Source organism: Peromyscus maniculatus, chromosome X, assembly GCF_049852395.1.
Source record: "Peromyscus maniculatus bairdii isolate BWxNUB_F1_BW_parent chromosome X, HU_Pman_BW_mat_3.1, whole genome shotgun sequence".
NCBI classification, from domain to species: Eukaryota; Metazoa; Chordata; class Mammalia; order Rodentia; family Cricetidae; genus Peromyscus; species Peromyscus maniculatus.
In genome coordinates this window covers 104255598-104327686 of record NC_134875.1, presented here as the reverse complement: position 1 = coordinate 104327686, position 72089 = coordinate 104255598, and the positions used below count along the sequence as shown (strand labels likewise).

Below are 72089 nucleotides of genomic sequence, written 5' to 3'. Positions count from 1 at the left end.
TTTAAAATGTGAATCTTTTGTCTTATTCCATATCAATTCAGTTTGGTCTGGGCATTCATTTTATTTTACTATGTAAAAAGTTACTACAAGGTTAGAGTTTAAAAATCACAAATTGTCATGATTTTCATGGGTTAGATGCTTTCTATTTTCAGGTTCTTGACAGGCTAAAAACATATACCTACCAGCCAGAGACTTTACCTCATCTGAAACTCAGAGTCCTCAGTGACACTTATTTGCTTACAGGTTGTTGACCTAATTCAATTATGAGTGGTTGTTGGACACAGTTCTACATGTCCTATAGGTCAGTTAGTATTCTTCATACTCCCATTTTTATAACATGTCAGCTTGTTTCTTCATACCCAATAGGACATTATGCATGTATCCTTTAATCCTACTTAATTGATTCTGATCTTTAGATACTTACAAAGATTTCACACGATTATTGCTGGCCCCCTCAGGACAATCATTTAATTTATCAACTTAATTCAACTAATTAGGAGCTATGTTTTATCTACAGATTATCTTTACTCTTGCCTCATAATGTAACTTGAAAATAGAAATCATAACTCACTCCATTTAGGTATCATCTACATTCAGAGGAATTAACTAAGGGTTTTGAGGACCACAGATTGTAGTGCAGGAATCCAGATCTTTTAATGTTCTGAATCTAACAGGCAGCCAAGATTATGAATCATGGATAACATCTAAAAACTAGAGAGAAGAGATCTATCCCTGTAACAACAAATATACAAGGCTGAAAACTATATGTATGTAACAGTACCAGAACACTAAATTTACATTAAATAAAGTGATGTTTGACTTCCTTTAAATTTCATCTCCATAATTGAAGGTCACAGTATGCTCAGAATATAATCTTGTTTCATTTTTTCTACTAGTGATGAATGATATTTAAAAATGAAATGGTTTATTCATTTATTCCAAATTGAGGGAACAACAGTCCTAGAGGATTTGTGGGCATTTTAAAACTAGAAATACCTTTATGGTTAAGGCAAGATGGATTTGAAGTTTTTTTGCTATTTGGAGAGGATAAAGCTTTATATTTCAGATTTGAAAAAAGAATTAATGTTTGATTTGGCAAAGATGAGAAGTAATAAATGAATTTATTGAGACACATGAGATCAGTATTTAAGAACATTTGTCCCAGCAGAAGTCAACAACTCACCTAATTATTACCAAGGAGATAAAAGTGCTTGCATCTGAGGTAAGTGTCTTTATTCAAATCAGCTACTTTGAGCTCAGTGAAACCTGTTATAACCTGGCTGAGAAAGAGAGAACTGTGAAGTGCAATCATAATTAGTCTTAAGAATAAAAACTCGGAGTCAGATATTAGGGTGAAAGATCAGAGAAGCAAATGAGCAGCCACAGTCACTTCTTACCTCTACAAAATCTCAGACTGAATGGTGCCAAGACCCTGTATTTACCCACCTTATATTCCTGTCTCAACCTTCCTAGTGCTGGGATTAAAGTTGTGCACCACCACTACCTGCCTCTGTTTCTCTTTAACCTGTAGCCCAGTAGCTTGAACTCCTGATCTTCCTGCTCCTCCTCCCAAGTGCTGGGATTATGGATGTGTGCCACCACTGCCTGGCATCTATGGTTAACTAGTGCCTGGCTCTGCCCTCTGATCTCCAGGCAAGCTTTGTCAGAACACAAACAAAATATCATACAACATTTCTTCCTTTTTGTCTAAAATAAACATAGAAAATTACATACAGCATGTACAATAACTATATACAAATATACATAGGTAATAATTACATTAACAATTTCTAGTCTATTAGCATTTGACAAATTCAGAGAAAATACTCCATTAATTTTATACAGGCAGCAATTACATTATCAATGTGTAGTCCATAGCATTTGACAAATTCAGAGAAAAATACTCTATTATCTATCCTATCTTGGTGAGTCCAAAGTGGTCATAGTTGTTTATCTGAGAGTGTGATTATAGAAGAGCCAGGTTACTCTGTTCTTAACAAAGCTATTTTCCTTCCCAAATTTGTAAAAAAGGCAGAGTCCACTTTAATGAGTAATATTATATCTATACCCTTCAAAGGAAGATTCCACATTGACCTTTGGTTTGAGAAATTAGGATAAAGTTTCTGAGTGAAATATGCAAAATCAGGAGATATAACAAAGCTGAGAGTGGTAATAGGTACTCATAATCCCAGCATTTGAGAGGCAAGGTCAGGAGAATAAGAAATTCAAAGCCATCCTCAAACACATAGCATTTTTAAGTATAGCCTGGGCTCCATGAGATACCCTCTCAAAACAAACAAAAACACCAAAAGGAACAGACATTTAACTTTATCCACAATTGGAAAATTAATGATATGAACACAGAATTACCTAGATTTGTGCTATGCCTGGAGATCCTGTGATGTATAAATATTTGAACCACAGTATCACTCATATGGCTGGCCATTAAGAAAGAGTGTTGTGAGAGCAACCAAAGTAATTATGGAAGAGGGATAATGGATATTTGTCCTAGTGTTCTGCTCTCATACACTTACATCTACTCCTACAAAATATCCATGCATGCTATGTCATGACATTTTTTATTGTTCCCAAACTAATCATAGTTATGAGATCAAGTACCACAACATTTTCAAAATGTTTGGTTCTAAATTCTTTATACATAAGAAAGTATGGTTTAAAGAAAACTGTTTTGGCCAATGTTTTACTGGGAATATCAGTCTAATATCTTCTGTATCTCTGTGTTCATTCTCATAGTAATCCTAAACTGTATAGGGAAGCCCAGGTTCAGTAAAAAGTGATTTGACTTATTAAAATGTATTATGGGAGCATTTTATACAGAAATAATGGTTTTTTCTCTATCATAGAAGTTATATCAATTAGCATATTGTTAGATTTAATGTTTTACATCACTTTATTGTAAAGAAGACCCAAATGTTCAAATTTGTAAGTAATAAAGATAACAGAAGGTTTCAATAATGAAATGAAATGATAGTATAGGAAGATTGTCAGGTAAATTAATATTTATAGTGATTATAATTACTGAGTAATGCAATGTAAAAATAAAAGAAAAATTCATTCTGAACCATATTTTCTTTAAAAAGACTAAAGTGAGGTGAGTTGATGTTAAGGTAACAAATTACAAAAGGGAAGTCATCAATCCATGCATTATATTTTAATTTTCTGTTTAATAGATAATTTTCTCTTAGAAGACTATATAATAAAAATGTGCTACTAATAATTTCAGACCTACTTTTGGTGATATTTATATAATGATAGTTCTTTGTCAGAAATAATATATTCATACACTTGGTAGTTATCTCAAAATTATTCTCTCCACGTCATGTTTGTTCAGTGTGTTCAAACTGTCTCATCATTTTTCAAATTTCTATTTTAATATACATAGTCTCTTAAAAGCATATCTTATGGAAGGCAAATTTTTAAGGATATTCTTGCTAAAATTCTCATCCTTTGGTTATTAACTCACGTGCTTTTTAAAATACTAATATAGGAAACATTACAGAAGTAATTATGTTTACTAACTAGATTAGCTTAAAGAATGTTTATTATATTATCTTAATACATGCTCACTAGCCAACACCTGGATTTTTAATTTTTTTGTATTCCTGAGAAAAGAAATCAGAAGATCACACCTGAATTTATTGTGATGGTCAGTTTTGACTGTCAATTTGATGTGATTTGAAATCACTTAGGAGACATATCTTGCAAAGTCTTGGGGGTATATTCTGTAGATTTAACTGACAATGGAAGACTTACCATGAATATGGGTGACACCATACTATGAGCTGGAGTCCTGGATGAAGTAAGTCAAATATCTTCATTTACCTTTTCCCATTTCCTAACAGAATTCAATGTGATAATCCATGTTATGTTCCTGGCACCAATTCTCCATCATGATTGATTTGATCTCCTCAAACTGGGAACCAAAACAAACCATGCCTTCCTTAAGTTTTTTTTGTCCCATGTTTTGTCACAATAATGAATAAAGTAACTAATGGAGAAAGGACTGGAACTAGGGCATTAGAAGAAGTAGAAACCTAGTGCAAGGGAAACATCCTGGAATCCATGAGGGTGACTCTAGCAAAGACTCCAATAATGAAGGATACATAGCCTGAACCAGCCATTTTCTGTAACCCAGCCAGACTTCCAGTGGAGGGATTGGGACATTAACCCAATCACAAAAACTTTTGACCTGCAATTTGTACTAACTGAAAGATATGCTCGAGTAAAGGTGGTACAGTCCAACTTTTGGGCCATGATACAATAGGGAGCCCCAAAATGACACTGCCTGGAGGGCCAGAAACCAGAGACAGAACATCCCAGAGACCCAGGATAGAACCAAATGTGTCCTGCAAAAAAAAAGACGAATGAAATGATCTAGTGATATTATGCTGTACTCACAGATCAGTGCCTACCCCCATCATCATCAAAGAGGCTTCATCCAGCAACTAATGGGAGCAGATGCAGAAACCTACACTTAAGCATTAGATGGCACTAGGAGAATCCTGAGGAATAGGATCATGAAGGATTATAGGAGCCAGTGGTTTGAAGGGCACCCCAAGCAAACACATAGAATCAATTAACCTGGGTTTATATGGGCTCACAGAGATTGAAGTGATAACCAGGGAGTCTGCAGGGGCCTGACCTAGGTTCTCTGCATATATGTTATGGCTGTGTATCTTGGTGTTCCTGTGGGACTCCTAACAGTGAGATTTGGGGGTATCTCTGACACTTTTGTCTGCTCTTGGGACCCTTTTCCTCACACTGGTTTGCCTCATTTAGCTTTGATTTGAGGGTTTGTGCCTAGTCTTATTGTAACTTGTTATGCCATGTTCAGTTGATATCCCTAGGTGGTCTGCTCTTTTCTGAAGAGAAATGAAGGAGTGGATCTGTGGGAGAGGGGATGGACTTGCAGGAGTGAAGGGAGTGGGAACTATGGTCAGGAATTATTGTATGAGTGAAGTGGGAACTATGGTCAGGAATTATTGTATGAGTGAAGAATAAATTTTAAAAAGAGAGATGTTTAAAGTGATTAAAAATAAAAAGAATATTGGTACTCAGGAGTACGGATATTTCTGTGATAAACCTGTTCATGAGGCAGATCAATTCCCAATATTCTGATATATTGATTTCCAAAGTGGCTGTACAAGTTTGCACCACCAGCAGAGCAAGAGTGTTCCCCTTGCTTCACATCTTCACCAGCATTATCTGTCACTTGTGTTTTTGATCTTAGCCATTCTGAAAGGTGTAAGATAGAATCTCAGAATTCTTTTGACACGCATTAACCTGATGGCTAAAAATATTGAACATTTCTTTAAGTGCTTCTAGTCTTCTTTCGAGAATACTCTTTAGATCTCTCCCCCATTTTAAAATTAGATTATTAGTTTTTTGATGTCTAGTTTCTGAAGTTCTTTATATATTTTGGAAATTAGGCCTCTATCAGATGTGGGGTTGGTGAAGATGTTTTCCCATTCTATAGGCTGCCATTTTGTCCTACTGATGGTGCCCTTTCCCTCACAGAAACTTTTTTTTTTTTTTTTTTTTTGGTTTTTTTGAGACAGGGTTTCTCTGCATAGCTTTGTGCCTTTCCCGGAACTCACTTGGTAGCCCAGGCTGGCCTCGAACTCACAGAGATCCGCCTGCCTCTGCCTCCCGAGTGCTGGGATTAAAGGCGTGTGCCACCACCGCCTGGCAAGAAACTTTTTATTTTCCTATTTATTAATTTTTGATCTTAGTGTCTGCATGATTAATGCTCTGTTCAGGAAGCTGTCTCCTGTGCCAATGTCTTCGAGGCTATTTCCCATTCTATCAGGTTCAGTGTATCTGGGTTTATGTTGAGTTCTTTGACCCACTTGGATTTGAGTTTTGTGCAGGGTGATAGACATGGATCTATTTGCATTCTTCTACATCCTGACACCCAGTTATCCCAGCACCATTTGTTGGAGATGCTTTCTTTTTCCCATTGTATAATTCTGGCTTCTTTATCAAAAATCAGGTGTCCATAAGTGTGTGGATTTACATCTGGGTCTTCATTTCAATTCCATTGATCAACTTTATGGTGATATTTTATTTGTACTGAAATGTAATTTTAATTTTATGTTAATAAATAAAGTTGCCCTGGGGTCAGAGCTATTAGAGCCATAGCAAGAGTGTGATGGTTAGAAGAGCTAGGTAGATTTCTGTGTGTTCAGGGATACAGCCAGTATTGGAGACATACGCCTTTAAGACCTGGAGGGCGGTACTTACAGGCAGTGATGAGGCAGTCATGTGGTTGGGTTTACAACCAATGAGAAGGCAGAACAGAAAGACTATTTAAACACAGACAAACAGGAAGTAGCACTCTCGCGGGGAAGTTAGGAGCACTGCAGGAGGTAAGATTTTATCTCTGAGCTCTGACCTCTCGGCTTTCTCTTTTACATTGGCTCTGTGTTTCTTATTTTAAAAAGACGATTGGTTACATCTACACAACTTGTCTGTTTTTCTGTGAATACCAAGCAGTTTTGACTACTATAAAGCTATAGTAGAGCTGCAAATAAGGGAAAGTGATACCTCTGGAAGTTTTTTTTATACAAGATTGCTTTAGCTATCCTCAGTTTTTGTTTTCTGCATGAAGTAGAGTATTGTTCTTTCAAGCTCTGTAAAAAAAATTTTGTTAGAATTTTATGGAGATTGCATTGAACCTGTAGATTACTTTTGGTAAAATGGCCATTTTTTACTATGTTAATCTTACTGATTCATGAGCACAGGAAATAATTCCAGCCTATGATATCTTGTTTAATTTCTTTCTTCAAAAGCTTGACATTTTGTCACACATCTTAGAATTACTCCAAGATATTTTGTATTATTTGTGGCTATTGTGAAGGATGTTGTTTCTCTGATTTCTTTCTCAACTCAGTTGTCCTTTGTATGTAGAAGGACCACTGATTTATTTAGTTAATAGTTTATTCTGTCACTTCACTGAAGGTATTTATCAGCTATAAGGGTTCTCTGGTACAATGATTTGGGTCACTTATGTGTACTATCACATCATCTGTGAATAATGATACTTTGACTTCTTCCTTTCTGATTTGTATCCCCTTGATCTTAGTGTTCTAGCCAGAACTTTCAGTACTATATTGAGTATGGAGAGTGTGGACAGTCTTGTCTAGTTCTTAAAATTGGTGGAATGACTTTGAATTTCTCTCCATTTAATTTGATGTAGGCCGCTGGGTGGCTGTAAATTGCCTTTATTATGTTTAGGTATGTCCCTTGTATCCCTGATCTCTCCAAGATATTTATCATAAAGGGGCATTATTGGATTTGTCAAAAAGTTTTTCATTTTTTTCTTTCTATTTGTTTATATGGTGGATTACATTTTCAGATTTTTGTATGTGGAACCATTCCTACAACTCTGAGATGAAGCCTACTTGATCATGGGGGATGATCATTTTGATGTGTTCTTTGATTTGATTTGTAAGCATTTTATTAATTATTTTTGCACCCATGTTCATAAATCTATAAGAAATTGGTCTGTAACTCTCTGTATTTGTTGAATCTTTGTGTAGCTTTGGATAGCAAGGTAACTATGGCCACATAAAATGAATTTGGCAATGTTCTTTCTCTTTCTGTTTTGTGGAATGATTTGAGGAGTATTGGCTTTAGCTCTTTGTGTAATAGAATTGGGGTCTAAAATCATTTGGTCCTGGGATTTTTTTTTTTTTTTGCTTGGGAGACTTTTAATAAATGCTTCTATTACCTCAGGGTTTATAGGTATATTTAAATTGCTTATCTGATCTTTATTTACTTTTGGTAAGTGGTATCTATCAATACAATTGTTCATTTCTTTTAGATTTTCCAATTTTGAGGAGTACAGATTTTTGATATATAATCTAATGATTCTCTGGATTTCTTCAGTTTCTGTTGTTATGTCTCCTTTTTTATTTCTGATTTTGTTAATTTTTCTCTCTGCCTTAGTTAGTTTGGATAATGGTTTGTATATCTTATAGATTTTCTGAAATTACTGAAATTGCTTGGAAAATATTTATGTTTCTTCTATGCAGCAGAAGGATAGATTCTGATTTCACATCTATTCCATGTCTTTTTATTGGGGAATTGAGTCCATTGATATTGAGAGCTATTAATGTCCAATGGTTGTTTTTTCCTGTTATGTTGGTGGTGGTAGTGCATGCGTGTGTGTGTGTGTGTGTGTGTGTGTGTGTGTGTGTGTGTGTGTGTGTATCTGTGTGTGGTTGTGTTTTTCTTCTTTGGTTTTTGCTGGTGTGAGACTTTTCACATGTTTTCATTGGTGTAAGTGTAGGTGTTGTTTTTAGCTTCCTTATGTTGGAATTTTCCTTTTAGTGCCTTCTGTATGTCCAAATTTGTGGATAGATATTGTTTAAATTTTACTTTGTCATGGAATATTTTGTTTTCTCCATCTCTGATGATTGAAAGTTTTGTTGGGTGTGGTAGTCTGGGCTGCCATCTGTTGTCTCTTAGAATCTGCAACACATTTTTTCAGGCCTTTCTGGATTTTAAGGTCTGCATTAAGAAGTCAAGTATAATTCTAATGGGTCTGCCTTTGTGGAGGACTCATGTCAACATTGATTGTCGTCTTCTACTCTACTGCTCTCTCCCTGGACCTTGTCATTTCAGCAAGAGTGGCTGGCTTTTATTTGGGTGCTGAGGATTTCAACTAAGGCCATTGTGAGTGTACACCATGAATTTTGCTCACTGAGCTACCTCCTTGCCCCATCATGATTAGTGTTGATTTTCAAGTGGACAAGATTTGAAATAAATGAAGGTTAAACGGAGAAGAGAAAATTCACCATGAATGTGAAAAGCACCTTCTCAAGCTGATAAAGACAGAAAAAACCAAGATAGGCAGCAGTATTCTGATTCCAGGCACATGGTTAGCATCCACATCATATTCCTAGCACCATGCCAACCATACAATGAACGAATTTATCCCCTCAAACAATAAGCCAAATCAAAACACTCCATTGTTAATTTTCTTTTGTCATAAATGTTGTCATGTTAATGAGAAAATTAAAGTATCAGTATTATGGGATAAAATGTTTGGAGGCACTAAAGCATAGCAAATTGTAATGGTTCTGATAGGAAAATACTACTCATTTTAACTTACTTATGACAAATTATTTTCTACATCCAAGGAATTTGTGTTAAATATTCAAACATCCTCATTGTAAAAATATTTACTTCAAAATTTAGAAAATATTTTAGCAAAATTTTAGAAATCAGAAAAGCCTCAAATTTTGCTAGAAAACTCAAAATAAGTATTTTGAATTTCTATTATTTAATGCAAGAAATAAGAAAAATTATATAATTTATAGTTCATAGATCATAACTTTATTTAACAATCTAGATAGTCTTATGCTTGTAGGAATAGTAATCTTAAAAATGAAAATTTCAGTGAGTTCAGTGTATCTAGTTTTCACCTTGTTAAAGATTCAGAAAACTGGCAGATAATCTTCCATGAATTCAATATTGTACAATATTGTAATCTGAATATTGTACAGATTAGCATTTAATTTTATTGTTGCAAGTGTGAGACCTTCACTCTCAAGATCAGGAAATAACAAAAGAATCACCATAAAGTACTGATTTACCTATTAAGATTTTTGATACATCTGTATGAAGATTTCAATAATCACATTGTTTTCCTTTTAAAGTTTTATATTTTATTTGAAAATACCATACATATATGTACTATATGTTGATTAAATCTGTCTCTTAGTACCTCATCCAACCTCCTCAGTACTCTCCCATCAAATCTCCCTCCCAATTTTATGTCCTTTTATGTAATTTTTAATTGTTAATTTATTTTAACCTACTGCATCCAATTAATGCTGCCTGTATGAACATGGGCATGGGAAACCTACTAGGCACAATGGTACTAAAGATAAGATTTTCCTCTTCCAACAATCCACATCACTTGTTCATACGTTTGTGGGATAGTTTTATTTCCTGACTATTGTGAGGATTTCAGTAATAAATATAGCTGAGCAAATCAGCATACACATTTAACAAATTGCTCAAGACCATGTATTGGTTATGTGAATTAAAGGCTCCAAGAGTCTATAACGACATATAAATTCATACTCACTTATACTTCACTATTGATATCATGGAGTACAGATAATAGGCCAAATAAAGGATCCCCCAAAATGCCACTCATGATAGAGATCTTGAAAATGGAAACAGTAACTGCAATAGGAAAAACATGGAAACCTTACCTGATCCTTCTGTATTCTTTCTCTTATAGAATAGAGAGACATAATACACTGAGGTAAAGCCATAACCTTGTAATTAGAGAGCATTAGCATAGTTTTTTTGTGTGTTTGAAAAGAAAGGCAGAAGAAAAACCGCACAGCTGTGGCACACACCTTTAATCCCAGCACTTGGGAGGCAGAGCCAGGCGGATCTCGGTGAGTTCAAGGTCAGCCTGGTCTACAGAGTGAGTTCTAGGAAAGGCACAAAGCTACACAGAGCAACCCTGTCTTGAAAAATCAAAAAATAAAAATAAATAAAATAAAAAGAAAGGCAGAAAAATAACAGATAAAATTTATCTCTCAAGAGAGAGATACAGGAATGTATTTTGGATTTAGTTAAAAATATAAGAGAATCATCAGAACAAGGGGTCAGTACTTAAACAAGACTGAGGCTTAATTGATAAAATAAGAAAAAAAATGTCCTCTTTAACATTCTCTACATATTACCATGATAAAATATGTAACAAATAACAGTATACTACTGATTAAGAGATGAAAACATCAAGAGGTTGCCACTTTGTGACAAACTACAAGGAATACATAAAGCAAAGCAGTGGATAAGCAAATCAAATACTGACCACAGTACAGTAGAAGAGTGTGAAGCCAGTGTGGTCCTGGGAATAGCCATTGGAAGAACAATACCAAGCTCACATCAACTCTTAGATTGGGTTTCCCTCTTCACTAGCCACAAAAGCCTAGAGAAAAATACCTATTTCCAATTGTAAGACTGAAAAGAAATAGTATTTACCATAGTTCTACCTCCCTCCACAAAGCATCCAGGTGTCAAGGGTAAAGGACACACAAAAAATTGTAGACAAAACTACATTTTACAGAAACACAATTTAAATAAGATGTAACATTTTAACTATCATACAAAACATATGGTAAAGACAACATAGTGAACTCACACAGACATTAAAGTAATCATGATTGATATGAAAAAGGTGAAAATGTGGATGATATGTACAATTTCAGGGAAAGAAGAAAATTATAAGAAATAGTGGAATGAAAATATAAGAGATGGAAAAAAATAGCAGTGATGATAAAATTTTGGGTAGATGGCCTAGTTGGTAATGTGCTTTACTCTACAAGCATGGAGACCTTGTTTCAGAACCACAGTACTCAGATAAAATGCTAGTTGCAGCATTGTGTAGATCTAATGTCAGTCATGGGAGGAAGAGAAATGAGGATTGCTGGGGCTTGTTGAGCAGCTAGTCTAGGCAAATCTGTGAGTTCCAGCTTTAAGGAGAGAGCCTGTCACAAAAATTAAGGTGCAGGACCAGACAGATAGCTCAACAGGCAAAGATCTTTGCCATTATGCCTAATGACATGGATCCCATCCTTACAACTCACAAGATAAAAGGAGAGAGCCTATTCAAGCAAATTGTATTCTGAGCTCCATTCATGTGCCATCATGAGAAACAAAAATAATTCTATGTATTCATTAATAGACTCTACATACACAAGGAAGAAAAGCCACGAACCTTAATAAAAATTCTCAGATTTAAATTAGAAACAATATAAAAGGATAATAAAACAGGGTAAGAGCTGTGGAATAATAGTGAGCCATTTTATGCACATTATTAGTATTTCAAAGACTAGAAAAAATACTTAAGGAAGTAATGGTCCTTGTGTTTTCAAAGTAATGACAGTGTGAATAAATATGGATCTAAGGATTTAGAAAAATGATTAAACAATAAATATGAAAATACATATACACATACCTAGTCAATTTTATGCTCAAACTATTAAAGATAAAATACAGAAAGACAATCTAGAAGGCTATTGCATCTCTATTATAAAGATCTATTAAATATAGAAGGACAAAGATCAGAAAACATCATATGGTTTCTACTGAATTCAGACTTCACATTTACTCCTTCTTAAAGTTGCCTCTCAATGCCTCCTTGGAGGGCTCATGTCTATGTCAAACATCTGGACTCATATGCTCTCTGAAATCATTCAACAAGATTTCATTATACCTCAATCTTGTATCTTTAACACCTGCAATAACAGAACTCTGGTGAATGATGTTGCCAAGTTTGGCTACTAACTCATGATAGAGACTGGTACCTTTGGAGTATAGTTAAAGAAGCCTCTGAGTGCTGACCATAGAAAAATACTTCTTCAGGCAGTTTCTTTCCAGGAATAAGGAACCCTTTTGGTGGTACTAAGAGTTTAGACTCTTTCCTGTCAAGTAAATTTACATTTTGTCAAGTTTAAACATTTGAAGAGTGAGCATTACCGCCACATATACCAGGGTACCTTCCCTGTTGCCCCAATGTACATTAAAATGATTCTCTTCAACAATTACAGTCTCATTTCAGTATTAATGTGACTGTAACTTTAAACATGTTCATGGTCTTTTCTTTGATGAACTATGTGTCCTTAAAATGTGTTCCTTCCTTACCTCTTGTTATTTTTCACTGTAGATCTCAATAAGGTTGGTGAGTCACATTAAGAAAACAAAAAACCTCATTAAAATGCTCTATGGAACAAATTGGAGAGTTCTCTGTTCCTTAGCATTTAAAAAAATATGTATTGAAGTTATCAAATTAAGTTACTAATTATTTTGTGCTTTGTCACTGCAGTGAGTTGTTCTCTAAACAAGAAACAGCATTTGAGATGAAATTTGCAAAACGACAAGATACTTTTAAGCCCATCTTGAAGAAAATTACCTGGAAACTGAAACACTCTAATAATCATAGGAAATCAAGAGCCTGTGGCTAGACCCAAGGACTTACTTGAAATTAAAGGTAAAAGCTTTTGCAAATCAAACACCCTTGAATCAATGGGACAATGACCTTTAACAGTTTCATTGTACATGAGGGCTATAGCATGCCAGGTATTATTAACAAGTTCATTATGAGAAAAAGACGGGATTGCTATGGGATGTCTTTCTGTATGCTGTGAATATGTGTTTCTCTGATTGTTTGATTAAATAAAGTCATTTGGCCTATGGCAAGTCAGGTTATAGCTAGGCAGGAAATTGAAGAGAGAGAGATAAGAAGAAGAAAGGCAGAGGGGAGAGAGACTCCAGTAGTCAGGCAAAGCAAGATGTGAAAATACCAGTAAGCCAGGGCCATGTTTCAACTTACAGATTAATAGAAATGGGTCAAGTTATAGGAGCTAGCTAGCCAGAAGCCAGTCACAGGCCATGCCATTGGTAATTAATATTAAGCTTCTGAATGATTATTTTATAAGCATTTATGGGACCTTGGAGCCGGGTGAGACCAGAGAAACCTTCTGGCTACATTTGGCTGCCCAATATGTTGGATCAACTTTCCACCTAAAACTTGAGAGAACATAAGAAATTCTAAAATTCAGCTAAGAACAGCTTTCTACTTCATGTCTCATACTGGCCAAGATACAGAGATCCCAAGGTATAGAGACACTGTGGCATGTGAACTTGAGCTACAGTATGGTGGGTTCATGATGTTTGGGCTTGAATGAAGCATGGTGGATTCCATGCTACACGGAGGTGTCTCCAAGCCATGAAGCACGCTGTATGGTGAATTTAGCTTTTGCTCATACAGACAAAAACGAGTTTATGGACCAACTGCACCCTACCTGATGGCAGCATGGACTCCAGAGATGGCAGCGTAAGCATGACTCTTCTGGATAAGCATGACTCTTCTCCACCATGTTAAAAGCTGAAGTGGGCAATCAGCAGCCAGGGCTGCCATTTCAAACTTAGCCATGCAGCTTAGCAGTTTAAAATCTCCCCTGGTCAGAGAAGGATCATAGATTCACAATAAGTCAGTTTCAGATGGAATAAAATTCTAAATGGTTTATAATGCATGTAAAAATGTACATAGGTTTGGAAGAGAGAGGAAAAGAAATATATGCCATTATATAAAGAAATAGTTTTAAAAAATAACGTCTTTAAAGATACAGTAAAAGTAATATAAAAGTTAAGCCACATAAAGGTGGAAATCACACAGACAGTCTGGATTATATTGTCGCTGGGATTTTTAATTGCAGAGAGACTTGATTGTAAAGGCTGCTGAGTTAAACCAATATATTTTAGAGGTATAGTGACTTCAAAATTTGTGTCTAAGGATACATTGCTTTGGAAAAGAGGTTCTGCTTTTGTTTCCACAGAAGATGAGAACCTGTGGATTGCTTCCAGGCTAATATGGTTTGATCAGCCAAGACCCCCTAAAAGGTCTCCAGTGACACCATGGCCCAGATCATCCCACATCCAAAATCAGCTTCAAAGATATTGGCTGAGTCAATCTGTCCTCAGAGGTGGTACTGCAAAGATTTAACTATAATTCTTAATTTTCTCAGGATCTTCATAAGATTACCAGTGCCTGCCCATCAGCAGGAAATAGTAGGAGAAGCTATACCCAAATTCCCAAAATATTGTTCATAAATGTTTATTTTTATTTAAAGGTGGTTGATTATAAATGCGATTTCTTTCTAAAAAAGAAAAGGGGATAGTATAGATATGATAAGATAAAAGAGTAGATTATTGAATCTACTTTTAAAGAGCAACAACTTGTTTAAAATGTTTTATGTTGCTATAGATTTTAGTTTATTGATACACATTTAAAGTTAATTTTGTTATAGTATATGTATATTTCTACTCTTGTTTAAGGTATTATGTTTGTACAGCTCATTTGAAATTATAATGTATAATTAAGCAATACAGATTAATAATAGTCATCTATAATAATCAAACTTACAGTCATGTTAGTTAAGTTTTCTAGGTAAACATAGATATATTTCAACTAGGTAGGTAATCCTTAAACACTTCACAGACCTACAGAATATGGCATTCAAATTGTTTTAAAAACTTAGACTTTTTGGACAATGAAACATGTCTGTTCCTGGCAGCACCGATTTACTTCAGAGAGGAGGATAGGCATCAAAGACACTCCATATGGAGTTTATCTTCTTGGCAAAAAATAGCCATTTGGGCAAGAGGATGCTCTTGCCTGGACTGCTGATAATATGTTGTATAAACTGGATATGTAGGACCCATAGGAAAATGACCACTGAATTTGCAAAAATGGGGTCAATTTTTTTTTAGGTCCTGCTTCACAGAGGGTACTGCCAATTATTTTATGGGAAACAGGGAGAAGTAACTAAAAAAGTCTAGGCCTATTGGCTGAAGATAGATGTCCCAATGTTACAGAGGAACTTTGGATGACTGTCGAGGTAGGCAGCTCTCTCTGTCATTTCCAGAATTTTGGAAGTTGCTTACAATGCATTTCCTGTTTACTTAGGTAATATTACATCCTTCTGGGACCTTTGATATAGTTGAAGACCAGATAGTTATAATTATAGTTTTCCTTAGTCATGATAAAAGATAAATCAGATATGAAACTTTAGACTCACAAATATAGGATAGAAAGAATATTTCTTTAATTTTGCCAAATATAAATAGACTAGATATAGTAACTAGATATTCTTGCTTGATAACTGTTCTATTATATGTAATTTTACTATGTTAAAGTTAAAAAACTTCCTTTATTATTAGACAGAACAGGGAAATTGCTGTGGGATGTCTTTCTGTATGCTGTGAATGTGTTCCTCTGATTGGTTGATAAATAAAGCTGTTTGGCCTATGGCATGTCAGGTTATAACTAGGCAGGAAACTGAAGGGAGAGACAGGAAGAAGAAAGGCAGAGGGGAGAGAGACTCCAGCACAACCAGGAGAAGCAAGATGTGAAAATACTGGTAAGCCAGGGCCATGTGACAACTTAAAGATTAATAGAAATGGGTCAACTTATATGAGCTAGCTAGCAAGAAGCCTGCCATAGGCTATGCAATTGACAATTAATATTAAGCCTCTGAATGATTATTTTAGAAGCAGCTGTGGGACCTTGGGGCCAGGCTAGACTGGAGAAACCTTCTGGCTACATGGGATTACAACTGTGCTAAGAGTTCTATACCAAGAGTGTTGAAAGGTCACATAATGTAGAAGAAATGGGGTAAAGATGATGAGAATGGTAGAAAGGAACTTAAAGAAGCAAATATCAAATCTTTGTCTGTCACAGACATTTATAATTACTGCTGTGCCCATTTCTGAGACCATAGTAGACATGTCTTCACCAGAATTCCAGGTTTGAATCACACCCTTTAAGCACTTATTGTCCTAGGGGTTGCTTACCTGGTTAGATTGAACTAGGAGCTCTTGATGACAGGCTAAGCACCAAGAATTCTGTCCATGGTTGCTAAATTTACTCATTTATACTATTTTTCTCCACAAGGAAATATCAGGAACTGTTTCTGTGTAATCCTTGGATGAGAAAGACTCTTTCCTGCTCTAGCTGTACAGTAGCACTATTTCTATTTTCATAATTAACTTTAAAAAGTGTTCCCATACTTAAATCCAAGTCTACTAACAAGTTAAAGCTTAAAATTTGGGAAACTAATTCACAATTTTTATGACTAAATAATTTCTTGTAAAAATGCAATGGGCCTATGATCTGTTCAACTTTTACTACCAAATCAAAGTATGCTAGTAATTATACATATTTAGTCAGTTTGCCCATTAGGTATACTTCTACCCAACTGTCTCGTGATTACAATTCTGACTGACTTGACTGGCAGCTAGTGTAAATAAGGGCCATGATAAGGAGCACATTGAGGTTAATTGCCAACCTTCCATTTTGGAGAAGTAACATATTCTTTGTACTGGAAGTTCTAGCATTTCAGGGACAGTTTCAGAGTGTCTGACACATAATCATATGAGAGTCAAAAAGCATACCACTTCTTCCTTGGAAATTTTACGTTCTATGCTTAATGCTATCTAATAAGTACATCTAAATCACTAGTGAATATAGTTACTTTGAAGTAACTATAACAAAACAAAATGCATAATTAGTTTCTTAGTAACTATACATTTTTTATTTAACCTTGTAACCACACACTTTTCTGAAGGTGTTTATCAGATGTAGGAGTTTCCAGGCAGAATTTCTGAGATCATTTATGCATATGATCATATCACTGAAAATAATGATACTGTGAATTCTTCCTTCTAATTTGTTCTCATTGATCACCTTTTGTTTTCTTAGTATTCTAGCTAGAAATTCAAGTATATATTGAATAGATATGGAGAGGATGGTGAATCTTCTCTTGTTCCTGATTGTAGTGGAATTTCTTTGAGTTTCTCTCCATTTAAATTGATGTTGGCTATAAGCTTGCTGTAAATTGTTTTTATTATATATAGGTATATCTCTTGTATCCCTGATCTCTCTAAGCCTCTTATCATGAAACGGTGCTGGACTTTGTCAAAGGCTTTTTCAGCATCTATAACGCTGAAAATGAGAAGATCATTTGTTATTTTTTTTTCCATTTGTTTATACAGTGGATTGCATTGTCATATTTTTATATGTTGAACCATGCCTACATTTCTGGGATGGAGCCTACCATGTCATGGGGGATGATCTGTTTGAAGTGTTCTTGGATTTGATTTGCAATAATTTTATTATTTTTACATCCATGTTCTTGAGGGAAGCTGGTCTGTAATTCCATTTCTTTGTTGAATCTTTGTATGGTTTGGTTATCAGGGTGACTGTGGCTCCATACAATGCATTTGGCAATGTTCCTTATTCTTCTAAATTGTGGAATAATTTGAAGAGTATCAGTGTTAGCTCTTCACTGAAATTCTGATAGAATTCTGTGTTAAGATCTGTCCCTGAGCTCTTTTTGGTTGAGAGACTTTTAATGACTATGGTGATGTTTTATTTTGTACTAAAATGTTATTTGTATGTTAATAAATAAAGTTGCCCCGGGGTCAGAGCTATTAGCAAGCCATAGGAAAGCTGGTGGTGGTGCATGCCTTTAATCCCAGTACTTGGTAAACAGAGCTAGGTAGATTTCTGTGTGTTCAGGGATACAGCCAACATTGGAGACACACGCCTTTAATCTCAATACCAACCATAGAAGACCTGGAGGTCTGTACAGACAGGTAGTGATGAGGCGGTCATGTGGTTGGGTTTACAACCAATGAAAAGGCAGAACCGAAAGTCTTTATAAAGACTTTAACACAGGAAGTAGCTTTCTTTCGGAGAGGTAGGACCACCGCAGGAAGAAGGGTAAGGTTTTAGCTCTTAGCTCTGACCTCTTGGCTTTCTTCTTTGCATTGGTTCTGTGTTTCTTATTTAATAAGACAGTTGGTTACATCTACAAATAACTACTTCTATTTCCTTGGGGGTTATAGGTCTATTTCAACTGTTTATCTGATCTTAATTTAACTTTGGCAAATGGTGTCTATTGAGAAAGTTGTCCTTTGTTTTTTTGTTTGTTTGTTTGTTTGTTTTTTTTTTTTTTTTTTTTTGGTTTTTTCGAGACAGGGTTTCTCTGTGTAGCTTTGCGCCTTTCCTGGAGAAAGTTGTCCATTTCTTTTAGGTTTTCCAATTTTGTGGAGTACATGTTTTTGAAGTATCCTAATGATTCTTTGTAGTTTCTTGGTGTTGTTATTTCCTCCTTTTTGTTTCTGATTTTGTTAAGTTGGATATTCTATCTCTGTCTTTCAGTTACTTTGGATAAGGTTTGTCTATATTTTTGAATTCATCAAAGACCCAACTCTTTATTTCATTGATTCTTTGTATTGTTCTCTTTGTTTCTATTTTATTGATTTAAGCTCTCAGTTCGATTATATATTTCCATCTTTTCATCTTGGGTGTGCTTGTTTCTTTTTGTTCTAGGGCTTTCAGATAGGCTATAAAGTTGCTAGTATGAGATTTTTCCAATTTTATTGTGTAAGCACTAAGTATTCTGACCTTCATCTTAGCACCACTTTCATTGTGTCCCATTCATTTGGATATGCTGTAATTTAATTTCAATTGAATTCTAGGAATTCTAATTTCTTTCATTATTTCTGTCATGACTCAGCAGTCATATAATAAAGAGTTGTTCAGTTTCCATGAGTTTGTAGATTTTCTGTTGTTCTTGAAATCCAGTTTTAATTAGTGGTGGTCTGATACGATGCAGGGGGTTATTTCAACTTATTGTATTTGTTGAGACTTGCTTTGTGACTGAGGATGTCGTCAATTTTGTAGAAAGTTCTGTGAGGTGCTGAGAAGAAAGTATGTATTTTTTTGTGTGTTTGGTTGAAATGTTCTGTTAGGGTCTGTTTGGTTTATAATGTCTGTTAGATAGTATTTCTCAGTTTAGTTTCTGTCTGGATGACCTGTCCATTGGTGAGAGTGCGGTGTTGTAGTCTCCCACTATTAATGTGTGCAGTGTGATATGTGATTTAAGTTTTAGTAATGCTTATTTTATAATTGTGGGTGCCCTTACATTTGGGGCATAGATATTCAGGACTGAGACATCATCATGGGGTATTTTCCTTAGATAAGTATGAAATGGCCTTCTCCATCTCTTTTGATTAAATTTGGTTTGAAGTGAGTTTTGTTAGTTATTAGAATAGCTACACCAGCTTGCTTCTTACATCCATTTGCTTGAAAAATCTTTTTCCATTCCTTTACTCTGAGGTGATGTCTATCTTTGATGTTGAAGAGTGTTTCTTGCATGCAGTAGAAGGGTGTATATTGTTTTTTGCATCCATTTTGTTAGTCTGTGTATTTTTTTGGGGGAATCGAGTCCAATGATATTGAGAGATACCAATGACCAATGAATGTTAATTCCTGTTATTTTTATTGTTATTGTTGTCGGTGGTGGCAGTGGAAGTGGTGTGTGTGTGTGTGTGTGTGTGTGTGTGTGTGTGTGTGTGTGCGTGTGTGCGTGCGCACGCGCGCGCACGCGCGCTTCCCTTCTTTAGGTTTTGCTGGTTCAAGATTATATATTTCCTATGATTTCATGGGTGTAGTTAGCCTCCTTGGATTGGAGTTTTCCTTCCAGTACCTTCTTATAGCTGTATGTGTAGATCAACATTGCTTAAATTTGTTTTTAACATGGAATATGTTTTCTCCTTCTATGGTGACTGACACTTTTGCTGGGTATAGTAATCTGGGCTGGCATGAATTTTTATCTTGGCTAAGTCAATACTGATAAAAGCATTGGCATGGGGCTGCCACATGGAGATTTTTACAGATTCTTGTTCTTGATGTAGCTCTTTCATACATATCAAAATCTTTTCTGATACTTTACTAATTCCTTTTGTGTTTAGTAACTGGTGTCAACTAAGTCCTTAATGTTAGAAACATACAATGAACATAGGCATTTTCATATTTTTATTTATTCATATCTAATAGTACAGATGCAATTTAAACTCCTAATAGGAAGCTCTATAACCTGCATGGCTAGGTCCAGAAAATATGGTTAGGTGTTGTGAGGGAATCAATAAATGACTGGCACACAGAGAAATGAACACAAGAGCTGGGATCAGGTGGGCTGTGCGTGCTCTCATAGAGCTTCACCAACTACACAGCATACAGGAAAATCAGCATGTTAATGAATAGGATTAGGTAGTCTTAGTATCAGGTCTCTGTGGACAAGGAGTCTCAGTCAATTAATATCTGGTATGAAAAAACTGCACTTGCTATTTTTTAACCCTCTGATAACATTTGCACCTGAACCAGAAGAAGGCTTTTCCGTCCCTCTGAGCCTCATACTGGGTGAGGACTTCAACACTTCCATGGGTCTGAGGTATTGGTCTTTGATCTGGCCATGGCTATGTCAAACAGTTCACTCAGGGCTTCCTTAGTTCTCTCAAGGAGGTATTAAAGGATATAAATTATTGCCTTGTGACAGAATACCTGTCAAAAACAACTGAAGCTGATAGTTTTTTTGACTCACAGTGTTAGAAGGTTAAGCTCATCATTATGGGGAAAGTATTGTGAAGTAGCTCACATTATAATAGACATCAAATAGAGAAATGGTACTTTGGACTGAGCCAGAGCAAGATATGGTTCTCAAGGACATTTCACCATGGATTCACTTCCTCCAACTAGACTGTACCTCTTACCTTTATAACTTTGAAATCATATCACCATATTATGAACCCATGAAAGAGAGATTAATCCATTGGTTAAGCCAGAACCCTCATGGTCTTAACATCTCCTGAAATATAATTACACAAACTCTAAAATAACTTTGCTAGTCTCCTAGGTATTTCTCAATCAAATAAAACTGATAATTATTATTAATCATCATATGTTGTTTGAATCTTAAATGGTCTTATAATAAAAAACCCAGAGCCAGATATTAGGGTGAAAGCTGAAGGATCAGAGAAGTAGAACAAGCCACAGCCACCACCTATTACCTCACCAACTCCAAGAATCCTCTGAAATCCTCTGAGTTTTCACCCTAAAGGGTCTCAGCTGAACTGCCTTAGTTCCTGTTTTCTCATGCCTTATATACCTTTTCTGCCCTGCCATCACTTCCTGGGATTAAAGGCCTATGTGCTTCTCACTGATGGGATTAAAGGTGTGTGCCACCAATACCTGGCTCTGTTTACAATTGGCTTTGAACTCACAGAGATCTAGATGGATCTCTCCCTGTCAAGCGATAGGATTAAGGGTGTGTGCCACCACTTTCTGGCCTCTATGTCTAATCTAGTGGCTGGCTCTGTCCTCTGATCCTCTGGCAAGCTTTATTGGGGTACACAATATATCACCACAATCATATGAGTTTTCAGTCTTTTGTGAATTCAAATTAGTAGAGAACACTAGTTTCAATTACTTCATGATTTAGCTATTCTGTCAAAATATCTCATCAGTTATCCCAGCACAGGACAACTTCCTAGCATATCTACCTCTATCCCTTAGGTAAGCTTTTCTCTGATACATTTGTAATCGAGAATGGGGTGCTTAGTTTTTCCTGTCTTTTTGTATGTGCTGCTAGCAAGATAGCTGCAGTTGTTCAAATAAGGGATTTCTCCAACATGCTCAGTCATTTGAACATATTTTCTCCTGGTTGCCTTCAAGCCTTGGAGAGGTTATGGTAAATTCAGCCTTCCTAGAGGAAATACATTATTGGGAGCATGTTTTGGGAGTTTGAAACCTTGTTTCTCTCTCAGTCCACTCTCTGTTTCATGCTTTTGATTAAAGATCTCTTGACTTTCTGCTCCTGTCAACAGGCCTGCTACTTATTGCCACACCACTCCACCATGATGGACTTTTACTCTTCTGAAACCATAGGCAAAATAAACTCTTTCTTCAATATGTAGCTTTTGGTCATGGTGTTTTATCACAACAACCAAGAAGTAATTAATGTAATAGCTTTCTAGAATAGATCTGGAATTTTAACTACTCAATTTAGGAGAAATACTTTCCAACTTGATACCTGCTTGGCTTCTAACTCTCTTACTTCATGTATTTAAAGTGAAAAGTTATCTTTCCATGATGATACTTCATATATGTAATTTTTTGTCTTAATTGTGTTTTTACTCTACTGGTTGATGAGCAGTTGATCTCTTCTCTCTTTTAATATACTCTGAATGTATAGAATAGAACTGATACAGTATTGGTAGCCAACAATCATTTAGCTAATGAAAAGGCAAAATAAATAAGTCCTGTAATAATGCCAATCATATTTGTTTTTTAGTCCTTGGGAACTACATAACTAAATAACTAAATACTAAGCTTGAGTCTTTAAAACAATCTTCATTAGAAGAAAATTCCTTGTGTTATGAATGATGAAAACAAAATTCACAGAGATCAGGTAAATTGCCCAGGGTCCCATAGCTGGATGGTATTAGGCTGAGGTAAAGTATCTAAAGCTCTTTCATTGCCATTCTTTCTAAATCAAAGGCAAGTATATTGACTTACTATTGTCCATATTTTAATCAAAGATTAAAATGTCCCATGTCTTTCAGGAAAAGCTTGACATAGTGACTATACTAGTCTAACATGGATATTTGAAGGATTAAAAGTATTTTTTTTCCAGCATGGATTTGATAGATTTTACTTGATGCTGCATCTCAGGGAAGTCAGGATCCCCAGGTTGCCATGGAAACAGAGAGCAGCTGTTCACAAAGTCATAGCATGTGGAGTGATGATCCTTTCTTCATAGTTTTAGCAAAGAACAAATCTAGTCACTTGTTAAGCTGTGACTTTCCCCAGTGCTACTGGTCCTATTTAGACCTACATGTGATCTTCTCTTCACTTTAAAAGTTAGTTACCATTATAATTCATAAAAATTCAAAACAAGAAAAAAATCATGATCATCCAACTCAAAACAGCCTCTTTGTCATTCTGATTTTTTAAATATAAGCTATTGAGACTTAGGAAGCTGTACAGGCCAAAATTAATCTCACCAATTAATAATACTAGTATTAATTAATTCATGTTTTCATTTGTGCCTTTTTTTTCTTATCAGTTTTTACTTTTGAATGTTAAATGAAAGAAAATATACAGTCTAGTGTTTATGAGCTTGAAAGCCATGGGCTTTCTTTTGGATCTCCTTGTGTGTATGATGTCCTTCCCATATCCAGCCACTCTAATAGTGTGTCATTACCCTACAGTGTGCACAAAAGTATATACACATAAAAGCTAATCTTTCTTCATGATCTTCATGGCCTTCAAATTTTCCTATTCCTTATAAACCCTCTGCCTCTCTACATTGTTAGTTATGGGGACATGGAATTCTTTGTCTTAAAGCCAACAGGTTACCTAAAACTTAGTACTGACTCCCATTCATTGTAATCAGTATCATCAGTCTGAATTTATTTAGATATGTGATTATCTCATGTCCTTTTTTAAGTGTTCAATATTGTCCATGCTCTGCTAGCCAGCACCCCAAACCTCCCCCTTATTAACTATAAGACCATTATTAACTTGGGTTTTGAATCCATAGAATATGAATGATGTCCACATCTTTCTATCTGTCTATGTATGTATGTATGTATGTATGTATGTATGTATGTATGTATCTATCTATCTATCTATCTATCTATCTATCTATCTATCTATCTATCTATCTATGCCTGTGTGTGTGCGAGCATACAATTCAATGTTTGTTAGGATTCAGTGAGCCATTGCAAGAAAAAAATCTGTACTATTTTGGTCACATACTGTTACAGAGGATGAACATCTGAGCTCTTGGGTGACGGTAACAGCAAAACCTCAGTTGCCTCTGCTCAATGTTCACATATCTTTCCACTAGCAAACTAGTTGGCTTATATCTCTATCCAAGTTTTTTTAAAGGACCTCCATTTCCTGTGGAGCTTTAGGGTCTTTTTCAGTGCTTTCTCTGTGTTTATTACCTGTGCTACATATATTTTCAATATTGCAACACATACATGCAAAAGTTTGATGTCCCTTTTTCCCCTCTCTTATACCAAAAACATTTACTAAACACCTTGTAGTTTGTCAAGAACTGTTGCTGGCACTAGGCATCATTTAGAAGAAAGATTTTCACTGTCCTATTTTTGACAACATCCTCTTGGATTCATTCCTTACACGATTTTTTCCTTATAATTCTGAACTCAGGATATAATATAAGCCTGCATGTTTGGGAGAGTTGTGATTTCAGAAACATTTCATTCAGTAAGAACTTTTTTGTCCTTTCTTGTATGTTACCTCATCTGGGAAGCATATGTTTATTCACTCAGAAGTTCTAGAAAATGTCACTTTAACCCAAAGAATATTAGACAACTATGGCATATCTTTAAAAGAAATATTCAGATTTGATGGTGTATGAAAACCAACCATTTTTAAAAATTAAGTCTTATTGATAGACATTAGTCTATTTCACTGAATTTAATAATCCTTGATATCAGAGAAAAAAAACTAAAAGAAAGACATCTCAAATCACAGAGATCTGTGGCATCCTAAAGCAAGCAGAGTATATAAAATTTCCAAGGGGCTTTTGCTTCAATTGTAAAGAACAATACTAGGGAACTGTTGCCAATGTGAATTTTATTCCTGATCCAAGTATTATCTTGAAATAGTAACATAAAACTGGTCAAGTATTTACCTCAGAAATAGCTCTTTTGCAAATAGTAATACAAGATAAACTAGAACTGGGCTTCTAAAATCCATCATATACTAGAAATTTTCCTGAAGCTACTCTTCTCATAAACGAGTTAATGAGCCAATAACTTTTCTAATGACAGAAAATACTATGGACATTGAGTCTTCATTCCATAAGCTCTACTGTTACCTTGATAAAAACACCCTGGATAAACAAAACTAATAGGAATTCACTTTAACTGATGCTTAAGAGGCATCTATTCCTTCTGTGAAATACGACTATTGTAAATTAGTATTGATTTCAACTCAGGATGGATGCCCACCTGAGACTAAGATTTTTCTATTTCCTATTAACTTTCTATTTACATAATTCCACAAGAGTATTAAACAAAGGCTTATGCAATATTTATGTATGTAAATATCACACAGGATTGTTTTAAAGCTTAAGAAGTATGTCAGTGTTACCAGGAGACACAGTCTTACAGAAAACTCCTTGATCCTCTGGCTCTTAAAATGTTTCTGGTCATCTCTTCCACAGTGTTCTCTGAACCTTAAGGTGGGAGATGTATTTGTTGACGTATTCTTGGGGAATGGGCTCAACAGCTTTGCATTTTCATTTGTCTTTCTCTTTTTTTTCTGTAGTGGTCTCCTTCTGCTGCGAAGTGAAGCGTCCTTGATGAGAAGTGAAGACTGCATTTATCTGTGGGTATAAGGACACATATTTATAGACTGTTGTTTGGGAAGAAGTTATACCCCTAAGTTTCACCAACATGAGCCTGCCAAAACATTAGCTGAAGAAAGGTCGTGAGGCCTCAACCCCACATAGAAATATAGGCAACTAAGTAACATATATGCATAAAATAGCAATTAATGAAAGCAGGACATTGACTTGAAAGAGACAAAAGAAGAATATCTGGGAGGGTTTGGAAAGTAGGAAGGGAAGTGAGAAATGTTGCAATTAAATTATAATCTCAAAAGTAAACAAAAGAATAACAACAAAAGTAAGTGTCTCCGGGTTCCTGAGAGGCAACAGATTAATACCAATAGATAATAATGTAGAGAACACCTGTAAAATTTTGAATGTGAGCAGTACTTCATGCTCAAAATTTGCTCAATGATTATTGAACCACAATAAAATCTTGTTACATGTGATCCATAAATTGGTTGCTTAAAGCTTCCTGCTTCTGATCTTTGTCAGTGCCACAGTCAGAAGGCATGGATCTAGTGATCTAGCACCCTATTGTCTCAGCATTCTATACCTTCTTTTCTAAACAAAAAAGACAAAAAAAATAAAGTAAAAAAGCTGATACATATTCTAGATCTGCTTTTTTGTTTTGTTTTGTTTTGTTTATGTTTATGTTTAACTATAAAGATAATGGTTAGTCACAACAAAGTACAGATTTTAGCTTCTTCCATAAAATCAAGCTCACTGATACATTTATATTACATGAGGCTAGAATCTGGAACAATGATGCATGCTGTATGGAGTGCCAATTTTAAAATTACATAGAACCACATCTAGATTGTTATTGGTACTTTAGTATTTATATTTGTAGATGGGAAATCAATTGTCATTTTGACCAATTTTTCAGAGTATTGAAAACCTCCTGTGCTTCATTTTTATTGATACCATTTTATTCTTGGTTGACAAAGGTTTTAAAAGTTTAGTTTCCAGCTTTCAAAATCATCAAATCAAAGAAAACACTTAATGATACTTTAAAAAGGAAAAGTAGATAAAACAATTTTTGAATATTTTTATTTTTAGTTCTTACTTAAAATTTTTCATTCATAATATTCCTCTCTCCCAGCTACTAGATCCCTCCAAACTTTTACCTGCCACACTCAACTTTATGTTCTCTCTGTCTCCCCCCCCCTCTCTGTCTCTCTTGCTGTCTTAAGAAACAAAAACTCCCTGAAAATAAATGTGTAACCTAAAGCTACCAGAGAGTGTTTATTTACTTGTCTGTTATTACTTATTACTCTCCCTAAAGATGAAAACTCTAGGACAGTAGGGGGCTAGAAAAATGACTGGCATATAAAGTAATTTGTGGAAAAAATGCCTGTGTGAATACTTTGAAAAAGTTTGGAAATATTAACGTGAAATTAAATAAACATAGAATATGTACTTTATGCCAAACATTATTATAAGTTACAGCAATATGTAATAATCATTGTAAACAAATTTAAAAAAAGAAACAAAAATTCAAAACATCAAATCAAAGCAAACAAAAATCTAATAAGATGAAAATACTAAAATAAAATAAATCATAGAACACTTAAAAATAATGGAGTCTATTTTGTGTTGATCAACTACTCCTAAACAGAGTCTGCCCTGTAGACACTCCATTGGAGAAAACTAATTTTTTCTTTGCTAATGGGTATCAATTACAGAAAGCTTCTAGATAAGGGTTGGGACCCCATGTTCACTTTCCCTGTTCAGTTCTTGGACCTTGTCTGGCCTGATTCTGTGCTGGTCTTGTGTTTGCTAGCATAGTCTCTGTTCATTCATATATTCATCAATCCTGTTGTGTCTGGAAGACACTACTTCCTTGGAGTCATCAACCACCTCTGGTTCTTATAATCATTTTCTTTCTCTCCCACATAGGTCTCTGAGCCTCCAAAGGAGAAGTTTGATAAATCCTGACATTTATAACTGAGCATGATTCAATTAGAATGACTACAAATGTTAAGTAGTTAGTAAAGGATCATGGAGGTGTAGGAGATCTTCCAAGAATGTGCGAGTATAATATAGTGTTGTAAAGCGATAAAAGTAGTAAGTTTTATAATACAGTTTGCACCAAGGTCAGTAGTTTGATAAAATGCAAAGTACAGCTGTGCACTGGTGGTGCACATCTTTAATCCAACAATCTGGAGGCAAAGGCAAGTGGGTCTCTGTGAGTTAGAGGCCAGCCTGATCTACAGAGCAAGTTCCAGGCTCCAAAGCTACACAGCAAAATCCTATCTCAAAAAAAAAAAACAATTAAAAATTACAAAGTACCTATGGACCAGAGCTCACAGACTGAGCTCAATAAAATAAAAATAAAGGAAAAGGATAAGGGAAGCTGTAGCAGAGGAGATAGCTCATCGGATAAAGAAGTAGTGGTCCAATTGTGAGGGCATGAGTTTGAGTCCTCAGAACCTAGATGTAGTAGTGTTGCATCTACATAATCCTAGAGTTGTTAAGATAAGATTGCAGACAGACACAGGAGAAGTTCTAGAAGTTTCAGACGAGTTACTGTGGCATTTGCAGTGATGAGCAAGAGAGCAGAAAATGTCTCAAAAAAGGTGGAAAGCAGTGACTGGCAATCAAGGCTGATGAGCTACAGACAAACAAACACAGATACACACACCATGGCACACACTTGCTTGCACTCACCCACATAACAAGGCATACACATATGGTACATGTGCTTATACATATACTAGATTAAAAAAAGAGAAGAGAGGGTTGGAGTGGCTCACACCTATCAAGCCCTCCCAGCACTCAGAAGAGAACAGCCATGACTGTGACTCCAGCTTGTTCTACCTAGTAAGTTTCAGACAAATCATGGGCATGAAATAATTACTATTATCACAAAAAGTCAATCAAGAGAAAATAATAAGAAAACTGTATTGAATGACATACATGTAGAGCTTAAGCAGTTAAATGGCAAATGCCACTTGAATAATTTCATATAAATTCTATGGTAAATGTCATATCTATTCCATTTTATTAAAAATTGAATTATCAATTACTCTAATATGTAAGGAATGATGTCAATAATATGTAAGGAATGATGTCCATATACACAATGGAATACTACTCAGCAGAGAAAAACAATGACATCATGAGGTTAGCAGGCAAATGGATGGATCTAGAAAAAATCATCCTGAGTGAGGTAACCCAGACTCAGAAAGACAAATATGGTATGTACTCACTCATAGAAGGATACTAGATGTGGAACAAGGATGACTGGACTGCTACTCACATCACCAGTGAGGCTACCTGGAAAACAGGACCCCGAGAAAGACACGAGGATTGCCCAATGATGGAGAAATGGCTGAGATCTACATAAACAACCTGGACATGAGTGGGAGCAATGAAGGGTGAGGGTTGAGGGAAAGAGAGCGGGAGATCCCAGCTGGATCAAGAACAGAGAGGGAAAACAAGGAATAGGAGACCATGGTAAATGAAGACCACACGAGAAAAGGAAGAAACAAAGTGCTAAAGAGGCCCACAGAAATCCACAAAGATATCCCCACAAAAGACTGCTGGGAATGGCCGAGAGACAGCCAGGACTGACCTACTCTGGTGATGGGATGGCCAAACACCCTAATAGTCGTGCCAGAAACCCCATTCAAGGACTGAGGAATCTGGATGCAGAGATCTATGGCTAGGCCCCAGGTGGAGCTCCGGGAGTCTAATTAGCGAGAAAGAGTAGGGTTTACATGAGCGAGAATTGTTGAAGCCAAGGTTGGATAAAGCACAGGGACAAATAGCCAAACAAATGGAAACACATGAACTGTGAAATCAAAGGCTGAGGGGCCCCCAACTAGATCAGGCCCTCTGAATAAGTGGTGTGGTAGTTTGAATGTGATTACCCCCCCCCATAAGCTCATAGAGAATGGCTCTGTTAGGAGATGTGGCCTTGTTAAAGTAAGTGTGGCCTTGTTGGAAGAAGTGTGTCACTCTGGGCTTCGGCTTTCAGGTCTCATATATGCTCAAGCCACACCCAATGTCTCAGACCACTTGTTGCCTACACGAGATGTAGATCTCACAGCTACCTCTCCAGCACCATGTCTGCCTGCACTCCACCATGTGTCACCATAATGACAATGGAGTGAATCTCTAAACTAGTAAGCCATCCTAATTAAATATGTTCCTTTATAAGAAAAAATTGAATTATCAATTACTCTAATATGTAAGCAATGATGTCAAAATTTTAAGAAAATGATATATTTTGAAAATGAAAGTCTTTAATTTTAACTATTTTAGTATATTTAGACTATAATAAATTACATGCAACTTAAATGAGAAAATATCTTCACAGCTGCTCAAATCTTTTCTTAACATCTTGTCAGAGAGTGAGGAAAGTGTGTCTTCCAAGGGAGGTTATGTAAATACAGTAAATCTTTTCGGGGACTGATACTTTGTTTTTGTTTTTGTTTTTCTTTTTAGTATAGTACTTTTTAAGTTTGATTTTTATTGTGATTATGTGTGTATATGTGTACATGATTGTGTGTGCTCACAGTGTTTTGTAGAGGTTAAAAGACAACTTTGTGTAGCTGGTCCTCTCTATCTCTACATGCTCCTTTTTAAAGACAATAAATTCTTGAAATCTTAGACCTTTTTTAATAAACCCAATTGTCTTTGTGTGACATATTTGTAAAAACTCATTCAAATGAATATATTTCTATTCTAAAATTGAAGCAGAGCTATGACTCATTTGTATTATATTCAATATCAAGATATAGTTAATATTGTTGTTAAAGGTCCAACCACACAGCATCACTATAATAGGATGCCCAGGAGCTTTCCATACTGAAGAAACAATGCTAACAAGATGTTCTCCTTAGCTACTATATGTGATCATGGATTCTCTGTGTGAAAAAGGCCCATCTTTGTTGAGAAAAAGAATGAGATCAAGTCAGAAGGAAAATCAACTCACTGATAAAATATTATGAGGGATTCCAAAACTCTAAAAGAATTAGGTTAAGCCAGGCATGGTGGCTTCTTACTTTAAGAAATGCACATAATACTACAAAGTTAGTGTTTTAATAGAAAACAAATGTTTTTCTTTTGCTTGTGCTTGGATTTTGTGGATCTGAAATTTTAGAAGTTACAACAGAGAATATTTGCTTCTGATACACAGTACAGATAGAACCCATTAAGTATCTGAATCCTAGGAAGGAATTGACAGCAAGAAAAGTTTGTCACTGTGTCACATATTCTCACCTGTGGTCAGCTTATCATTAGGTCTTCACTAAATTATTTTCAACCCAATTATATTAACATGCAAGTCCTGCTTAATTTGTGAAGACTGTAAGACTAAAGCTTCTCATGGAAAGAACATGGTCACTCTCATTGCTCATATTTATTACATAATTACAACTTCACGACATGCTTGAATTTCTAACGAGGAGGCATAGGAAAAAGATGTCAATAATAAAGACAAAAACAATGATGTGTTACATAAAATGGATGTATTAATAGAACAGAATTGATTTTTCTGGACTACTTTAGTTTTAATGGAAACAAAATCCTTCATAATAGCCAGAAATAACATAAAATATGTTGTAGTAACTCTAACCAAGCAAGTTAAAGACCCATATGACAAGAACTTCAAGTCTTTTGAGAAAGAAATTAGAGATTATTTCAAAACATGAAAAGATCTCCCATCCTCATGGATCAGTAGAATTAACATAGTAAAAATGACCATCTTACCACAATCAATCTACAGATTCAATGCAATTCCCATCAAAATTCCAACACAATTATTTACAGAACTTGAAAGAACAATATTCAACTCCATACGGAGAAATGAAAAACCCAGAAAGGCTAAAACATAGAGGTATCAACATCCCTGACTTCAAACTCTACTACAGAGCAATAGTAATAAAAAATAATATGGCATTGGCATAAAAACAGACACTTGGATCAATGGAATCCAATCATAGATGCGGACATAAATCCATACACTTATAACACCTGATTTCTAACAAAGAAGCCAAAATTATATAATGGAAAAAAAATCAACAAATGTTCCTGGTCTGACTGGATATTGGCATGTAGAATAATGCAAATAGATCCAGACCTATCGCCCTGTACAATATTCTAGTCCAAGTGAATCAAAGACATCAGCATTAATCCAGTTACACTGAACTTGATAGAAAACAAAGTAGTAAACAGCCTTAAATGCATTGGTATAGGAAACAACTTGCTGAATAGTACACCAGTAACACAGACACTAAGATAGGTTAATAAATGGGCCCTCATGAAATTGAAAAGCTTCATGTCAATAGGAAAAAATGGGAGCCTACAAAATGGGAAATGATCTTTACCTACCCCATATCCTATACAGGGCTGATTTCTAAACTATATAAAGAACTCAAGAAACTAGACATCAAAAAAAAAAAAAAACAAAAAAAAAAAAACAAAAAAAAACGAATGATCCAATTAAAAATGTGGTACAGATCTAAACACAGTATTATCAACTGAAGAATCTCAAATGACAAAGAATCATTCACAGAAATGTTCAATATCCTTAGCCATAAAGAAAATGCAAATTAAAATGACTCTGAGATTCAATCTTACACCTGTCAGAATGGTTAAGATGAAAACACAAAATGCTGGAGAGGGTGTGGAACAAGGGAAACACTCTTCCATTACTGGTGGGAGTGAAAACTTGTACAGCCTCTTTGGAAAGCAATATGGCAGTTTCTCAGAAAATTGGGAATCAACCTACCTCAAGACCCAGCTTTTGGTTATATACCCAAAAGATGCTCAATCATATCAAAAGGATACTTGCTTAACTGTATTCATAGCAGCTGTATTCATAGTAACTGGAATCTAGAAACAATCTAAATAGCCCTTAACCAAAGAATAAATAAAGAAAATATGGTACATTTACACAATGGAATATTACTTAGCTGTTAAAAACAGTGACCTCATGAGATTTTCAGGCAAATGGATGGAACTAGAAAAAATCATCCTGCCGGAGGTATCTTAGACCCAGAGAAACAAACATGATATGTACTCACTTATAAGTCGATATTAGGTGCAACTTAAAGGATAAAAATGCTATAATCCAGAGCCTGAGAGGTTAGTTAACAAGGAGGGCCCAAGGGGGGACTATGGTGATATTTTATTTGTATTTAAATGTTATTTGTATGTTAATAAATAAAGTTGCCCAGGGTTCAGAGCTATTAGCAAGCCATAGGAAAGCAGGGCAGTGGTGGCGCTTGTAATCCCAGCACTTGGTAGGCAGAGCTAGGTAAGTCTCTGTGTGTTCAGGGATATAGCCAGTATTGGATACACATGCCTTTAATCTCAATACCAATCAATACAAAATCTGGAGGTCTATACAGATAAGCCATGACGAGGCAGTCATGTGGTTGGGTTTACAACCAATGAGAAGGCAGAACAGAAACACTATAAAAAGACAGACACACAGGAAGTGGTTCTGGTTTGGAGAGGTAGGACCACCGCAGGAGGAAGGGTAAGGTTTTAGTTCTTAGCTCTGACCTCTTGGCTTTCTTCTTTGCATTGGTTCTGTGTTTCTTATTTAATAAGATGGTTGGTTACATCTACAGGGGACTTCTGGATCTCCCTGGGAGGGTTGGGTGGTGGATGGAGGGCAGAGTACTGAAAGAGAGGACTTGAAATGTGGGGTTTTGGGGGTCAGGTATAAACCTGATGCAAGGGAAACTCCCTGTAATCTACAAGGTTGACCCCATCTAAGACTCCTAGCAATAGAGGATATGTAGCCTGAACTGACCATCTCCTGGATTTAGGCAAGACTTCCAGTGAAGCCACACAACTTTTGACCTGTCCTGTTTATGGGATATGCTGGGGTAAATTTGGATCAGAGTTTGTGTTGTGGCCAACCAGTGACTGGTTCAGCTTGAGATCCATGGCATGAGAGTGAGTCCACCTCTGACACTGCCTGGAGTTGAAAGACCCAGAAGCTGGATGGCCCAGAGACCTAAGATAGAACCAAACATGATTGGAGAAGAAAAATTTTCAACATACTGATGCCTAATATTATTTTGCTATACCCATAGATTAGGGACTTCCCCAACTGTCATTAGAAAGACTTCATCCAGTAACTGATAGAATCAGATGCAGAGACTCACAGCCAAAGAGTAGGTTGAGCTTGAGGAATCCTGCTGAAGAGAGGGAGGAAGGATTATAGGAGCCAGAGGGGTCAAGGACATCACAAGAAAATCCACAAAATGAACTATCCTGGGCTCAGTGGAGTGCTCAGCGCCTTATCAGACCACCAGGAAACATGAATGGGAACAGTTAACTTTGGGGAACCTATTTCTCATATCACGTTGCCTTGCTCAGCCTTAATACATGGGGAGGTTCTTAGTCTTACTGCAACTGGGTATGCTATGCTTTGTTGATATCCATGGGAGGCCTTCCCCTTTCTGAACAGAAACAGAGGAGGAGTGGATTCATGGAGGAAGTGGAGACAGGGGCAAAATTAGGATGAGAGGAAGGAGGGAAAACTGTGGTAGGGATATAAAATAAATGTATAAATTTAATTTTTTAAAAAAAGACACAAATCCATCCAGATTAACTGGAAAAGGAATACTATTCCATGTATTCTAAAGGAAGTGTGTTGTTATGAAGAGTTATTTATTAGAAAGGGATAGGGAATATTCTTGAAGTTATATTTCAAAATTACAATGTAACAGAGAAGCAAAGATTCAAGAAAGTCAAAAGGCTTGCTGAAATTGAATACTAACTCACAAAATTACTACATTTTTGACTGGATAGAAACATTTACTATCTATAAAGCAGTTTTCAAAACAAGAAATAAATCAGATGAACTTTTATAGCACAGACACACAAAAAAGGAAGTATAAACAGGTACAGTGACAACAGTTTTAATCTTTAAATTGCAAGACTCTTATTATACCTTTTTATATAGTGATAATTCTTTGTACTCTCTCTACATGAAATCCCCATATCCTAAGTATTAGGACTTATATTTGACACTGAAGAGCTCCCTTTTATCGAATGCAGTGTTAGAGAATATTTCATATTCCAAACTCAAAATATAACATTAGTACTGTACAATGTACTGATATTTGGTGGCAACTACTAAACACCAGAAGTAAGTTTTCCCTGGAAAATTTTCATCATTTCTGAGTCAGTTTTTGACTGCTATGCTGCTGGTATCTCAGCCTTCTGGATGTCGAATATGTTCATCTTCAGCAACTGACTGTCATTACTTAGGATGTATGCATTTAGAGGAGCTGAAAATAATTTACTCCTCTAAGTAAATGTATTTTTAAGTTCCTCAGGGAAACTTGAGTATCTTCTTAAGAGATAACAAGAAGGGTAGCAGAGATTTTCCATCTCAGTGACTAAAGGAAAAAGCATGCTGTTCCCAGAGCAATATCTGTTATCACTTTGTCTAACATGGAATCAATTTTACAGAGTTCATGTATGATGATGGTAGGAGTGCCCTGGCATCTTAGAAAGAAGAAATTGTACACACAACAGCCCTCTGGCATACAGAAGTAAATTTTCTATAATTTATGTGTAAAATTTGGGTCTATTACATATTATGTCAGTGAACCCAGGAAAAGTTCATTTGACCCATCACAATCAGACTGTTGCAATCTTCCTACAAAGAGGAGACTTCTAAATAATAAAGTATCAACATGAAAAAAAACTTCCCCAATAATTCCTTATAGACCATAATATCAGTTCCTGTAGTTTTCACAGCAGGGATACCACTCTTCAACCTTCACCAATCAGTAGTACTTCTTATAGGACAAAAACTAACAGACCCCAAAATTTAGATGCATTGAAACTCTGTGAATAAATCTCACATTTGGAAATTGGTCTGAAGGTAGCTCTTTGACATTGACAGTTTTCTTTGCTATAACTGAATTTTAGTTGTTTCACTTTAAGTTTTTAAAAATGAATATCCATGCAATTGCTATAAATTTTGAACTGTGAGAATACATAAAATGTATATAATGTGGTCTTACAACTTGTATATGCAGGATTTTTCAGTAAAATTTTATACTGGTTCATTCTTATTCTAATTCTATTATGTCTCTGACAGGGCTCAAAAATATACATTTAACAAACTCTCTACATTTTTAATCTTAGAACAGCACTATTTCAAGCATCCATCATTCAATGAAAATGAATAATCATCCTCTCTTTTTAATGTATAAAGGAATCAAGAGTGTACTATTTCAGGATCTTGGAAAGTTGTGTGGTCACACAGCTAAGCATGAGCATGATCAGTGCTTGTATATCAATTATTATAGGAAATGATTTATGAATTGTGCTTTTCTACAACTAGATCCTATATTCACATAAACACAAATTACCCCGGACAGAAAGGGCTCCATGCCTCTTTCCATGTCCCGCAAATTGTGCTTTCTTTGAAGATATAACCTTTCAGATTCCCATTCCTCAGTGCCAGTTGTGGGTGAAAGGTCAGACTCTCTTCAGGTAATTGAAGGCATTGATGTGCCTTTCTCTTCTAAATTTACACAGAAAGGTGCACATATGTCAGAAAGTGTCAGGGCTTTTGTCTGTAAGTACCACCTCGTCTCTGTACAGTTCAAACATATAACACACGCTCTCTCTTCTCTAAGAAGCTCAGCAATCTTTGAGCATAGGTCTTATTGTTTTATATCTCTCTTATAAGTAAAAGAGGAGATTGAATCATTGGATAAGAGGCAAACAAAATCATAGTTATAATCAAAATTTGGTTATTCAGAGATACTCATTAAATGCAACATAAAGAAACATAAAGAAAAGCATCTAATAACATCCCATCTTCTATCAAATAGTATATTCTCCATCTAAATTTTGTTTGTTTTAATATATAATGAAGCATCTATGTTTATCACTTTTACACATGAAAAAAATCTGTGGATTTGAATGCTAAGTAACAGCATGAGAATGAATTTTGAGGTTATTATTGTGGCCATCATTTAAACTGTTTTTAATGAATTAAGTGGAATACATGTGTACCCAAACTTATCAAACTATATCTCTTACACACATACACTTGCTTTATGTCAATGGCAACTCATTTAAATGTTTAAAAAGTTAATCAAATTCTACACAAGATATGAAACCTAGTACTAACAGAATGCAATATATCTGTATTTGTGTATCTATATGGCACATTTCTTCCCATTAAGCCATATATCAAAGCAAGTGTAGAAGGAATGATACAAATATAATTTTGTTTAATTTAGGATTATCTCACCTAATACTGCTATGGAAATAAGGACAAATAAAGTCCAAACATAATTACTTTTACTTCATACTGGTCATGCTGGTGTATTCTGTAATCCATTTGCAGATGCAGAAATATTGATATTGCTGAGAAGTTCATTCCCAGTGAGATTTCACACCTTTACTTAAGGGTAACTGTTGACCCTAAAAGACTGGGAAGACCATTAAAGAGTACAGAAAAACTGTCTGGATTCCAAAGCTCTAAGCTGTAACCTCTTAGTGCTCAATGCATGTCTTCTCAAAATTCAACCTGCCTCCTATACATAGCATATGTACTATGCAATAGTGTTCAAAAAGTATTTTTAGATTAACTGAGTGGGTAAGTCATCAATTCTAAAAACAAATCAAAACGCTTTCTCTACCATTACGTTTATATTTAAAATTAGAACTCTTTAGATACAATATAATATTTTCCTGGTAAAAGGCAGGGAGGAACATTTAAATTAAGTGTGGTGATAACACAAAGATTTCAGTTATAAAATGTACAAGGCAAAAGGCCTTGTGCACACAGATAAGGACTGGAGAAGCCAGGAAAGTTAAACACACAGCTTGCCTCTACAATGGAATGAAAGGCATAGCATATGTTGCTGGAATGCTAGGAATGGTGTAGTTTTACAACCTGGTGGTCCTTTGCTGTCTGATAAGACAGGTTCTGCCTGTATTTCAAATAATTTATGTTTTCACTTATCCAAGATCGTTTCCCCTAAATCTTGAGCACTGTTTTTTTTTTTTTTTTTTTTTGAGTGATATCACTTGTGCTTTACAACAGTTTAAGTGACTTCTATGTGTTATCTTAATGACAGGCCAATCCTGACTCCCACAGGCATTATGTTTACCTCAGCCACGCTCCCAGGACCATAAATTTTGGGCACTATTTCTGAGTCAACAGTATCCATTTTTGTGAAAGGAGCCAGACATACTTTCTAAAGAATCTCACTTTGAATTGTTGTGCCCTTGGGGCTGAGTTGTTATCAGAATAATTTTATCCCAAAATTGTGTTGTGTTTAAATATCACTAAAGTAAAATGATCTGGGCCAGTCTCTGGAAGTCTTCATCCAGCCAGTTATAATAAAGTCGGGCTGAGTTTCATTCTTTTCTCTTCATGGATCATTCTTCAAAGTCTGCTGTAAAGCCTGCAGGGGAATCACCACAACTAATGTTTCCCTTGAGACCTAAGATAACATAATTTCCATTATAAATACCTCTACTCTGCATTTTCATATTGCAGTAAACTCCTGCATTAGGAAACAAAATAATATTACATTAGCTTAATTAAGTTTTCTCTGCTAATATCCCAACAAAGCTCAGTGGTCACAAGTCCTCAAAAATTACACTTTGCAATTTGGAGAGATTCATAATTAGTTATGTTTCCATATTTATTGAGGAATAATGGAAGTTTTAGATACTAGCTATGTTTTACATTGTGAAACATGAGTCAATTAAATTATGACATATGCCAAGCAAACCCCTAAGAAAATTTTGTTTTTGACTGTTGCACTTAAAACTGCCAATTTAAAATGAAAGAAGTTAATTTTCTCCCTTAATAACAGAAATCAGGGAACTAGAAGCACTAGTTTTTTCAGTAATTGGCCTGATTTTGTTCTTGCTAATTGTTCAAGTAATACCACATTTGTTTGAATTCATAAACAATAAGAATTCACTCAGGTTGAGGCTACAAAGTTATTAACTTGCAAAGCCTCTCCCTTAGCAGACAAGTTTAATCAGTGCAATATGCACAATGAGGCACATAATTGTCCTTTCGCATTGTGTAGCAATATAATTTATTACTTGAAATACCTAAAATGAAAAAAAATGCACTTCTGAGGCAGTAGAACATGAAATGTGCATGCAGCATGACCCATTAATTTTTGAAATCTTATTGGAAGAATGTGCCTGTTTAGAGGTCTTGTGTATAAAACTTATGATATTTAGAGAAAGTGGAGGATATACAGAAAATTAAAAAAAAAGGGACAGGAATGAATTTCATGTAAATATGAAATTTTGAGCCTTTTTCCTTTCATATTTCCCCTAGGGATATTTTCTTATGTCATGATTTCTTCTATTTTAAAAACATACTTAATATGTAGTTTGTATGTTTGATAGCATTTTAAAAGGAAATGTAATTAGATCATTGAAATCCATACAGTTAACCCTGCAAGTTTTCAAAGAATGATTTAAAGTATGTTTTGTTTGATCTATGTATTTAATTTCTTTTGCCAATTTTTCCTGCAGTAAAATTCTTTTCAACTTAATGAACTCTTATCGGTAACCTAGTATGCATGGCAAGATCTTGTCTCTCCCATTGCTTTTTCTACATAATGTAAGGATACAGATAATCATATGCAATGTGAGATAATTGGGTTTGTTTTCTTCTCTGATTTCATTGTAATTCCTGCCACAATCCTTTACCAAAGGCTAATACCAATACAACGAGAATTCATTTTTAGTTGTAAAAGGACAGGAAGACATACAGTAGAACAGAGACCACAGAGGTAATACCTGACTAAACAAAAAGGAGCAAGGGAGGGAAATGATGGCAAGAAGTAATTATTTCAGAAACAAAACCTTTGGTGCTCCAAGAGTGTTTAATGCAGTACTGAACAAGGAGTTACCAACTGGCCAATGAAAGACGTACAAAAGGAGTTAGAGATTATATGTGATGGTCATTTGCAAATAAGCTGAGAAAGAGGTAATTATAAATGAGCATGACAAGTGGACCAGTGCAATTGAGAGTATAAAACATAAAAACAATAGGCCAAATTGTGCTCTACAGAGAACACACTGAAGGGACCTGGTAGACTTCTCTAGCTCAAGCCTTTGGAGGACTATCTTGAAGCCTAATCCTAGATATAAACAAGTTTTATCAAGTCTCCGTTTTTGTCTAGAGCTATTTCTATTGCTTTAGACTTGCAATCTAATCCATTGTGATCACACTTGATTGTGGGCTGAGATGAAGCCAGCATTGAAGATTGTTACTAGCAAGCTGGTTTTATTTATCTAAAGCTTATTTGAGTTGTCAGGGCAAAGAAGCAGCTGAGTTAAAGAGACCTGTGTGAGAAATTTATGGGGGGAGCCTTCTGGGGTTTGACCTTTACCTTTCAACATCAAAGCAAATTGTGCTTGTCTAGACTAAAGGGTGCCATAGAAAACTGCATTAGAGACCATGTCTATCACCAGGCAAAAGAATCATGAGAAATTCTAAACTTTGTGGAAATAAGCTATGTTTAAAGGACTCAAGGGACATAAAGGGAGGGAGATATGCCCTGCTGGAGAATTCCTTGTCACAGTTGCAAAATTTTATGCTCTTGTGTTCTTATTTCACTCTACTTTTCAAGAGAGTAAGGGCTTCCTTGTAAACCTGAGATATCTGGGCAAACCTTGCTTTTCCTCAATCTAGTTTTTTTTTCTAACAACACTGAAAATGATATTTTAAAGCATGGATTTGATCAAATTACCACTTAGCCTTTCATAAAATTAATAATGTTTAAAATCTAACAAGTTTTATCTTACCTCCTGAAAATTTAGAGAATCACAGGTTTGAAAATATTAATTTTATGATATATCTGTGATAGAGCTACATATTTTATACATATATATGTACACATACAAGGTATATAACATGTGATATATGATGTAAAACACATGCATGGATATGTATACATGATTTACATGTCTATTTATAGTTACTTATTATAATTTGTTTATTCATGTATGTATAAGTACAGATAAATAGACATGGACTTTTAATGTTTTTTGGTGAAAATACAATCCTAATAAGAATCTCTTATAGTAGTAAAAAATTCTACTCTAGAATATAAATAAACACAAATTGAGAAGTTTGGTAACAAGGGAACAGGGGTCATAACAGTATTATTAAAGTAGTATACACATAGAAATATCTGTAAGAGCAATAGGGATATAGGCAATGCTCCCCTTTTCAAAGAGTACAATGGAACAAGTCTTTTGTGTTTATTTTTCATAATTCTTTTCTCACAACAATACCACACTGGGTGCAGTGTCTTACACCTGTAATCCCAACTCTTGGTAGGCTAAGCCAGAAAGATTGTCATGCATTCATGTCAAGCCAGGAATACATACTGAGTTCTAAGTCAGCCTGAGCTACAAAGTGAGATCCTATCTCAATCAAAGCAATAGGAAAACATTAAGGAACAGTATAACATTATTTGTCTCTTACAGATTCTCATAAAAGTTGTTCATTGAAGGTAGAGTCTGCTCTTTTTCAAATACCCTAACATTTATGTCAAATATTGATCTTCATTTTAATTGTCAGAACCTGCAAAGTGTCTTAAAAAGAAAAAGCTTTGTATACTGTGCAGATATATAATGTGTATTCTCAATCCTAGAGGGAGTCAGAAAAAGACATGGAAAAGGCAAGCATTTATCAATAAGTATGTAACATTAGAATCAAATTGATTGATGACATTGTGTTACAAAAAAGTCACCAGCAAAGGAGAAAGTCATCAAAAGATGGTCTCATTATTTGAGTTACCTTAAGATGATGAATTCAGCATGACAGGTAAGAAGAGAATCATCCATTAATCAAGATACTGATTAGAGGTAGATAGATGTAGAGATACTTAAACAGTCTATCAAAAACATTTTTCCAGTCCTTGAATATCTCATGCTTATCAGGAGTTTGGAGAACTTGTGTTGCTGGAGAGCTTCTCTCCAGGTCCCACCAATCCCCCACAGTCCCACAACCCACGTATAAAATAATCACTCAGACACTTATATTACTTAAACTGTTTGGCCATTAGCTCAGGCCTAGCTCTTACTCTTATACTAAGCCCATTTCTATTAATCTATATGTTGCCACGTGTTCCATGGCTTTACCTGTTGCCTCTACATGATGCTCCCTGAATGGCAGCTGGCAGGTCTCTCCTCTGCCTTCCACTTTCCCCAATTCTCTTCTCTTTGTCCCGCCTATACTTCCTGTCTGGCTACTGGCCAATCAGTGTTTTATTTATTACCCAATCAAGCAACACATACAAGTAACACATAGAATATCCCACAGCAAACTTGATGTTATACATATATAGAAATTTAAATATAGGTTCAGAGTAGGATGATGAATAAAAGGAATTTGTGTTTTCGTATCTGGTTTATTGTACTTAACATAATGACTTCCTGGAAATGTTATGATTTTTATTTATGGCTGAATAAAATTGCATGTGTGTATGCATCACATTTTATCTGTTCATTCATTGATGAAGAGATAAACTAGCTCCACATTTGAGATTATGAGTAGTTATGAGAAAAACATAGCTGTTCAAGGATCTCTGATATGTTGATTTGACATCCTTTGGGTAAGTACCCAGGAATGATATAGCTTGGTCATATGGTAGTTCTTGTTTTTAAGTACTGATTTTCACAGTATCTTAAAAATTATACATCACTGCTAACAATGTATAACTGTTGCCTTTTCCCCACTTCATTGTTTTTTGTTTGCTTGTTTGTTTGATTTGCTGTTGTTTTTTGGTTTTGTTTTAATGAGAGCCAACCTGACTAGGGAGAGATAGGATCTCAAAGAAGGTTTAATTTAGACGGGCGGTGGTGGCACACACCTTTAATCCCAGCACTCGGGAGGCAGAGCCAGGCGGATCTCTGTGAGTTCAAGGCCAGCCTGTGCTACCAAGTGAGTTCCAGGAAAGGTGCAAAGCTACACAGAAAAACCCTGTCTCCAAAAAAAAAAAAGAAGGTTTAATTTACATTACCTTGATGACTAAGGATGTTGAACATTTCTTCAAACGTCTATTGGTCATTTGTATTTCTTCTTTTGATGCTTAACTTTTGAGGCTATATATATATATATTAATATGTTAATATTAATATCTATATATATTAATATCTACCATATGGTAGATATTAATCCTTCCTGATACATGCTTATCAGAAATATTTTCTTGTTCTACAGGTCATCTCTTCATTCTGGTGATTAATGTGCTGTGTGTAATTTTTGTGATTTGCTATAATTTCTATTTCAGATAGGCAATGAGTCAAGGAAAGGTGTATTGAATTCATTGCATGGCTTATCCCTGAGTATCTTGTATATGAAAATGTGAAGATAAAGCATGATAGGCAATGAAGTTCTGACAGGGTATTGTAAACATTAGAAATATAGTATGTTTTATGAGAAAAGTTGCAGGCACCAAGAGAGACAAGCTCAAAAGAGAGTACCTTGTTGTGAAGGTAACAAGACTGGAATAATGCATCTATAAGCCTGTTGAAACCCAGATTATATCACTGTGTGTCTTTGACTGTGAACATAGAACATAGAAAGGTTTTGTGTTTTACCTATTGAGCTTTGCTCTTGCTTTGGTCTGAATTTTCTTTAATGTGTAACTAAGTCCTGACAGTTCAGATCTATTTTATTCCATACTTCAGTATTGGAATGGGAGGATTTATCATTTGCCATTTTATATAAGATGTTTGTAACTTCTTTTTCTTATTTTCCTTTGGGGACTTTCAGTTACAAAATTGCATTGATTCTCAAAAGAGATTTTAAACTAGAATTTTAAATAGTAAAAGACAATTGGAAATTTGAAGCTATAGTCAGTGAATGTTTTATAAAATGGCTATGGATCTCTCACAGAATATAGTGGAATATTATTGATTAAATGCAAAATTCCCTCATAGGTTCATGGACTGAAATATTTATTCTCTCCCTGGTGGTGCTATTTTCAGAGGCTATGGACCTTTGGGATATAGGACCTAGCTGGTGGACATAGTGTCATAGGTTTAGATCTTATGAATTATAGTGTAGCCCTAATTCTGCCCTTAGTCCCTCTGGCTCCTTGTTGATGTCTTGTAACAAATAGTTTCCATGAGTCCTTACTGCCATTATTTCTTTTCATGATAGAGTGGATCCTCTCAAATCATAAGTAAAAATAAATCCTTCTTTCTTCTTTAAGATAGTTTATCACAGTGAAGAAAATGTACTATTTCTATATAACAAATAATAATGCAGATTTGAAATATAATATATGCTTTAGCAGATTTTAAAATATTTCAAATTTTTCCTCTTTTGTAAAGAATGTACACTATATAAACACTTAAACATAGACAATATAAACATTTTAATTTTAGTTATTTTAAGTTTACACTTCAATGACATTACATACAGCTAATGTTATTGTTATGTCTCCAGACATTTTTCATTTCCCCATACTTAAGTTTTGTACCCATTAAACAATAATTTTCCATTCATATTCTCTGAATTTGACTACTCTGTGGATGGCATATAAGTGGAACCATGCACTACATACATTTTCATTTATCTAGATCATACTTTACATACTATTTTAAAAGTTAATCCATATTGTGTTATTTATCTGAATGTCTTTCTTGTTTAGGGCTGAATAATATTCACACACATACATATGTATGCCTTGGCAAAGGGGGCAGAGGAGGAGCACGGCTGGACACGGCCCTGCTCTGCGGGTACTCAGGGCCTTGGGGTTCTTTCAAGCTAACCTGTAGTCCTAGTTGCAGCTGCATCGGTAGCCTCAGCAACAGTCATTGGCATCATGAACTGGAATAAAGGTTGCCCTGGAACTAAGCGGGGATTTGGCTTTGGACATTTTGCCATCAGTTCTGGGATAAAGAAAGAAGCCAAGCTACCACAGCAGTCCCACAGTGCCCTTGGGGCAGCCAGCTCTTCTTCAGGACTCAGAAAGTCTGCTCCACCGCAGCTGCCTTCTTTCTACAAGATTGGATCTAAACGGGCCAACTTTGATGAAGAAAATGTGTATTTTGAAGATGAAGAAGATGACTCCAGCAATGTAGATTTATCTTACATTCCTGCTGACAACTCACCTACCTGTCAGCTATGATGTTCCCTTGGAAGCATTTATGGCTGAAGTGGAGAATCAGGCAGCTAGAGACATGAAGAGACTTGAAGAAAAGGACAAGGAAACAAAAAACCGTAAAGGGTTTTCAGGATGACATCGAAGAAGAAGATGACCAAGAAGCTTACTTGCGATACATGACAGAAAACCCAACCGTTGGGGTGGTTCAGGAGGAGGAGGAAGACAATCTGGAATATGATAGTGATGGAAATCCAATTGTACCTTCCAAAAAATTATTGATCCTCTTCCTCTTATTGGTCATTCAGTGACTGACTTCCCACCATTTGAGAAAATTTTTTACAATGACCACGAGGAGATAACCAACCTCACTCAACAGCAGTTAATAGACCTGCAGCATAAACTCAACGTTCGGGTCTCTGGTGCTGCACCTCCTAGACCAGGAAATAGTTTGGCTCATTTGGGGGCAAATTAAGATGTGACACAGATTGTGGAGATACTGCATTCTGGGCCTACTAATGGAGCTGGCTTACCCGGCGTCTGGTGGAGTTTACATCTTCAGGGAGTGTCCTCCTGTTTGTTACTAAAAAAGCCAACGCTGAAGAACTAGCCAATAACCTTAAGCAGGAGGGTCATAATCTTGGTCTACTCCATGGGGACATGGATCAGAGTGAAAGAAACAAGTTCATTTCAGATTTTAAGAAAAAGAACATCCCCGTCCTGGTGGCCACTGATGTTGCAGCCTGTTGTCTGGACATCCCTTCAATTAAGACAGTCATCAACTATAATGTAGCACAAGACATTGATACCCTTACTCACAGGATTGGGCAAACAGGAAGAACTGGTGAGAAGGGCGTGGCCTATACCTTACTGACCCCAAAGGACAGCAATTTTGCTGGGGACCTTGTCTGGAACCTGGAAGGAGCCAACCAACATGTTTCTAAGGAACTCTTAGACCTGACAATGCAGAGTGCCTGGCTTCGGAAATCCCGCTTCAAAGGAGGGAAAGGCAAAAAACAGAACATTGGCGGAGGAGGCCTGGGCTAGTCTCTGAGAATTCGGACCAAGGAAATAATAACAATATAATGAGCAGTTATGAAGCCTACAAGACCTCCAGAGGAGCCATGGAAGATAGACTGACAGCAATGAAAGCAGCTTTTCAGTCCCAGTACAAGAGTCACTTTGTTGCAGCCAGTTTAAGTAATCAGAAGGCTGGAAGCTCTTCTGCTGGGGCAAGTGGATGGACTAGAGCAGGAAGCTTAAATTCTGTTCCAACTAACTCAACACGGCAGGGCCATAATAGTTCAGACAACCCCATCACCAGTTCTGCCAAGAACATCCCAGGCTTCAGCAGTTCTGAGAATATCAGTAGTGCCCCAGGGACCTACCCTTCTGTTGGAACCCAAGGAGTCAACAACACAGCTTCAGGGAGTAACAGCTGTGAAGGGATGGGGGTGGCAATGGGAAAAGAGAGAGAGATATACTGAGGAAAGGGGTGGTGGCCGTCACAGTCATTGAGATGGTGACAATCGGCATGTAGATGGTGGTCGCCATGGAGATGGATACCGTTACCCAGAATGCAGCAGCTGTCATACCGATGGCTACCTACATAGAGAGAACAGGCACAGAGGAAGTGCTGGCAGATATGGAGAGATCCAGGGTACAAATGATAGTAGGAATGGAGAAATCAGGAAAGAAGGCTTTAATCGTGAAAACAAGATGGACCCTCTCAAGGTGGACAGCAGCAAGATAAAGTGGACAGCAAGTCAGATTAGACACCTGATGGTTTTGCTGTTCCAGAGCCACCCAAATGCAAGAAAAGTCAATGGGACAGTTAGAGAGTATGTGAAAAATCAGCGTGAATCAGTTGTCTTTAATTTTATTTTTTGAAATATTTTGGTATCTAGGTGTCTCGGGGCTGGGTTGGGGTCCAAGATGTAAGGGCCCCCTGCCCTTGGTGGAGAACTGGAGCATGGAGACATTATACCTTCATCTGCTGTTCATTCAGACGTTTTCTTGGGAACCTGCATTGGTCCTGGAAAGCAGAGAGCTGGGAAGCTTTTATTTGCTTTGGGTGAGTTTCAAGGAGGGTAAGTGGAAAATACTTAAGGTAGAAATGGCCTTATAGGGCACAAAACTCACTCTAGGTTTATAGTAGTTTATATTTTTACTAAAATGTAAAACTATGAACATCAATAAATTGGATTTTTTTTCTTAGCTCTGGCCAGGCAGTCCCATTTTTGGAGTTGGCTTCTGTAAACCCAACCTTCATTCTCTTAGGGATGCTTGGAAAACAGTTTGGTGCTTTCAGGTATTTGCAGGAGAGGTACCTGATACTCAGGTTCCCTGGAAAGCTTTGTTTCCATTCCTGAGATTCTAAACCACTGGGACTGAAGATTTACAGCATCACCCAGGCCTGGAGCACTGCTAAATTTACCATTGAAAACCAACCCCAACAGTGGCTTTGAAAGTATCTTCTCATTGTATTTTTTTTAACTTGCTCCAATAGTAGAAAAGTCTTTCACTGAAATGATTCTGATGATTTTTTGTTCTATCTTGTTTATAAAACGAAAATATACAAACTTTGAATTTTGTGATTTTTTTGTGAAGGTTACTTTAAGATGTGCATTCCTCTCTGCTTGCTGGCTAGTAAATATTTTACTACTGGGACCTGAGGGCTGTCATTTCTACCATACAGTAGTTGCTACATATTAGATTATGGCTTAGGACAGTGCAGCCTATGATGTGAAGTATGGGGAAGTGCTTGCCTATTAAACTATCAGAAAAATTAAAAAGAAGAAAAATTTAAATATGCCATGGATGCACACAGTGTGCACAATTAATAATCTATAATTTATTACCGTAAAATGTACAAAATCTATTATGAAGCAGTCCCCAGAAGCCAGCAAGCATGTGAGAGGCCTGTGTTCAGGGTGCACTACCACCACAACAACCTACTGGATTCTATTATCCCAAAACCCACTCCACTGCCCAAACTCGTGAACCTGGTCATCCTCCCCATGGTCAGCCCTCCCCTGCAACCCAAGCAGATGACAGAGCCACAGACACAACCCACACCAGTTGGAAGAGCAGGTGACTGGCCTCCCAGCTCAACTGCCCCAAGGACCAGACACTAAAACACAGGGCACATCCTGTGCCACTACCCTTTCCATCTCAGCACCAGCAAGGCAGCTGGGTCCTGCCCTTAACGCTGGTGGAACTCCACTGCTCTGGAGCAGTCTCCCCAACAGCCAGCAAGTAGGTGAGTGAGCTGCCCCTGGGCTGCACTGCCACCACCACTGCCACTGACTAGATTCTGTTCCATCAAGAACCACTCTATTGTCCAACCCCACAGACCTAGTCATCCTCCCCATGGCCAATCCTCCCCTACAACCCTAGCAGACTACTTAAGCACAGGTACAACCCATATCAGTTGGAAGAACAGATAAGTAAACACCAGTGTAAGAATACATTCAACAACAGAAAGGGCAATTTGTCACCACCAGAACCCAGTGATCCTGCAACAGCAAGACCTGAAAATTCCATCGCAGCTGAAGTGCAAGAAAATAACCTTAAAATAACTTTATAAAGGTGGTAGAGGACCTTAAAGAGGAAATGAAAAATTCCCTTAAAGAAATTGAGGAAAAAACAAACAAAAAATTGGAAGAAATCAACAAATTCCTTAAAGAAAAAAAGAAAGTCAAGAAAAGCAACAACAAAACAATCAAACAGATGAAGGAAATGGTTCAAGACTTGGAAAATAAAATTGAAGCAATAGAGAAAACACAAACGAAGGGAATCCCAGAAATGGAAAATCTGGGTAAGTGAACAGGAACTAAAGATGCAAGTATCACCAACAAAATACAAGAGATGGAAGAGAGAACCTCAGGCATTGAAGATATGATAGAGGAAATAGATTCATTGGCTAACCAAAATGTTAAATCCAATAAATTCCTAACACAAAACATCCAGAAAATCTGGGACACCATGAAAAGGCCAAATTTAAGAATAATAGGAGTAATAAAAGAAGAATCCCAGCTAAAAGGCACAGAAAACATATCCAACAAAATCACAGAAGAAAACTTTTCCAACCTAAAGAAGGACATGCCTATAAAAGTACAAGAAGCTTACAGAACACCAAACAGGCTAGACAAAAAAAGAAAAAAAAGAGCACCCTCACCACATAATAATCAAACCACTAAACATATAGAATAAAAAAGTATATTAAGAGCTGCAAGGGAAAAGTTTCAAGTAACATATAAAGGCAGACCTATCAGAATTACAATCAACTTCTCAATGGAGACTCTAAAAGCTAGAAGGTCCTGGATAGACATTTTGCAGACACTATACGACTACCGATGCCAGCCCAGACTACTAGACCCAGTAAAACTTTCAATCACCATAGACAGAGAAAACAAGATATTTCATGACAAAACCAGATTCATGAAAAAAACAGATTTAAATAATACCTATCGACAGATCCAGCCCAACAGAAAGTACTAGAAGGAAAACTCAGCTCCAATCCAATGAAGTTACCTGCAACCAGGAAAACACAGGCAATAGATACTTACAACAAGCAAAACCCAAAACAATGAAACACACACACACACACACACACACACACACACACACACACACACACACACACACACACACACACTACCACCACCCAAACCAAAAAATAACAGGACTTAACAATCACTGGTCATTAATATCTCTTAATACCAATGGACTCAATTTGCCTATAAAATGACACAGACTAACAGAGTGGATACAAAAACAGGATCCATCCTTCTGCTACTTACGAGAAACACACCTCAACTTCAAAGACAGACATTACCTCAGAGTAAAGGGTTCGTAAAGATTTTCCAATCAAATGGACCTAAGAAGCAAGCCCGCATAACTATCCTAATATCTAACAAAATAGACTTCAAACTATAATTAACTAAAAGAGATGGAGAAGGACATTTCATATTCATCAAAGGAAAAATCAATCACGATGAAGTCTCAATTCTGAACATCTGTGCCCCAAATACAAGGGCACCCACATTTGTAAAAGAAATCTTACTAAAGTTTAAATCATTTCTCAAATACCAAACACTAATAGCAGGAGACTTCAACATCACACTCTTCCCAATATGCATGTCTTCCAGACAGAAACTTAACCAAGAAACAAGGGAACTAACAGATGTTATGACTCAAATGAACTTAATTGACATCTAAAGACTATTTCACCCAAACTCAAAAGAATATACCTTCTTCTCAGCACCTCATGGTACCAACTCTAAAAATGACCACATACTTGGTCACATAGAAAATATCAACAGATACAAAAAAAAAAGAAGAAGAACTGTAATAACCTCATGTATCTTATCAGATCACCATGGGTTAAAGTTAGACTTTGACAACATAAACTCCAGAAAACCTTCAAATTCTTGGAAAATGAACAGCTTTCAACAGAATTAACAATGGGTAAAGGAAGAAATAAAGAAGTTTAAGACTTCCTAGAATTCTATGAAAATGTATCTATATCATACCCAAACTTATGGGACACTATGAAAGCAGTGGTAAGAGGAAAGTTCATAGCACTAAGTGCCCACATAGAGAATTTGGAGAAATCTCACACTAGTGACTTAACAGCACACCTGAAAGCTATAGAATAAAAAGTAGTAAATTCACACAGGATGAGTAGATGACAGGAAATAATCAAACTTTGGGCTGAAATCAATAAAAGAGAAACAAAGAAAATGATACAAAGAATCAATGAAACAAAGACTTGGTTCTGTGAGAAAATCAACAAGATGGATAAACCCTCATCCAAACAAACCAAAAGGCAGAGAGAGAATATCCAATTTAATAAAATCAGAAACAAAAAGGGGGACATAACAACAGATACTGAGGAATCCAGAGAATAATTAGGTCATACTTCAAAAATCTGTACTCCACAAAATTGGAAAATCTAAAAGAAATGGACAATTTTCTGGATAGGTACCATAAACAAAAATTAAATGAAGAATACACAAACAATCTAAATAGACCTATAATTCCTAAGGAAATAGAAGCAGTCATTAAAAGTCTCCCAACCAACAAAGGCCTGGGGCAAGATAGTTTTTGTTTTTTTTTTTACTTTTTTTTGGTATTTTTTTATTATTATTATTATTTTACAACACCATTCAGTTCAACATAATAGCCACAGATTCCCCTGTTCTCCCCCTCTCGCCCACCCCTCCCCCCAGCCCACCCCCCATTCCCACCTCCTCCAGATCAAGGTCTCCCCCAAGGACCGGGGTTGACCTGGTAGACTCAGTCCAGGCAGATCCATTCCCCCCTCCCAGACGGAGCCAAGTGTCCCTGCATAAGTCCCAGGATTCAAACAGCCAACTCATGCAACGAGCCGAGGACCTGGCACCAATGCACAGCTGCCTCCCAAACAGATCAAGCCAAATGACTGTCTCACCCATTCAGGGGGCCTGATCCAGTCGGGGGCCCCTCAGCCTTTGGTTCATAGATCCTGTGCTTCCATTCATTTGGTTATTTGTCCCTGTGCTTTATCCAACCTTGGCTTCAACAATTCTCGCTCCTAAAAGATAGTTTTATCATAGAATTCTACCAGAATTTCAAAGAAGAGCTAATACCAATACTCTTCAAATTGTTCCACACAACAGAAACAGAAGGAACATTGCAAAATCCTTTTCAGGCAGTCACAGTCACCCTGATAACCAAGCCACACAAATATGTAACAAAGAAAGAGAATTACAAGCCAATCTTCCTTATGAACATTGATGAAGAAAAATACTCAATAAAATACTGGCAAACAGAATCCAAGAACACATAAAAAATCATCTACCATAATCAAGTAGACTTCATCCCAGAGATGCAGGGATGATTCAACATCTGAAAATCTGTCAATGTAATCCACGATATAAACACACTGAAAGAAAGAAACCACATGATCATCTCACTAGATGCTGAAAAAGCCTTTGACAAAATCCTGTACCTCTTTATGACAAAGGTGTTGTAGAGATCAGGGATACAAGGAACATACCTAAACCTAATAAAAGCAATATACAGCAAACAGACAGACATCCAACATCAAACTAAATGGAGAGAAACTCAAAGTGATTCCACTAAAGCAGGAACAAGCAAAAGCTGTTCACTCTCTATGTATCTATTCAACACTGTACTTGAAGCTCTGGCTAAAGCATTAAGACAAATAAAGGAGATCAAGGGGATACAAATGGGAAAGGAAAAAGTCAAATTTTTGCTATTTGCAGATGAAATGATAATATACACGAGTGACCCCAAAAATTATACCAGGGTACTCCTACAGTTGTTAAACACCTTCAGTAATTTGACTGGATACAAGATTAACTAAAAAAATCAGTAGCTCTCCTATATACAAATGATAAACTGGCTGAGAAAGAAATCAGAGAAACAACACCATTTACAATAGCCACAAATATAAAATATCTTGGGGGTAACTCTAACCAACCAAGTGGAAGACCTGTATAGCAAGAACTTTAAGTCTTTGAAGAAAGAAATTGAAGATATCAGAAAAAAAAATCTCCCATGTTCATGGATTGGTAGGTTTAACATAGTAAGAATGTCAACCTTGCCAAAAGTAATCTACAGATTCAATACAATCCCCATAAAAATTAGAACACAATCCTTCACAGACCTCGAAAGAGCAATACTCAACTTCATGTGGAAAAATAAAAAGTGCAAGATAGCTAAAACTATCCTGAGTAATAAAGGAACTTCCAGAGGTATCACCATCCCTGACTTCAAGCATAATAGTAATGAAAACAGCATTGTATTCACAGAAAAACAGACAGGTGGATCAATAGAACTGAATAGAAGACCCTGATGAAAATCCACACACCTATGAACACCTGATTTTTGACAAAGAAGCCAAAATTATACAATGGGAAAAAGAAAGTATCTTCAACAAATGGTGCTGGCATAACTGGATGTTGGCATGTAGAAAAACAAAAATAGATCTATATCTATTTCAATGTATAAAACTCAAGTCCAAGTGAATCAAAGACCTCAATGCAAATCCAGTTACACTGAAAGTAATAAAAGAGAAAATGGGAAGTAACATTGAATCCATTGGCACAGAAGACAACTTTCTGCATAAAACACCAGGAGCACAGACACTGAGATCAACAATTAATAAATGGGACCTCAGGAACCTGAAAAGCTTCTGTAAGGCAAAGGATACAGTCAATAAGACAAAACAGCAGACTATAGAATGGGAGAAAATCTTCACCAACCAGACCTCTGACAGAGGGCTAAACTCCAAAATATATAAATAACTCAAGAAGCTAGACATCAAAATACCAAATAATTCAGTTTAAAAATTTGGTACAGATTTAAACAGTATTCTCAACAGAAGAATCTCAAATGGCTGAGATACACTTAAAGAATTGGTCACCATTCTTAGCCATCACTGAAATGCAAATCAAAACATCTCTGAGATACCATCTTACACCTGTCAGAATGGCTAAGAGAAAAAACACTAATGACAGCCTATGTTTGAGAGGATGTAGAGTAAAAAGAACACTCCCCCTCTGCTGGTGAGAGTGCAAATTTGTACAGCCACTTTGGAATTGTTATGGCAATTTCTCAGAATATTGGTAATCAATTTGCCTAATGTCCCAGCTATACCAATCTTGGGCATATGCCCAAAGGATGTTCAATCATACCATAAGTATGTTCAGAGCAACATTATTCATAATAGCCAGAACCTGGAAACAACCCAGATGTCCATCTGCTGAAGAATAAAGAAAATGTAGTATATTTGCACAGTGGAGAATTACTCAGCAGTTAAAAACAACGATGTCATGCAATTTGCAGGCAAAAGGATGGAACTAGAAAAAGTCATCCTGAGTGAGGTAACCCAGACCCAGATAGACAAATGTGGTATGTACTCACTCATAAGTGGATATTAGCTGTAAAGGATAATCAGGCTACAACCCACAGGCCCAGAAAAGCTAAGCAATGAGGAGGGCCCAAAGAGTGATGCATATATATCCCTGGGAAGGGGAAATAGAAAAGATCTCCTAGGTAAACTGGGGCCGGGCAGGGGGTGGGGAAATCCAGTTATGAGAACATGAAGGATCAGGTTGGTTGAGTTGGGGGTGGGATAAATAGGGAGAATAATGAAAGAAATATTTTGATGGGGGCCCATTTCAGTGTTAGGGATAAACCCTGTACCAAGGGAACTCCCAGGAATCCACAAGGATGACCCAAGCTAAGACTCCTAACAATAGTGAGGAGGTGCCTGAACTGACCTTCTCCTGTAATCAGATTGGTAATTATCCTAAATGTCATCAGAGAGCCTTCATCCAGTAACTGATGGAAGCAGATGAAGAGATCAACAACCAAGCATTGGGCTGAACTCTGGGAGTTCTGTTTAAGAGAGAGAGGAAGGATTGTAAGCTCCAGGTGGGTCAAACCCATAGAGGCAGCTTATCTGAGCTCATGGAAGCTCATAGACTCTGGACCAACAGCTATGGAGCCAGCTAGGGACCTCACTAGGCCCTCTGCATGTATGTGACAGTTGTATAGTTTGATATGTTTGTGGGACTCCTAGCAGTGGCATCAGGACTTTTCCTTGATGCTTCTGCTGGCATTTGGGAACCCAGTATCCAAGCTGGGTTGCCTTGGGGGTGGGGAGACTTGGTCCTGCCTCAACTTGATGTACCATGCTATGTTGACTTTCATGGGAAGTCTACCCTTTTCTGAATGGAGATGGAGGAGGAGTGGGTGGGTGGGGCATAGAAGTTATGTATGGGAAGGGAAGGGAAACTGTGGTCAGCATGTAAAATAAATGAAAAATAAAAATTAAAAAAAAAACCCACTGGGATGTCTGGATGCTGATTTTTCGACACAGCAAGGAGCAGATGCATCATATTGGACAGCTTTGCTTCACTTAGAGCCACTTTCTCTCTTGGGGCCCTTAGTCTTTATTTACTGTCAGATTTTCACTAGAGGCTCCCTGTTCTTCCAAATGAGTTCATGACCATAAGGGATATACCATCTGGAGAAAGGCAAATAGTCCAGTGTTCCAACAGTGAGACATGCAAACATAAGCATCATCACGTGGCAAGATGACCCCAGTTTTTTGTTTTGTTTTTCATTAAAAATAGTATTTATTTTATGTGAATATGTGTTTTGCCTGCATGCATGACTATGTACCATGTGTATGCAGTGACATCAGAGACTAGAAGAAGTCATTGCATCCCTGGGAACTGGAGTTACAGACAATTGTGAGCTGCCATGCTGGGAAATCAGGTCCTCTGCAAAATCCCAAAGTTGACACTTTAAATAAGCATTCTTCTTTATATTTCATTTGTGTCTTAGGGAAGGAGGCAGGGATGCCATTGTGTGTGTGTGTGTGTGTGTGTGTGTGTGTGTGTGTGTGTGTGTGTAGGTCTGAGGACATTATGTTGTGAGCCTTTGTGAAAAATGCCTTTACCCAAACACCATCTCAAAGGCCCTAAACTATAACTTTTTTATTGACTGAAAGTTAACCACCATGTTTCCTTGTTTGCTTATGTCTTTATTTTTGAGAAAAGGTCTCACAATATAGCCCATGTTTGCTGGATACTCATAACAATTCTGCCTCCCAAGTGCTGGGAATATAAGCCTAAAGAACTGTATCTACCCATGTTTTTCTCATTACAGACCTGAAGAAAGCAAGAATATAAGAAAATAATTTGCTCAACATATTAACAGCTTTATATGTCAAACAAGGTATGATCAGAGGTGCAGTGAATGAAGAAGATATGTCAGGTGTGGAATTTCTAACAAAGATTATAATTATATATATGCCTTTTGCCATTTCTGCATACCTGCACACAGAGAGAGGCCTGTCAATCTAAATCCTGCCTAGAGGCAATGAGCAGTGGAAGTAAAGTAAAAGCTGTAATACCTTAATTTGTTCAGCCCTCTGACTAGAAATCACCAAATTAAGAGCAGAACCCACACCTGAGATCCTGTGTTCTGACTACTGCACACAAAGCAGCAGAACCCACTGTAGCTGGAGTTTTCCTGGTCCTGCCTGGCTCCTGAAGCCTTGTGTTCCCTTAGTTGCTCAGACCCAAGTAAACACACAGAGGCTTATCTTAATTTAAACTGCCTGGCCATTAGCTCAGGCTAACTCTTGAGTAGCTCTTACACTTAAACTCAGCCCATTTCTGTTAATCTATATGTTGCCACGTGTTTCATGGCTTTACCTGTGTGGCCATTACATGTTGTTCCCTGGATGGCGGGCTGGCATCTCCTCATTCAGCCTTTCTCTTCCACAATTCTCCTCTCTTCTTGCCCTGCCAATACTTCCTGCGTGGCTACTGGCCAATCAGCATTTTATTTATCAACCAATCAGAGCAACACATATTCATAAGTGTACAGAAAGAAATCCACAGCAACCCATACCTGAGATCCTGTGGTTCAACTACTGCACGTAAAGTAAAGCAGCAGAACCATACCTGAGATCCTGTGTTCCAACTACTGCATTGAAAGCAAGGACCCCATACCTGGGACTCCATGCCCCAACCACTGCACACAAAGCAGCTTGAAGGAACATCTCCCAGGTGCTGAGTGACACTACCACCTGGATGGGAATACCTTAACCACCCAAAGCACAGGCTTTGGGGTTAATTCAGAGCATCTTCAGTTCTTCCAGGGAAAGGGCCCAGGCTCCTAGAAGACACAGGTTGATGGAGATGGTAGCCTAGCAAAGCACCTACTCTTGAAACCTTGACTTGTATGTTCATTTCTCCCAATAAACTTCAGGTTCCTATAGGCAGATAGCAAACTTGATTGACCTCATCTTTTTCTAGACACCTAATTTAATTATTCAAGGTTATGGGAATGATGGTCATGTTTTTCATCCTGTTAGAGGTACAGAGACAAGAGGCCAGAGGCAGAGGCAGGTGGTTCTCTATGAGTTTGTGGCTAGCCTGCTCTACATATTGAGATCCAGGTGAGCCACAGTTACATAGTGAAATCCTGTCTAATAAAAAAAAAGGTATAATAAATTTAAGGGGCTGGGATGTATATATTGCACAGACTGAGAAAAGCAATTGGTGGTCTTTAAGAAGACCCAGGTTCTGTTCCCACCATAAACATTTGTCACAATTGTCTGAAACTCTAGTTCCAGGGGATGTGCCGCACCACCCTCCTTGGTCTTTGTGGGCCTAGAATGAATATTAAATAAGAGGTCAGACAGGAGCTACTACATAGAAAGATCTCATCTTAAAAACAAACAGACAAACAAGCAAACAAACAAGCAAACAAACAAACAAACAGGGGCTGGAGAGACGGCTCAGTGGTTAAGAGCACTGACTGCTCTTCCAGAGGACCAGGGTTAAATATCTAGTACCTACATGACAGCTCACAACTGTCTTTAACTCCAAGATCTGACACCCTCACACAGGCAAAACACTAATGAACATAAAATAAAAATAATTAAATTATAGAAAAAACAAACAAACAAACAAAAGACACCAATTAATAGACATGTAACGAAATTCTTTGGTGCTAAAGTAGATTCTCTGGTGAATGTGGAAGAGAAAAAGAATTGCTTTAAGAGTCAAAGGTAAAACCTTTAGAAGCGAGTCACTAGTCAAGAACCCTCCATGAACAGATAATTACTCCAAATCTTTTGAGCCTACTAACTTCAAGCAGAACCAAACAATTGTCTGACAGGCAAATACTTGATTATACTTATGAATACAATTTAACTGGTGTTATGGCTAAGCCTAAGTTGGGAAGACATTGTTTTGCTTCAGGAGATTGAATTCAGGCCCCCACGTTAATCTATGCATAACCACCGAATTACACCAGTGTTTAAGGTACTCTTTCCTGGTGCAGCAGTGTAACAAGCTAGTGCTCTGCAATTACTGCTATACAACCTTAGACAAATTAACCACTTCCTTTTTTGGGGGGAGGTAGGAGTAAAAAAAAACATTTATAGTTTAAAATGTATGCATAGAAGCACTAATAGACTATATATATTATGACTGGTCATCAAGATACACCTACCTGAGGATGTATTAAAGCAACTATATAAAATAAGTTGTAGTACATATTACCACACATTAAAAAATTTCATAGCCACCTCCTATTGCCATGGTAGTAAACTCAAGCATTTCAAATATTTAAATAAAAGCACATGAGAGGCTATTCTTCTCTGTGAATAATTTCTACCTCCAGTAAATGGTGTATTCATGAAAAAAAGTCATCTCTCAAAATATTTGCATATTTTCACTAGATATCATCTATGCAATGTACAAAACTTGTGTTGCCTGATGGATTATGTTACTACCAAGATTCTCTTTCAATAGAAAAATTAGTTAACTTCTGATAATGTCAGAATTTATACAGGAACTTTTGACTGGGTGGGGCCTTGGGGTGCCTAGTTCCACATTATTCAAATATACTTTTAGTTTTGTCTATAAATCTGTGCATGAAGTATTAATGTAATCCCTACTTTGAAAAATTTTACTAGAGTCATCTCATTATTTCTGGTTACATATTAAACATGGATCCAGATTCTATTTCTGTTGATTTATCCTTAAGTACTACTAGTAAAAAATATTACCTTTATCCCAAATATCTTAACCAATAGTATGACTGCAAAGCACTGTCCCCCAGAGTCACCAAGCACTGGAAGAGGAAAAGGTGTTCAGGCAGCAGGCAACAATCATGCCTCTCACACAGCGGTATCCAAGTGGCTACTGACTAGTCCAGGAAAGTCTAAATACAAGGGAATTCATGCACGTCACTACGTAGTCAGGATCTTCACAGTTGAGTGCTCCTTCGACATTGCACTCTGTAAGGGACCCTGGTCTTCAAAATCCTTACTCTGTAGATAAGTATTTTAGTTTTTCCCCACGTATATTTTGATTTACTTGGGGAAGGAGCTTTTAAAGAGTGGGGTGGTTTGCTATCTCTTTAGCTATCAGAACAGCATGCCTTTGATCTCACACTACTTTTGTGGACACAGTAGCCATGCTTCCTGGGAGGTCAGAGCTGGGTGCCATCAGTCCTGCCCTTGACTGAGACTGATGACATCCATAGACTTCTTTGTATGCTGCTTTGAATGCACCAGAGATACCCAGCACTTTGCAGCATGAGAAAGCCCCCAAAGTTCTGGAATTTACCTCCACTTGAGTCATAACTGAATGTTTCTTAGGGTTAGATGGTGTTATGTCATTTTACTTCATTTTACCTACACTTTGGAGAGGAATTGTTTAGTAGACACTGGTACTTTTTGAACTGATAGCTAACAATTCTAAAGTGCATGTTTTATACAGGTTTTAACCAGTCAGAAGGTTTCTATGTAGCCAGTGATAGCTCCTTTATGTTTTGTATAGATTTTGTTTAGGCTGCAGTGTTTAGCTTTTAACTCCATACTCTTGCTGTCTTAAGTTCATTACTATGTTTAATGGCACACTTACAAGATGTTTAGCATGTAAAAAGCAGGACTTTTAGTTTTCATTTTTAACGGCTTCATATTGAAGCTGAGTCTTACCACAAACAAGTTGAGTGGTGGGCCTGGTATGCTGTATCCTGTTGCATAAAGCTATGCCAGAATCTTAGTAAATAGAATGTTCTTAAGAAAAAAATCTGTGCATGGAGTTCTATCTTTTGGCTATTGTGAATAATACTGTTATGAACAACTCTGAATAGCTCCATAGGTCCCTGTTTTCAACTTTTTAATATGTAACCAGAAGCAAAAGTGCTGGGTCACACAGCAGTTCTATACTCATTTTTTTTTCTGTAACTATTTTTTTTTTTTTTTACAAAAATTACTCCATTTGGGCTAGAAAGATGGATCATCAGTTAAAAGCACTGGATGCTCTTCTAAAGGACCCAGGTTTAGTTCCTAACAACCACATGGTAGGACACAACCATCTGTAAATCCAATTCCAGGACACCAACACCCATTTGTAGCCTGTGTGTGCACCAGGCACATACATGGTACACAGATATGTGTATGTTCAAAACAACCATAAACATAAAATAACAAATAAAGTGTTTAAGAATTACAAAATGACTGACCCTATTTTACATTTTAAATATGTATTTATCGTATTTTAATTTATGTGGATACATATGTATGTCTGTATGTGTGTCAGAGTGCACACACAAAGGCCAGAAAAGCAAGGTGGAGCCTTTGGGGCTTGGGTTGCAGGCCAACAAAGGTTCTAGGAGCCAATCTTGGGTCACCTGGAAGTGTAGCAAACACTTTTAAATACTGAGCCATCTCTCCAGTCCCCATTTTACACTGTCAAGAAATTCTGATTTTTCTTTTTCATGCCACTTAAAAAAGCATAGGCATCCATTTGAGTGTGAAATGATGGGCTTGTTGGGATTTTGATCTACATATGATAATGATAAATAATTTTGAACATGTTTTCATACTTTCTTGGCCATTGGAATATCCTCCTTCTGGAGGCATTTGTTCAAGTACTTAACATTTAATTGTGCTGCTTTGTTGATGTTGCTGAATTGTAGAAGTTTTTGTTTTGTGTCATTTCCTTTCTTTCTATTGATAATCGATTATTTTCTCATACAATATTTCCTGATTATAATTCCCCTCCCTCTTCTCCTTTAAGTGCCTGCTCATCTTCCCTCTCTTCCAGATCCAGTCCTTTTCTGTCTCTTGACTTTTGTTTTGTTTATACTTCTGAAAATTGGACTCAGGCCTTGATTATGTTAGGAAAGATTATCCAAGTAGGTGATTTTAAATATAATTTGTGTATTAATATTAAATCCTATAATTTATAACTGTTTTCTTGTATTCTATAGTTTGCTTTTTCACTGAAAATACTGTTCTTTGATACACAAAAGGTTTTAATTTTAATAGCAACTGATCTACTTATCATATTTCATGTTGGCTATGCATTCTAGTACTAGAATTAAAAAATCAAAACCAAAATCAGTGTCATGAAACATACATGTTTTATGTTTTTCAAATAATTCTATGGTTTAGATTTTATGGTGCTTTTGTCTGTCTTGAAGTAATTCATGTATATTGTTAAAGACAAGTTTCTGAAATATTGTTTTGGGTGTAGATATCTACTTTTCTCATGACTGTTGAAAAGCTAGATATTTCTTATAGACTATTATGCATTTATTCATTTGTGGCATAAAACATAGAAAATTATCAATCTTTATAGAAGTTGATCACCTTAATTTAAAAAAAAATGAGTTAAATCCTGGGTGGTGGATTTAATCCCAGCACTTGGGAAGCAAAGACAGGTGGATCTCTAAGAGTTCGAGGCCATCCTGGTCTACAGTGTGAGTTCCAGGACAGGTTCCAAAGCAACACAGAGAAATTGTGTCTCAAAAAACCAAAATAAAGCACTTAGTGGATGCATATTTGACAAGCTGCAAGATTAGATGTTATAGGATAATATGAGACTGTTGTTACTCTCCTCAAAGCAATTTGTTACTTATTATAGAATGCTTTATATTAGCCAATAGCAATTTCTGATGCAATAATAGTAATTACATTATTATTAGGGTAAAATTATAATTTCGATATAAGCCATGATCAATTTGTTCATTCTTTTAGTCATTAAGTGTTAAATCAAGGTAATATAAGCTTATCCTATAATTCAGTTTTAAAGGGAAGTGACTTGGTTGTGAAGTAGTCGAATATTTGATCAAATATTGCTCTAACTGATTTTGTGCCAGTGATTTTGTTGAATATTAATATTTAAATTAGAAGAAGGCATGACACAGATCATTTTGTACAATTTAGACATATGTCATCTAATCAACTGAAGATTTGAAAAGGCTGATGCCTGTCCATTGAGTAAAGGACACTTCTCTTGCCTAATGCCCTTTGAAACACATTTGTTTTTGCATTCTATAGCTTTCTATTGGCCTTAGGACTCAAAAAGACTGTTGACTTGTTCTGATTTTACATACCTACCAGCCATTAGACAGAAGTGTAACATTAGCTGTACAGAATTTGGATTTGTCATCCACCATATGTCTTACAATAAAAACATGTATTTTGTGAGCATGCTATCAGGAGAATACTGAGTATTACAGAGTTACTATTAACTCTACTAGCTTAACCAAATGCCACTATGATGTTGGTGAGCAAGGGAACAGTTATTTTAGTCATTTTTTTTTAAAACATGGCTTTGTGTTGGCATTTCAAATGAGAAATGTACAAAGTTTTGTGTTGGGGGTTGTTTCCTCTCATCTTGGTATCATCAAAGTGTTATAGAGACTAATGAATCACACACCTTAATATAGAATGTAGCTTCTTTTGCAGGACATCTTTGACCTAGTTTCAACACCTCTGCATGTTTATCATCAATAGTTCTCTCTCGAGTAGTCTGCCTAGCCTCTCATGTGTGTCACTGAAATCTTTAGATATTACCCACAGTCTGTATGGGACCACAAGATCTAAAAAATAAAATCCAATATAAAGCTATACAGCTTCGATTTCAAATAGCTATTCTAATTATTTAGAAGTTGGTTGAGATGAATAGATTTTGGCCTAGTTAATTTTTGTGTATAATTATTTTATTTGAGAAATTTTATAGCAAAGTTCATAAAATAAAAAAGAAAGCCATTGAATGTACAATCAAATAAATATCAGATCAGATAAGCTAATTTAGACATTATTTTACTACTGAAACTATACTGGATCAAGCACAACTGTAAGAAAAACTGAGTAATAAAGTCTCCAAGTTAAAAAGAAAAGTATCTTGAACAAATGATGGAAATTGAGAAAATATAAATTGTGTGTGCTGCCATTTGAGACAAAATGATAGAAATGAACTTGTGAAAGCCTACCTCAAAAGCATGTGTGTCAAGTCCATGGAGGAAAAAAAAGAAGAAGAAAGTTATGATATGTATAAGACATTGGTTTCAAGTTATAGGTGGTCATATTAATATGTATATATAATATAGTTCAAAATGGAAATTATAGTAGAAAATGTTTTATTGAAATTTAGTGAATATTTTATCGAAACTTTTACTAGTAAGAAATGAAATGCATGTTTTAAACAAATTGGGATACATGAGAATTTTAAATTAAGCAACTAATCATCTTGATGTGTCATTTAATTGTAAAACAATTAAAAACTTGAAAGGAATAAATTTAAATTGCAAATATTTATCTTCATAAAATAGTTCATGTTTGAAACAAAATTTGTACTTATAGTTCACATCTCTTTTCAGTGCATTAAATTTCAAGCACAGACTGGTCATATAAAAATGACAGAATCAATACAAGTCAAGTTTTTTTTCTTTACTTGATTAATAACTATGCTGCCATTTCTCAAATTGATACTACTATGTTAATATTAACACTACTCTAAACAGTCAGAATTCTATTCCAGAACACAGGTTGATGGATAGTATGTGTTAGAACTTCCCACATAATAGGTGCTTTCCAAATGAACTTACAATGTTTGTAAAAGGATAAATAAAAAATGATGTGCTAATATAAAGGGTCAAGAATATTAACATTCAACACTGAGCACAGAAACTATTTATAATTCATGGCAACCAATGTAAGACTTCTTAGGATAGGAAAATGTTATTCTAAACAATGTTTAAAAATGTCTGATATTTGTTAACTCTGTGTCTGTGCACGTGTATTGCAAAGACAAAAGAAATGAGTTTTAGGTGTTTTTGTTATTATTGTAAGGTCTTCACAGAAGGTATATTTCTACTGACACTCAGTATAGATGACCTCACTGCACATATTTTGGTATGCCACCTAATGAGAACAGGCAATTAATTTTGTTAAGTATCTATGCAAGATATCTATCTATCTATCTATCTATCTATCTATCTATCTATCTATCTATCTACATTATATATATAATATACAATATACAATATACAATATACAACATATAATATAATATATAATATAAAATATACAATATACACTATATAATATATACTATACACTATATACCATATACCATATACTATATACCATACACTATAATTATAATATATAATATACAATATACAATATATAATATAATATACAATATACAATACACAACATATAATATATAATATAATATATTATATATTATACAATATACAATATACAATATACAATATACAATATACAATATACAATATACAATATACAATATACAATATACAATATATAATATATAATATATAATATATAATATATAATATATAATATATAATATATAATATTGAGACAGGGTTTCTCTGTGTAGTCTTGGTATCTGTCCTGAATCTCAATCTGTAGACCAGGCTGGCCTCGAAATCACAAAGATCCACCTGGCTCTGCCTCCCGAGTGCTAGGATTAAAGGCGTGTGCCACTGTCACCCGGCACAAGTTATATTTCTATGTCAGTTGTGGTTCTGCAATTTCTGCATTCAAGACTAAAAATGTTTTACAGTTAGATAGTTTAAAAGAAATATATTCTGGTGTGAAAAATAAACACACATATGTATATACACATATATACATACATTGATAATTCATAACTGAATTTTAATGTTTTGATAAAAATTATGTAAGAAAATTGACTTACTTATTTTCTGAAGCAAAGTTCTCTAAGTAGAAAATAGGGAAGAGGCATTTTGCTTTTTTTCATTTAGCTTTTGTTTTTCCTTTTGGACAATTTTCTAAGGGCATACTATTCTTAAGCACATCTATAGTAAATGTTTTCTACCAGACATGCCACTAGATTTCTTTTCTCTGCAAAGAATAGCCTGACACCTTAGTTAGGAAGCAGATACTCCATGTGTTCAACATGTCTCTTTAGCTACTCCACTGTCATGTTATTGATTCTCTTATTAAAAAGTTGGTGTAGTTGGCTAGGTATTAACTAGGCAGTACATAGCGTGTTAGTTTCATAAGCAACTCTGATCAAGTTAATGTAAGTTTCTAAAATGTGTACTTAAACTCTTTGTATGCTTGCCCAAGAAAGTAGTTAAAGTATTATTTCTTTTTTACTGATGACTTGTTCTTTGGATTGTTTTTTTCTTTTTTGTCATTTTGAGAATTTCAGTATTTGGAATCATAGTCACACCATTCTATCCCACTCTGTCCCCTTTCTAATTATTCCTGTGTCCCCCCTTTGTTGGTTGTTTTTGCTCTTTTGGACCCAGCTCCCAAATAAATCACACATGGAGGCTTATTCTTTCTTATAAATGCCAAGCCTTAGCTTGGTTTTTTTCTAGCCAGATTTTCTTAAATTATCCCCATCTACTTTTTGCCTCTGGGGTTTTTCCTTTTATTATTTCTGTAATCTTAGTTTCACTATGATTTCATGGCTGGGTGTGTGGCTGAGTGGCTGGTCCCTATTTTTTCTCATTCCTTGATCTTGATCTTTATTCCTCTCTTCTCAGATTTCTCCTTCTGTTAATTCTTTGTGTTTGCCATCCCTGCCTATCCTTTCTCCTGCATTGCTATTGGCCATTCAGGTCTTTATTAAGCCATCAGCTGTTTTAGACAGGCACAGTAACACAACTTCACAGAGTTAAACAAATGCAACATAAAAGAATGCAACACATCTTTGCATCATTAAAACAAATGTTCCATTGCACAAACAAATGTAACACATTTAAAAATAATATTCTACAACAACCCCCAATGCCTCTCTAATTCAAGACTTCTTTGTTTTAAAAATTCTGTTACATATATCCTAATGTATATTGTGTATGTAAATACAACCTGCTGCATTCATTTAGAGTTACAGTATATATATATGGATTTAGGGTTGTATATAGACTTAATAATATTGACCACTTGGGATTAGCTAACATATTAGGAGGCCTGTCCTTGGAGAAGACTGGTTTTATCTCTTTTATAGCCATTAATTGTTTTTATTGCTATTCATCTAGGGGTTTGGGTCTAGTGAGATTTCCTCCATAAAAATTCCCATGTCAACTGGTATTATCATTATTCAGCCCTTATTCAAGTGACAATATTCTTAAAATTTCAAGGCTACAACTTCCTCTTATATACAGCAGAGCCTAGCTCAAACAAGATGCCTTCATCCTAAGAGTATTACCATCTTCCTGTCCTTACTGTTTGCAAAGTTCCCTGAGCCTTGGGTGTAGGAGTTTTATTATAAATGTATTAACAGGGCGTGGGCATTGTCCCAATCCATTGTTCTTTCCATTTTGACCATTTGTGGATTCCTGTAATGATTTCCTCTAATGGAAAAACAGCTTATTTGATTGGAGGTGAGAGATGAAATAGTTATCTGTGGATGTAAAGTTAGGTGTTAAATGCAGTTGGGATTTATACTGGTTGAGAAAAGTTGCAGTAGTAGGTTTACCCTTAGGGTCAATGACTATACTAGTCTTGCATAATTGTTTAGGTTTACAGTACCAGGCATGGATTTCTTCCTATTGTCTGGGCCTTAAGTCCAATTATGTGGCTGTTCCCTATCCCTAAGATATAATTGCTATTATTATACCTTGGGTATCTATTGTTCTGCTGATTGTGGCTTGTAGGTTTTACAGCTTGGTAGGACCACTAATTGGTTTTGTCCTTGGCAGTTTGTATAACACCTATGAGAGATAGTTCTTAGGGAGGAGGCTTCCAGATCAATTTCTGCTTGACTACTCTAAATTCTGTGTCTGAGGTATGTGGTGTCTTCAGAATGAGGGTCTTACCGTTAAGCTCTGGAAGGCAACCAAGGGCAATGGCAACAGCCTATATGGTTTGGGGGAGTCTCTTGGACTCCCCTGACCAACAACACAAAGGGAGGATTCTTATGCTTGGTATTAGGGATTTGGTTAGATATTCTACAACTCTTGTGGGGAGTATTATCACCCTAAGTGGTGTAACTTCATTTAAATTATTTATATATTCATTAACATACCCTTATATACATTATATATGTACTTTAACATAAGCATTAAAGATGTCTCCCTACCAGCTCTTTACAATCATGCTTAGTGTTTTTAATCTCTTCTCCATCCCACTTCCTCTGCATTTTCCTCTCGCAACTTTGTTAAAATCCCTTTCCTGATTTACCATTTCCTATTTCATAACATCTATGCTTGAAACATATTTTGATCTTCCACTACTTGGTGATATTGATGAAATGTTGAGCCTCACATCACAGATTGTTGAAAGATAAAATATATACATAACCTTCAGTGAATATGAGAAGATTTTGTTTGTATCATAATTTACTAAATAGTATAGTATAACAATACAAATATTGAGTATTTTAAGTAACACAGAGATTGTTCAAAGTGCATGAGAAAAAGCTCACAGTATATATGAAAATACATTTACTATAAAGGACTTCAGCATCCATAGATTTTGATATCTGTAAAAATATGATGTATGGCTATAGATACATATTTTAAAATGGATCCTCAAATTCAGTAAGGTGCTATATAATTGCATATGGAGGAAGAGAAAATGGAGAAATTAAATTAAATTAATTAAAAGTAAGACATGTCTAGAGAAGAACTAACAAACACAATGCATTGGTAAGATATATAATGCAATGATGAAGTTTTTAATGAAGGGATAATTGATGTGAGCATAGAGAGAATAGGTTAATGAAATTTTGTTAACATTTTTCTTCTTTTTAAACAAGCAGGCTTTCTTGTTCATTTTTGTACTAGAAGTATTTTAAACCCAGAAAAATACAAATAAACTATTTTTAACTTTCAGTGAGATATTTCAGAAAGGATACATTTAAATAGCTTTTTTGGCACGTGCTTTCCCCAGCAAAACTTATTAAGCACAACAACCAGGGGTTATTTATTTTTAATTTTCATCATTTTGGTAGCACACTACAGCCTCCATAAACTCATGTATTTAAATATATAGTCATCAGGGAATGGTAATACATAGGCTTAACAAGTGTGGCCTTGTTGGAGGAAGTGTGTCACTGGGGTGGGCTTTGAGCTTTTAGATGCCCAAGCTTGCTCAGAGATTCTTACTTCTTCCTGCTGCCTGTGGATCCTGATGTAGAACTCTCAGCTCCTGCAGCACCATATCTGTCTGTGTACTGTCGTATTTCCCACCACACTGATAGGAAATGTACCTCTGAAAGTATAAGTAAACACTAAAAGGTGCTGTGTTCATGCTGTCTCTTTACAGCAATAGAACATTGACTAGGACACAAACTATCAAATATCAAAAACTAAACTCCTCTAGCAGGACAAGGTTGGGAATTTAATTGGGAACACAAGACCATTCTGACATTTCAGTAGCTGAACTCTAATACATAAATAATCCCAAGTTAGAGGTGATGAAAGTTTTCAAAACAAATTTTCCAATTCCTGCTTTTGACACCTAGTAGGTACTAGATATATTAATTTTTCATCATTTTCTCCATGTTACTGTTAGATTACATTTTCCAAAAAAACAAATATATTGTTTTTCTATTTAGAACATTTCACTTCCATTTATAAATTATAATTTAATTGTCTTTATTATAAGAATCCAATGCCAGAGTATGACTTTTATTGTTGCCTGATGCAGCCTGATGCAGCGTTATCTTCTAACATTGTTCCTTAAGAATGTAGTTTTTCATTAATAGTACCTTCCATGCCTTGTCTTTTTCTTCCCATAGTCCTCTTTATTTTTCCCTTTTCTGGGGTGGAAGATTTTTTTTTATTTCAAAGTAATCTTAATCTACTTGATGAGATCATTTTTGTTTTTCTAAATATTTTGTTCAAAACATATTAATTTCTTTAGAAATAGTTGCTTATTTTTTGGGGGAAATTCATATATTGACTATATACTGCTGCTTTATCTCTTGTATCACTATGATCCTTCATTATGATAACATATCATTGAACAAATCCTGATATATTGAGATGAGAATATTATACTTTCCCAATGGGTTTGATTTCTTTTAAGACAGGCCCAGTAGTTTCTACATCTTTGTACTCAAGACCACAGACAATTCTTGCCACATAGTAACCTCTATAGAAATCAGAGAAATAAAATAAAAATTTGGGAATACAATCTGAAATCTAGAAATGCAACATCATACTCTTTTAGAAACTTCTCTACTATATATTATCACTCATCAGTAATGAACTGCAAATTCATCATTCCTGTAACACAGTTTAACAATATGAATCAGAAGCTTTAAAGCACTACTATTGTTTGATCAGCAAAAACAGCCTTTTAGCTATCAGTCCTTGAAGTGGAATTAAAGATCTTAGAATGAGTAAAAGTTTTTTGTTACACATAACAGATACTAACTCAAAATATTTGTGAAATGTAGATGAGCCTAAGAGAAGAACTTAAAAGAATACCAGAAAGAATCATAAAATTGAAAGATGTGTTGCAGTACCCTGCATCCAAGCTCAGGGAATAGGAGCAGTATACATCAGGGCTCTTGTGGACTTCATCATTTCTTTTTTCCTAGCTTTGTTTCATTTCACTTTTCAGGTAGTTTTTTTTTTTTTCTTAAGGAAGAATATATAGTCTCCAGCCGTTCCAGAGGTAAAGGAACCTTTTTCTTCTCCTAGAACTTCTTTATCATTCCAGAGAAGGTACTTAATAGCATGCATAATAATATCAAAAATCTGAAACAGACTAAAACACATTAATACCGAACACAGTGGAGCTGGAGAACAAAATCTTTATGAGTTTATTCATTGTAACATATGCTTGCTTTGGAATTGGGAATGAGGCTGTAGACTTTTGTTAGGCTTCTCCCCTGATCATTGGTCTCCATGATTTTCTGGGAACAGAAGTTTAGCGGTCATAATGAAATCTTTGAAACATATCATAATTTGTAGTCAAAGATCAGTAAATTTGGGGCAAGAAAATAAATTTACAAGAAATACATTTTTTACTAAATGTACTTTCAAGGTATTTGAGTTTGGTAAGTAGGTTCACAATGAAGTGATTTAACCTTAAGATTAATTTTAACTAGCAAGTTCTCCACTCACATTTCCTTCTGTTTTACTTAACATCTTTGTAAGTAAAACTGCAGCAAAAGAATACCAATTGTTAAGTGATGTTGATACTATAAATAATGCAGCCTAAATTCTAGTATGCACTCAGTTTTCTAAATATTGAAAGTAAAAAGCAGCTGTGAAAGAAATAGTTCTCATATGTGCTTGAATGAGATAGTATTTCTTGTTTTATAAATAACTTTTGTTTTTATTAAGAGATTTTCTATTCATTTTACATACCAAACACAGATTCCCCTGTCCTACTTCCTCCCACCCCACAGTCTTCCCCCTCCACCCCCCCATTCCCACCTCCTCCAAGGCATGGTCTCCCATGGGGAGTCAGCGGAGCCTGGTATATTCTGTTGAGGCAGGTCTGAGCCTCTCCTTCCAGCACCAAGACTGTACAAAGTATCTCACCATAGGCACTAGGCTCCAAAAAGCTGGCTCATGCACAAGGGACAGGTCCTGGTCCTGCTGCTTGGGGGACCCCTAATCAGTTCAAGCTAAACAATATGTCACTTATCCAGAGGGCCTACTCCAATACCATGGAGAGTCCTCAGCTATTGGTCCACAGTTCATGTGTTTCCACTAGTTTGGCAGGTTGTCTCTCTACTTTTTCCAGTCATGGTCTCAATATCCTTTGCTCACAGAATCCCTCCTCTCCCCCATTAACTGGACTCCTGTATCTCTGCCTGGGACCTACCTGGCCATGGATCTCTGCATCTGTGTCCATCAGTCACTGAATGAGTGCTCAATGATGACAGTCAGGGTATTCATTCATCCGATCACCAGAGTAGGCCAGCTCAGGAAACTTCTTGACCATTGCCAGTAGTCAAAGGTGGAGTCATCCCTGTGGATTCCTGGGACACCCCTGCCCCCAGTACTTCGTTTTTCCCTATTCCCATGGTGTCTTCATTTATCATGGTATCTCTTTCCTTGTTCTCCCACTCTGTTCCCATTCCAGCTATAACCTCCCATTCCCCTAAGCTCTCATCCCCCATCCCTTGCTCTCCATTACCCTCCCCTCACCCCCAGTTTGCTCATGTAGATATCATCTAGTTCTCCATCACTGGGCAATCCGTGCTTCCTTCTTAGGGTCCTCCTTATTAGCTACCATCCCGGGAGCTGTGGGATGAAGTTTGGTTATCCTTTGCTTTATATCTATTATGCACTTATGAGTGGGTACATACCATTTTTGTCCTTCTGAGTCTGGGTTACCTCACTTGGGATGATATTTTCTAGTTCCGTTCATCTGCCTGCAAACGTCATGATGTCATCATTTTCCTCTGCTGAGTAGTACTCCATTGTGTGTATGTACATTTTCTTTATCCATTCTTAAATCGAGGGGTATCTAGGTTGTTTCCAGGTTGTGGCTATTACAAATAATGCTGCTATGAACATAGTTGAGCATGTGTCCTTGTGGTATGATTGAGCATTCCCAAGGATTGTATAGCTAGGTCTTGAGGAAGATTGATTACTAAATTTTCTGAGAAATCATACTGATTTCCAAAGTGGCTGTACAAGTTTGCATTCCTACCAACAGTGTAGGAGTGTTCCCCTTGCTCCACAGCCTCTCCAACATAAGCTGTCTTCAGTGTTTTTGATCTTAGCTATTCTGTCAGGTATAAGATGGTATCTCAGAGTCATTTTGATTTGCATTTCCCTGATGACTAAGGATGTTGAGCAATTCCTTAAATGCCTTTCAGTCATTTGAGATTCTTCTGTTTAGAATTCTCTGTTTAGCTCTATAGCCCTTTTTTTTAAAAAAAAAAATTGGACTGTTAGGTATTTTGATGTTTAGTTTCTTGAGCTCTTTATATATTTTGGAGATCAGCCCTCTGTCAGATGTGGGGTTGGTGAAGATCTTTTCCCATTCTATAGGCTAATGTTTTGTCTTATTGACAGTGTCCTTTGCCCTATAAAAGCATCTCAGTTTCAAGAGGTCCCATTTATTAATTGTTGCTCTCAGTGTCTGTGCTGCTGGTGTTATATGGAGGAAGAGTGATCTCCAGTGCCAATGTGTTCAAGACTTCTTCCTACTTTCTCTTCAATCAAGTTCAGAGTAACTGGATCTATGTTGAGGTCTTTGATCTACTTGGACTTAAGTTTTGTGCACGGTGACAGATATGGATCTATTTGCAGTTTTCTACACATTGACATCCATTTATGCCAGCACCATTTGTTGAAGATGCTTTCTTTTTTCCATTGTACAGTTTTGGCATCT

The 72089-nt window shown here is 36.1% G+C and overlaps 1 pseudogene; it reads left to right on the top strand.

Moving 5' to 3' along the window:
- The first annotated feature begins 44650 nt into the window (after positions 1-44650).
- LOC102921308 (ATP-dependent RNA helicase DDX42 pseudogene) lies at positions 44651-46767 on the top strand (annotated as a pseudogene).
- The last annotated feature ends 25322 nt before the right edge of the window (positions 46768-72089 follow it).